The 72089-nt window shown below is 36.9% G+C and overlaps 3 protein-coding genes across 3 annotated transcripts; all 3 read right to left on the bottom strand.

The window, feature by feature from the left end:
• Positions 1–23541: 23541 nt before the first annotated feature.
• LOC105726382 (putative olfactory receptor 2W6) lies at positions 23542–24468 on the bottom strand. Its single transcript, XM_012465805.2, has one exon. It carries the CDS (start codon positions 24466–24468, stop codon positions 23542–23544), a length of 927 nt encoding a protein of 308 aa, XP_012321228.1.
• A 17092-nt stretch (positions 24469–41560) lies between these two features.
• LOC105726376 (olfactory receptor 2B6) lies at positions 41561–42502 on the bottom strand. The gene has a single exon (XM_012465802.2). The coding sequence runs from the start codon at positions 42500–42502 to the stop codon at positions 41561–41563; it is 942 nt and encodes a 313-aa protein (XP_012321225.1).
• A 12643-nt stretch (positions 42503–55145) lies between these two features.
• LOC105726377 (putative olfactory receptor 2W6) lies at positions 55146–56084 on the bottom strand. The gene has a single exon (XM_012465803.2). It carries the CDS (start codon positions 56082–56084, stop codon positions 55146–55148), a length of 939 nt encoding a protein of 312 aa, XP_012321226.2.
• Positions 56085–72089: the final 16005 nt, after the last annotated feature.

The following is a 72089-nucleotide window of genomic DNA, read 5'->3' as shown; positions in this document are numbered from 1 at the left end:
CAAGGTACAGCTATCAGAGAGGCACAGAGGTGTGGAGTCATAATAGTGGAGTAATGTAAAGGGTGACAGATGGCCACATAACGGTCATATGCCATCACTGTGAGAAGAAAATTGTCCATGTTAGCAAACATCATACAGAAATACATCTGAGCCAGGCAGCCAGGATAGGAGATGGTTTGAGTTTGAATTTGGATGTTCAGTAGCATCTTTGGAACTGTGGCTGAAGGAAGGCAGAGGTCTACCAAGGACAGATTGGCAAGGAAGAAATACATCGGTGTGTGGAGGCAATGATCTGAGCCAATGGCCAGCAAGATGAGTAAGTTTCCAAACAGCCCTGCTAAATAGAGACACAGGAAAAATGCAAAGAGTAGCACCTGCTGTTGGGGCCAACTTGAGAAGCCCAGGAGGAGAAATTCAGAGACATTGGTTTGATTTTTCTTTTCCATTGCTTGACTATACCTGCATGAAGAACCAGAGAATGAAATATTTTTGCCAGTAAAAAAAATTCCCTTGTTATTTTTTATATATTCACCTAGTCTAGTCCCACTTATTAAATGTTCTTTCTTTAGGCCATCCTACCTTCTCTCTGATGCTCTCTCTCAAACTTCACTGAACCTTAGGTATGTTCTCTCTCACCAGTTGTCTTTACATCTATCCCCTCTTACTGGAACCTCGCCTTATCCAAGATGTCTGTGCAATCTGTATATACCTCCCCTTAGTAAGGAGAGATTCTTTTCCTACTTGTTGTCCCCAACTCTTGCATGTTCTGCCTTGTATGTGGCTGTCTAACTGCCTCTGTGTTGAAATGCATTCATGAGTCTGACATACTAAATGACTTTATGTCATACGACAAGATTTAAATGAAGAATTTTTCCAAATATTTTTTCAACACTATATGAACCACCCTGCTTGAAAACCAGTCAGACATCTACCATTTAGGATTCATAAGATGAAGATAAATGATATTATTCAATATTCAAAGGAAAAATATGTTAATTTGCTTGACAAGTATAAAAAGTTAAGCCTCCAAAAGTAGTTTACATGAACTGTGAGTAACATAGGAAAATATTTACAAATAAGTTAAAAAGTTATAGAACACCTGATGTTACATAATGCATGTAGACAAAATTAAGGAATGCAGAGAAAAAGTTATATCAAACAGGGAGGCAGACTTAAAAGATTCCCTTTTAATATGTTTGTAATATTTTAACTATTAACTAAAAATAAGGAGTTCGTGTATATAAGGTATTATTACTTTGAGTCTTGCATTTCTTGGAGTTACGGAAAATGAAAGTAATAGAAAACAGTGTTCTTGACCTGAGAATATTGGAGTCATGTTGTAGAGGAAACATATTGCCATAGAAAATAACTAAGAGGATGTTTGTATACACAAAGGAGATAGTTTCAGAAGAATAGAGGACTCTGTAAGAGGGAGAAAAGATGCTGGAGAATGTGAACTCGGAAGTTAGCCTGCATTGAAACCAGACCTCATCACTTGTGGGCTGAGTGATCAAGTCAGATTCTCACTACCGTCTCTTATCTGGATAATTGCAATGACTTTCTCTCTCTCTCTCTTTCTCTTTCTTTCTTTTCTTTTCTTTTCTTTCTTCTTTCTTTCTTTCTTTCTTTTTCTTTCTTTCTTTCTTTCTTTCTTTTCTTTCTTTCTCTCTCTCTTTCTTTCTCTCTCTTTCCCTCCCTCCCTCCCTCCCTTCCTTCATTCCTTCCTTCCTTCCTGAAGAAGTCTTGTTCTGTCACCCAAGCTGGTGTGCAGTGGTGCAATCTCTGCTCACTGCAACCTCCACCTCCCAGGTTCAAGCAATTCTGCTGCCTCAGCCTCCCAAGTAGATGGGATTATAGGCACACTCCACCACACCCAGCTAATTTTTGTATTTTTAGTGGAGACGGGGTTTTGCCACGTTGGCCATGCTGGTCTGGAACTCCTGGCCTCATGTGATTTTCCTGCCTTGGCCTCCCAAAGTGGTGGGATTACAGGCATGAGCCATTGTGTCCCCAAATTGCAATGAATTTCTAATTGGCTTTCCTTCCCACAGATTTTTCCCTTTCAATCCAGAATTATCCTTCTAGAACAAAAATGTATTTCTTAAACATTCTAATAGTTTTTGATTGCCTTCAACCTAAATTCCAAATCCCTTATCATGGCATACGAGGTTTTTCATGATCCCTTTCTTACCTCTGTAGCCATGTCTTGCTATGATTAATTTCTAACCCTTAGAATTTTCTGACGCACACTGAAATTTTATGTCTACATGTTTTTTCTCATTTTGGAATTCACTGACCATCCTATTTAAAGCTTCCCTCAAGGTAATTCTTTATACCATTGCCCTGTTTTTGTCTTCATATCACTAATTGTTATCTGAAATTTTCTTGTCCTCCCTCACAAATATCTTTTTAAAATTTTTAATTCATAATCAGTAAAATGTAAAGTTCATAAGAACAGAAAATTTGTCTTTTAAAAAAGTTACTGCATATGTAGAATAATGTCTGGCATACAGCAGGTACTCGATATGTATTTGTTGAATAAATGAATGAGTGAATATAGTTATTAAAGACTCAGAAAGTGTCTTCTGAAATATGTACTCTCAATGTACACTTTATAGTAACTTTTATTCTAGGCCATATAGTATGTAGCTGTTTTGTTTTTTTCATGATTAATTCTTTCTTATAGTGTTTTGAAAAGCACATATATTGAATATTATTCATGGTTATATAGGAAGACCCAGTTTTGTGAACAATGATTTATAGTTAAAGTCAGACTAATTTTTTTGGATAGAATGAGCTGCATGCCAAACGATGCAAGACAATGTCACATGAGATTCTATTACTGGTTCTCTATCCAACCCCAATGTCATGTGTCTAAGCCAAAGGGTTGGAGAGTCTGGTGGTGAGAACTCAAGGACTCTGTTGGATGACTTTTCCATTGAATAATAAAGTGTGAAAGTAAAATAATGAAACAGGCATTCTATACACTTCTGTGCAAAATGGAGGAAGGCTTTGGCATTTTAGACTCTAGTGAATATGGAGCTCATGTGCGAATGTCCTGAGAACTACCAGAAATAATTGAAGCAGTTTTTCATAGGCTGCAGGATGTATAATGGTAGATAAAACAACAGCCTTCTGTTTATACCTGGTCTTCAGGCTGACTAGTTTCAGAAAACACGAGTTATAATTGTATCATACCACTCAGCACGACTCAGACCACTGCATTAGTTTAATTAACATTCTTTAACAGCTATGGAGATGGCAGGAGACAGCATTTTAACTATAGAATATCAAGGGAATGTAGATGAAGAGAAGGACAAACTATAAGTTTTGCAGGAAGCAAAAGGAATTAAAATCTTAAAAGTCCTTTCTGGAAGTTTTTTTTTTTTTTTCTCTCACTATGCCCTCTTTTACCTTTATATCTTGCATTGGTACCACAGAAATATCTGCTTTTATAATCTTCCATAATTTCTGTTTTCACGTGAACTCTCTGCCATCTCCCTGGTGAATGGAGATCTTTGGGTCTGGACTGCTCACTACTACTGCTCTGCCAGTGCCTGTTTTATTGAGAGTGATGCTGGGGTCAGGCATTGATCCTCTCAAAGCTGCTTTTGACAGGCAGCCCTTTGTTCTCTGGAGCCAAAAGTGCCATTACCTTTATCCATTTTGCATACAGGTTGTGGAATTCCTCTCTACCTTGGCAGTAACCACTTCTAGTGTGCGGATCCTTCACTTCTGCTTAAAAGACAGATTTCCAAGAGAAAACAACTCCTCTAATCTTCTCCCTTCTTTCATGAAAGTCGCTGCCTTTTCACTCAGGAGACTTTGAAGGAGATGGAGAATAGCCAAGTAAAATGGGGTTATCTCTTGAACAGTGGAGGCATGCAATTTAAAGATTTGAGCTATGGTCACTTTATGCTCTGTGGACTGAATAATAGCAGAAACCTGCCTGCAGAGAGGGAGGAATAAGTAGATTTAGAGAAACAGGGAAGAGAGTTACAGAATCCTCCTTCAACAGTGACTCATTGCTTAATATCTTTGACCATCTTAAAAGATTTTCACTTATTTATTTTTCCTCCCACCTTTGCACCTTTGACTTTCTTCCCTATCAAATTTACCAAATTGGATTCTTTCTAATCTCAGTTCTGAAGACACAAGTTCCTTCTTTTTTGTTCGTAGCCTTGGGCTAAGTTCATACTTATTGGCACTTCAGGCTTTGTTTACTCAGCTTTTTCAACTACGGGTATTTTTTTTTTCACCCACGCCTATTATTAACTGTTATCCTGACTCTTTGTATGATTAGGTTGCAGAACTTATCTAAACATTGAGAATCTATTAAGGGCTATTCTAGAAAACAAATATCCTGCAAGGATTAAAAGGTTTTCAATAATTTATAGGACACATTAAAAAGGAGTATAGACACATAGAAATACTTCTGATGCAGAATCATGTATATTTATGGATATTGTCAGTGCGGGAATGTAGTGGCAGTAGTGATGAGAGTAAAGACATCACCCCTCTTTCTCAGTTTTCCATAAAGCAAATATTTTCCCTGTTGGAAAAATGATAAAACAATTTAAAGTACATGAAATCAGCTAAATAAATTCTATAACTGTGTATTTTTTGCCAAGATATAAGAAAATGTAAAGACAAGAGTTACTACTATCAAGCACTGTATGACACACTAAATAAGTATTTTTAGTTTGTTAATCCTCACAACTCTAATATATATTACATATCTTCATCAGTTAGACACAGAATTTTAGCAAAGGCAGAATCTGTTAAGACTTCTTGATTTGAAATCTAGCCCACTTTTGACTAGGCCACTACAGCATCTAGGATTTCACACCTTCACAGAGTGGGCTGCTGTTAATCAATTCATTCATCCTTCCCTTGAGTAGTTATTAGGTACCCACAATATTTTAGGCAATGCCTGTTGAACCTTGAGTGAAGCCTACACTTGTTAAACACATGCTTTCTCCTTGTTTCTACAAACCTGCTCACTTCCTATTATACTTACCAGATGCTCATATCAGGGCTTTCTGGCAGGGATGTTAGTTTCCAAGTCTCACTCAGAGGGAATGGAAAATACAAAAAGGGAAGAATGTTGCCCTTCTCCCCATGCACAAGGGTGAAGGATGGAATGATTGTTGGGCAGGGTATATCTGGTTCAGTGAGAGCTAGAATGATCAAAGGACTCCCTCACGTTAAAATTTACAGCTTCTTTGCAGCTCCTGGGAACTCAATCTTGACAAGCTCCCACAACTCCAGTAATAATTACTTCATCCCCTTGTGGCTTTCCCAATTGTGACTGGAGGGATAATGTACCTGGCAAACAATTCCTAGGGGGGATTCAAGGAATTAAATGGTCTGAAGTTTCTAGGAAGGACTGTCTAAAAGTTGTCTGCTTTTCTAGACTACTCCTTTCCTGGTCCTTTGGCTAGAGAAAGTCTTTCTTGATCAGGGGAATCCTTGGTGCTTTCTTTCTTGCTGCTTTCTTTGGTCTGTGGCTATTGACATTTCCTGAATCTTGGCTTCTTCAGCACTCAGTCCATTCATGTAAAAGACAAAAAGAAAAGGAAATTACCATAATGCTGTTCCTTGGGTCCTGAGATCTCTAGCCAGTCTGTCTTCTTTTCTCCATCTTTCAGAGTGTTCTTATGTTGCTTTATATACAACTTCTTAGATTTTTAGCTGTATTTTTTCAAAACACATATTGCACTCTTTTGGAGATGATCCCTAACAAGAATTAAGAGGCTGTCTTATTGAATAATCTAATATTTCCATTCAAGTGTTAGCAAGGCCATCTCCCACCAGGTCCCTCCCTCGCAGGAATTACAATTCGAGGTGAGATTTGCATGGGGGCCATATCATGTACAAACATTTATTTTGTCCCTGATGAAAATCTCCATTTCTTCCTTAGTATTCAAATTACCTTTCTTCTTTAGCTGTCATAATCAGCTACCAGTTTTCGATCTTTTATTGTATAATAAATTAAGTACTTACCTAGATGTATTGAAATATATATGATGTGCCAGACACTGTAGTAAGCTCTGGAAAGATAAAGGCAAAGACTTCTTACCTTTCTTTCCTCCTCCCACTATAATTCAGAACTTCTTGAGTTTATTTAATCTGCTGCCATTACCTACTCAGTTTTCTTAAGGAGGGTAGAGAAATCTGGTTTCACAAATACTAAATAAATCAGTATCTTCCCCAAAGACCTTCATTCACTATCTTCAAAATGCTTTCGATAAAAAAAAAAAAAAAATCCCTTTCATCTCCTTCCACTTGCTTAATGTAGATATTCCGTGAGTCTGGCACTGCTCTGTCGTTTTTGCTTATAATGGTCATGGCTTATCAGGTCGACAAGGTTATGGAATCAGGTCTAGTTAATATGTCACATTCTTTCTTTGTACATTTGTACTCTGATAAGGCTGTGTTGTGCTTGCTGTTTATTAGAAACTACCATGTATTGCCAGAATATTACTCTTACCATTTTAGATTCTCATTTAATTATCAAATATTAGGCTGGGCGTGGTGGCTCATGCCTGTAATCCCAGTACTTTGGGAGGTGAAGATGGGCAGATTGCCTGAGCTTAGGAGTTCGAGACCAGCCTGGGCAACATGGCAAAACCCCATCTCTACTAAAAATACAAAAAGTTAGCTGGGCATGGTGGCACGTACCTGTAGTCCTAGCTACTCAAGAGGCTGAGGCAAGAGAATCGCTTTAACCCAGGAGATGGAGGTTGAAGTGAGCTGAGATCATGCCACTTCACTCCAGCCTGGGTTGACAGAGCAAGACTCTGTCTCAAAAAAATTTTTTTTCAAATATTAATTATGTACTTTTTTTCCTCTCTTGTGTTTTGAAACAGGGCTCCAGTTCATTCTGTCAGTCGGTTTTTGGCAGTTGGATAACTAGAGTCATTTTTTAAAAATTGTAGTTGGGTGACAGGTTCTCTTTTTTGGGGGGAGAGTTGATTGTTTTTTTCCCTGCCATCTCACCTCCCCTTTGTTTTTTATAGCCACTTTCATTTACAGTAAGTGACCTTAATTTTATTTTAAATTCAGTAGGAATTTTTGTGATTTTTCAATATTAACAATGATATTTCATGCCTTAGGAATGTTCTTCCTAAGAACATTCACAACAGTGCATGAATGAATCTCTCAGAAATCTAGATTCCACATTCCATGAGCCATTTTCTAAATGGCATTAGAATCAAGGAGCAAGGCAACACTGGATACCACTTTTCTTCCAATAAAAGAGACTTCCATAGTAAAGGTAAAGGAAGAAAACACCTGGGAATATTAATATAATTTGAGGTGGAGCTTTTCTGGGCAAGAGATCTTGTGCTGGTGCTTTAGGCAATTTGATGAGTCCTCTTCTAGGGTCTTTGCAGGCTTTCCTCTAGGTGGCTGTTTGACGAGTCCTCTTCTAGGGTCTTTGCAGGCTTTCCTCTAGGTGGCTGTTTGATGAGTCCTCTTCTAGGGTCTTTGCAGGCTTTCCTGTAGGTGGCTGTGGTCTGAAATGCACACCAGGAGCAGAGCTTGGAGCTTCTGATGTTGGAGCAATTACTGACCATCCTGATGAGGGAGCTGCAGAGCTGGTTGTGAGAACAACTTCCAGAAAACAGGGAGAAGGTGGTTGGTCCATTGGTGAAATGAGAGCAAATTTGATGAGCTGAGACAGGAGGCAGGAAGGGAGAGCCTGGAATTGTGAGGGGTCAGAGATTTAAGTTTTTAGGATCCCTAAGCACAATAATGCAAAAGGAGATGCTTTCCAGAACCTGTGTATGCTAAATGCTACAGGAAATAGAAATGAATCACTGTATGCCTTACCCTAAGAAGATTTACAGTGTAATTGGCAAATAAAAACAATATGCAAATAAGTTAAATACGTTTTAAATGAGAATACAAGAAATTTAAAAAGATGATACATGATTAATTGCCAAATTAATGCAGTAGGCAATCGTGTTTGAGCTCAGAGACACATGAGAACAAATGGACTGGTTTGGTAGGCTTCCAAATAACAATAGGACTTGAGCTGAACATTGCAGGATATGAATCTTTGCCTTGGTGGAGAAGAGTAGGGAGACCTTTTCAAGCAAAAGAAAAAGTCTAAGTACAGAATACGGTTTGCTGGAGGAGGATTCATGTAGGGAGGTTGCTTAAGGGCTACATTGGGAAAGATCAAAGAAGTTATAGCCCAACTTTTTTTTTTTATTTTTTGAGACAGGGTCTCACTTTGTCACCCAGGCTGGAATGCAGTGGCATGATCTCAGCTCACTGCAGCCTCAACCTCCTGGGTCAGGGGATCCTTCCGCCTCGGCCTCCCAAGTAGCTGAGACTACAGGTGCGTACCACCATGCCTGGCTAATTTTTACATTTTTAGTAGAGATAGGGTTTCATCATAATGCCCAGGCTGGTCTTGAACTCCTGATCTCAAGCCATCCACCCACCTCGGCCTGCCAAAGTGCAGGGATTACAGGCGTGAGCCACTGTACCGGCCAGCCCAACTTTTTGTAAAGGATCAGGCAAGAAAACAGAGACAGACACAGACACACAGGGAGAACATACATGACAACAGAGGCAGAGATTAGAATGATGTGTCTACAAGCCAAGGAATGCTGAGGATTTCCAGCAGCACCAAAAGCTAAGAGGAAGGTGTAGAACAGATTCTCCCCTAGAGCCTCAGAGAGCATAGCCCTGCTGACACCTTGAAGGAGAATGTAGCTAATATCATGCTGTGATTGATGGTGATCCAGGAAAATGAAGAAGAGGTGTGACTTTAGCCAGAAATGCTCATAGTTCTTTGCATTTACATAATGGTTTACAATTTATAGTGCATTTCCACATTCTTTATCTTATTTACTTACCACACCACTGAAGGACAATATTATTCTTATTTTACAATTGAGCATACTCTGAAATAGGGAGGTTAAATTCTTGATTGCAGTGATAGCTTCTAAACAATGGGACTAACAAGATGTGAGGACTCCAGTGTTAAGCTCTTTCCTTAGAACTATGGCATATCTTTTACAATTCCTTTGAATAAGACCCCTCTCACTTACTAGGTAGAGACTAATGATCAGCGAAATATGGCAATCAACTTTCTTAATGTTTTAGTCAGCTTACTGTACATTTAAAGAGTTTCTCATTGTGATTGTCAGTTTTATGTTTACAATTTTTAATTTAAGATGTCATTGATTTTTACAACTTAATTACATAAGAATTATAGCATTGGTCTCAAAATGACCAACATTTATTTTTAATGTTAAAACAGAAATTAGCTAACTGGGCCAGGCATGCTAGCTCATGCCTGTAATCCCAACACTTTGGGAGGCTGAGGCGGGTGGATCACCTGAGTTCAGGAGTTTGAGACCAGCCTGGTCAACATGGTGAAACCCTGTCTCTATAAAAATACAAAAATTAGCCGGGCATGGTGGTGTGCTCCTGTAATCCCAGCTACTTGGGAGGCTTAGGTGGGAGAATTGCTTGAGCCTGGGAGGCGGAGGTTGTAATAAGCTGAGATAGCACCACTGCATTCCAGGCTGGGTGACAAAGCGAGACTTTCTCTCAAAAAAAAAAAAAAAGGTAACTGTTTTAAGGTTTCTTGTATATTCAGCAGCCTATACATATTCATTGGTCAAATAACACATAGTAAACCAAATTTTGGAAGCTTTCTTAAGCACATATTTTGTGCATTTGGGTATTTGATCCTGTGTGTTAGGTGGGGATGACAGAAATGTAGCATGTGGTCTGTGGGATCTTTCCACATGTTTTAGGCTTATAGAGTTCATAGTCATTACTCCATGAAACTATATGTAATCATTTTTAGGTTTTGGCAAATTTTCAAAGACAGAATAATTTGGAAGGAGTTTTCAAGACCCTCACAAGGGTGAGGAGTGTCCAGCTCCAGTCTATGTAAACTTTGCTTAAATGAAAATCTCTAGACTCACATCTTGTATAAGAGAGAGGTTGAGGGACTGGATGTTGTACTTAACAGAAAGTGACTAGCTTTTGTCACTTTGAATTTTGGTGGAAACATTCATGTACATATCCAATATTCAACAACCTAAACACAGTCATTCATTGGCCAAATGAATGACTAAACATTTTGGGTAAGATGACCATGAATATGAAAGCCCCTTCCAGAAGTGAATAATGTTTCAGTAGAGAATAATTAAACAACATGCCTGCCTTGCATTCTGGCATTATTTTACTTCACTGGTAATTATTGCAACTCATTTTGAGATTTTTGAGCTTTTGAGCACCCTTTTGCCTATCATTTACTGTTTCCTTTCTTACTATGTATCTCTTCTCTACTGAAGTCTAATCTCTGTCTGTACCTGCCGTCTCACTTAGCTCCTGTTCATTGTCCTTCTAGATATGTCTGCTCAATCTTTCCCTTTGTTTCGGAGCCTTTCCCTTTATGTCCTTCCCATTTCGGCCCTTTATCATTTATGTCATGGGTCCTCCTTCTTACCTCACATAAAGGACATGTAGTGAGGAAGAGAATCGGGGAGCTGGAAAGAATTCAGAGATCAGAAATAGCCTGTTCAATAATTTGCTGAGGTGGTGGCAACTTAGATATTTGCTCTTCAAAGAAAACAGTCTCCTGCAACCAGTGGGAGAGGCATTCATGTTCTTCCCTTTTTCACCGATGTTCTTTTCTCTTAAGGTCAGTGGTGATTGTTCCCCGACTGGGGTTCCTTGCAGTACACCTCTCTGATTCCTTATAATTTTTCTTTTTTCCTAAGCTTACCTTTTCCAAATGCAATTTTATGACCTTTATTCATCCTGTTTAAGAAGGATTATATATTATTTTTATATGGCTTCATTTCTTCCTGCTTTATCAGATAGCCACAGGTATAATATTGGCATAGCATGAGTTTAACCTTGTTCTATGTGTAGATTCTTATGTCCTCTGGTGTGCTTTCTCTCTCCATATTTGTTATGCATGTGTTTCTTTCTTTCCCTCTCCCTCTCTCTCTCTCTCTCTTTCTGTGTGTGTGTGTGTATGGCTGTGCTATGGACTGAATGCTTTTGCCTCTGCAATATTCATATGTCAAAACCCTAACTCTCAATGTATTGCTATTTGGAGGTAGAGTCTTCAGGCGGTAATTAGGGTTAGGTTCAGTCATGAGAACAGGACCTTCATGATGGGTTTAATGCCCTTATGAAAAAGGAAGGAGAGGAAGTGTCTCTCTGTTGTGGGCACAAACCAAGAAAGGCCATGTGAGGATATAACCAGGAAGACGGCCTCACCCAGAACCCAACCACACCAGACCTCCAGCCTCTAAAACTGTGAGAAATGAATGTTTACTGTTTAAAGCACTCAGTTTGTGATATTCTCTTATAGCACCTGGAACTGACTGAGATAAGCTATATACAAATATATTCAGTGTAAAGAGTAATTAAAAAGTGAATACTTGGGCAGGGCGCGGTGGCTCATGCCTATAATCCCAGCATTTTGGGAGGCCAAGGCAGGTGGAACACCTGAGGTCAGGTGTTCAAGACCAGCCTGACCAACAGGGCAAAACGCCATCTCTACTGAAAATAAAAAAATTAGCTGAGCATGGTGGCATGCACATATAATCTTAGCTATGTGTTAGGATGAAGCAGAAGAATTGCTTGAACCTGGGAGGCAGAGATTGCAGTGAGCTGAGATTGTACCACTGCACTACAGCTTGGGCAACAGAGTGAGACTCTGTCTTACCAAAAACAAGCAAACAAAGCAAAACCCAATCTTATCACAGAATCCAAACATTTCTGTTCCTTTATCTGTACATCGTGCTTTCATTCTCAGGTGTGTCTTTTGTTTTTCAAAAAGGTGGCTGATACTTCAATCTCATGTGTGCTTTGCAGGTACGAAAAAAGATAAGAAAATAGTAAAAGTAAGAAATACTTCAGATAAAAATGCTGACTTAAAAAATGTTGTGATGATATACCTAGAGAATCAAGGAAGTTTATCATGCAAACTATTAGAACTAGTGAGCATTTGTTAAGGTAAATAAATCAACATACGAAATAAATAACAAATCTTTTCGTTGCTGTATACCAGATGTGGTGAATTCTTACAATTTTGTGTTGTCCTGACATCTATTCTGAATAGAGGTTTAGCTTTCCCATACCAAAAGCAGGATTAATCAATCTTGGCACATTTTTCAGTTCTCCATCTTCTCCTAGTTCTTCAGTGTGGTTGATCCAGAAATCTGTCATATATAATCACATCCTGGTGATCACCTCCATATGGGACAGCTAGATTCAACCAACTTGACTTGCCCCACTGATCCCCACCCACACCCCACGTGGACTGCTCAGATTTTCTGCATTGACGGACTCTCAGTTACCTCTTGATGGAGCTCATGTGTGCTTGCTCTAAACCCTCCAATTAGAACTCCCCAAAGGAAACCTGTTTGAGTAATACTCTGGACCCTAATGAAGTCTTAGCCCACAGAGTTCTCACTCTCTCTCGCTTCTCACTTTCTGGTTGAGCGTGGGTGCTCTGAACGGCCCGCCTTCCCTTGGTCCTGTGAGGCACGCTTCCCTTTCCTCTCTGGGATCTGTAAGTAACAAAATAGTTCTGTTGTTTCATGTGTTTTGTTGAGTTGCCTCTGCTGTGTCTTACCTGACCAACACACCTGAACGTAACTTCTTACTCAGCCAAAACTCTCCTAGAAAGAGGGTCTCTTGGTTGAAATAAAGTAGACACCGGTTAGATAAGAGCCATAAGGGTGTCTGCCAGTATAAACAAGTGTCCTGTGAGAGGGACATGTGGTCATGGGTCAGATATATAGGCATTAGGCTGCCCACCAGAATAAAGAAGTATCCTATGAAAGGCACATTGTAAACATCTATGACCACACTCCCTGGATCTCTGTCAGGGAAGAGCTAGAGTTTATAGCCACTCTCTTGAGGGAGACCTTGGGGTCAAAATAGAAAAAAAAAAAAAAAATACAACAGAAATAACTATTAGAAACTGAAAAAGAAAGTTCTATTAAGAAAAGTAAAAGTAAAAAGAAAAATATCCACTTTAGCAAAGGCCTGAGTACTACAGAAATATATTCTTGGAAGAAAAGTTTCAGTAGTTTAATTTATTTCAAATTAATTTCTAAATTTATTTCCATCTCAATAAAACATCACTATAGGATTTTAAAACAAACTTAACAAATGAATTTTAAATTATAAATGGAAAATTAAATAAAAAATCATTATAGGATATTTCAGCCAGGTTTGGTGGTTCACTTCTGTAATCCCAGCACTTTGGGAGGCCAAGGTGGGCAGATCACTTTATGCCAGGAGTTTCAGACCAGCATGGCCAACATGGCAAAAACCTGTCTCTACTAAAAATACAAAAAATTAGCTGTGTATGGTAGTGCATGTCTATAATCCCAGCTACTTGGGAGGCTGAGGTATGAGAATCACTTGAACCCAGGAGACAGAGGTTGCAGTGAGTCAAGATCGGGCCACTGTACTCCAGCCTGGGCAACAGAGCAAGACTGTCTCAAAAAAAAGAAAATTATTATAGGACATTTCAATAAACTCAAAAAACTTTTAATAACCTTTTAAATTTTAAGTAGTTTTAAATTTATAGAAAAAATGTAAAAGTGGTACCAAGAGTTTCCATATCGCCCACATCCAGTTTCTCCTATTATTAACGTCTTATATCATTATGGTACATTTAGCATAATTAATAAACCAATATAAGTACATTATTATAAACTAAACTCTGTTTTTTATTCACATTTTGCTGCCTCAGCCTCCTAAAGTGCTGAGATTACAGGTGTGCACCACCATGCTGAACCACGAGACATCATCTCTATTAAAAGTGAAAAACAAAAATTAGCTGGGTGTGGCACCTGCTGTTGTCCAAGCTATGCTGAAGTGGGAGGATTGTTTGGAGGAGGGTGTGCAAAGGGAGGGGACTCTAGGTTGCAGTGAGCCATAATAGAGCTACTCCACAACTTGGATGACGGAGCGAGACTCTGTCTAAAAACAAACAAACAAAACCCTGAAACAAAAATAAACAAACACAAAAAAAGAACTTGGCATACAATTCAATTATAATAATCTTACATTTTGATATTAAAGCATAAAAAGGCATACAGTTCAATAGAAAACGATTGTCTATAAAGACAAATGCTATGTTGAATTTTAGTACCCCCTTATTGAAGAAATTACTGAATAGAGTTTGAAGAAATTGGCTATTTTGGAAAATAAAATAAATTTAGAAATGTTTCAGCATTCATCAAAGATAATTCCAGGTGGCTTAAAAGCTTAGTTTTTAATCTACAAATTTTAGATGAATATATATCACAATAGCTTCATGATTTTTGAGTTCAACTTATTAAACAAAATGCAAAAAACATAACTAATAAAGAAAACAAACAGTACATGTCATTACATTGCTTTAAAAACTCAGTGGAAAAAGAATACATCATTACTAAAGGCTTGTAAAGGGACAGCATTAAGAGAAAATCCTTATGGTAAAATAAACTCTATGAAGTTTAGAATATCTTTTTTAAAACATATATCTCTTATTTTTTTTCTTACAACACTCAGATTTTCTCTCTTAAAATACCTGATAACACAATGCTACCTAAATTTCTAGGTCTAGAGTATACTCAGCAAAAAAGTGGAATTTTAATGCAGCTCAATCAAGAACCCTTACCAGACATTTTAGTGAAGCCATTTTAGAAAACCTGGTCCCATTTGAGCCATATTACTATGGCAACACGAGTGACTCTGTGCAAGACTAGGGGAAGAACCACTTGGCTAAACCCAAACTGCGTTGCTGACCCAAAAAAATCATAAAGAAAGAATTATTAGGCCAGGCACAGTGGCTCACACTTGTAATTCCAGCACGTTGGGAGACCAAGGCAGGTGGATTGCTTGAGTTCAGGTGTTTGAAACCAGCCTGGATAACATGGCGAGACCCCATCTTACACACACACACACACACACACACACACACACACACACACAATGTTACCCAGGCTGGTTTAAACTTTGAACTAGTTAGTTAAGGTGGCAATAGATGACTGATACGATGTATGATTAACTTTATAAGAAACTGCTGAACAGCTTTCCAGAATGGTTGTACCATTTTAATACTCCCACCAGAAATGTATGAGTTCAAGTTATTCCATATTTTCACCCACACTTGGTATTGTCAGTCTTTGTATTTTTAGCCATTATGTGTAGTGAGATCTTACTGTACTTAGAATTTATGTATTTTTGAAAAGTACTGAGTTGAGTACTTTTCATATGTTTATTATATGTTGGATGTCTTTTTGCAAAGGTTCTTCAAATTTTTGACCCATTTAAAAAATTTTTGCTATTTTTCTTTGTTATTGATGCTGGAGTTCTTTACAGGTTCTAAATATGAGTCATTTAAAAAATTCGAAGTATGTATGGTATTTTTTCTAGTATTCAGTGGCTTACCCTTTGATGTTCTCAGCAGTGTCTTTGATTATAGAAAGTTTTAAATTTTTATGCATTCTGACTTATTTTTCCCCATATATTGTTAGTATCTCTTGTGTACGGTTTAAGAAATCTTTGTCTATATACTCTTTTCCAAGGTTGTGGTAGATTGTGTCATTGCACACATAATGCTATTCTTCCCAATAAGGGAAAGAATGTATTCTTTCTTTCCCCTTGAATATGGTCTGGCTGGCCTTAGTGACTAATCTGATTGACAGAATGTAGTGAAAGTTACATCCTGGAATTATGGAGTCTTGGTCATAGGAAGCCTTCAAGATTCCGCTGCGGTTTCTTGGAAGGAACACTCATGCTAGAAGAAGCCAGACATCATGTTAGAAGTCTAACTCCCCTGAGATCACAATGGTGGAGAAAGCATTGTCCCAGTGAGCACCCAGTTGTTCTAAGCATCTCAGATTAAGCATCAGACATGTAAGTGAAAGATTATCTTGGATATTTTACTCCCAAAAGATGATATGCGGAGAAGAAACGAAGCCACAGACATTTGGCCCCAGATAAGCTGTAACAGACATTTTTAACCTTTCAAGCTATCTTAGCTGAGGCCCCAGATATCATGGAGCAGAAATTAGACATCTTTATTGTGTCATGTCTAAATAACTAACTCATGCAATCATATCATAATAAATAGTTGTAATTGTTTCACCTCTTGAATTTGAGGTGATTTGTTATGCAGGGATAAACATAAGAACAAAACTTCATAGATTTAACTTTTGCATTTAGTTCCGTGACTCATCTCAATTAATTTTTTGTGTATAGTATGAAGTAGGGTTTTCTTCCCCTACATGGATATTCAATCACACCAGCTCCATTTATTAAAAAAATTTTTTTTTCTGTTAAAATGCTTTAGTAACATTTTAAAGAAATTGAATGAATATTTATGTTTAAATCTATTGATGGAGTCTATTCTGTTCCATTAACTTAATTGTGTTTCCTATGTAATACTTTCTTCTTCTGAAAGATTTTGGCTTTTTAATCTGTTGCATTTTTATGTAAATATTGAGATCATTTTGTCAATTTCTATAAAAAGTCCTGCTTGGATTTAGATTGGGATGCTATCAATAGGTCATTTTAAGAAAAAATATATATCTTAAAATGCAGAAACTTCTAATCGAAATGTTATATCTCTATATTTATTTAAATTTTCTTTGTTTTCATACATATTTATTAGTTTTCAGTGTAGAAATTTTTAACATCTTTCATTGACTGTTAAACCAACATTTCATTACTAAGAAAAAATCACCCCATGAAAAGATCATAGTACGTAAATGAGCGCTTCAGCTGGAGTGTTTCAGGATTAGACAACTTGACTATCAGTTATAACACCATCTGGACAGATCATTTGCAGTGATTTTAAAGTTTTGAGCTCAATGAGTTGATTAGACCTCTAAGTCAGAACACTGTATGAAGACACTGTTTGTTTATAGTCTTCAAGGGTTTCTGCTCCAGTTTGGTCAGGAATTTGGATATGCATATCTAAATAGCTAGGTAATCAGTTCCTTCATGCTTGAGGTTTTCCTTCATCTGTGACTGACCATTACTTTTTTTGAGAGTGAAGTACTAATAAGATTATGAGATAATGGGACACATGCTGTGTGGACAGGACTTGTGACTTGTTGGGTTTTACTGGAGTTGGCTCTGGCTTGCCATTCCCGTCAGAGATCCATAATCATCAGTGTCAACAGGTCTTTTGGTGGGCGGAGTGTGGACAATTTACTCAAAGAAGAACCTTTGAAAGACTCTGGTGGAATTCATAAACAAGTCTGATAGTGATCTCAAACCAGTGGGAGAACATGGATTGGGAGAGTCTCACAATTCAGTATCTAGACTCTCATCCATTCCCTCATTTTCAGCAGATTACTCAACTGGGCTGAACTTCGGATTTCAGAGTCTGATTTCGTTTTTGTTCAACCTCGCAGTGGAGAAGATCACATTTTTGCCAAAGTTTGGAGAGAATGATCACTTAGCTGATGGAGTGAGAGGGGAAATGGAAGTTTAGTTGTGTCTTATACAGACTTTCAAAATAATCTTTCCTGAGAATTGCTTGCACCCTCACATTCAAAAATTGCTAAAGTCTCACAATCCAACCCCTATCAAAGGTTATGCAGAATAAATCAGCTTGCTTATGTTCTTCCTCTTTCCCCAACTGGGTTATATTCAGCTTAATTGGATCTACTAACCTGGTTACCAGCTTCCCACAAAGTTGCTGCTTGTGTTCTATATAAAGGTGTAAAGCCTTAGACTAATACAAATAATGTTACTTTTCAAATCTGTCATAAACACACATGAACCCACCATCTGCCAAGAGATTCTGAATGTTGGTAGTAACTTAAATCTGCATGTAATTTTCTTACCTTTCCATATCCCTGCTCTCTTTCACTGGAAAAAATGATTACCCTAAATTTTATGTTTATCATTCCCTTATATTTAGTTTTATGACACATATTTGTAGTCCTAAAAGTACATGGTTTAATTCTATTTGTTTTCAGCTTATAAACAGGCTAGTATATTACATGTATCTTCTGAGAATTACTTTTTTTCTTAATATTGCTACTAGATTCATTCATATCAGTGTGTGTAGGTGAAATTCATTCATGTTGACTATTGTATGGTATTCCTCTTAAATATACCATATTTATCCATATTAAAAATCAAGAATGTTATACATCAACCAATGATACATTTATATCATATCAAAAGATTGTGCTTAATGCATTTATATGCATTTAATACAAGAAGTAGAATTTTGAGAAAGAAGTAGTCAAAGTTTGAGTAAAAGATAGGTGATTGAAGCTTGGAAAGTTTTTCTATCATTTTCATGACACTAAATAGTATGGCAATGTGTTTATGTAGGATTTGAACTATGGCCTATAATTATCTACCCTTGTCAATTCGGATTTATACAGTTACTAGACCAGTAGGATCACTTTCCAGTTTAAGAAGGAAAAACCAGCAATCTGTGGATCATTCTGTCACCCTCCCAACTCTCTCTGCTGCTGGGAATAGAGATTGGTCAAGGGGCTCTCAGGAACCATAAGCTACTGCAACATATGTATACCATACTCCTGAAGATATTTAATGTGGTTTCGGAGGAGATATAACAGAATTATTTAGTTAAAAAAAAAAAGGCAGGGGGACAATCAAGAACCCGACAATCAAGAACACAATGAACTATGATGAAGGTAACCCACGGAGGGCAGCCCAGGTGCTGGTGCTAGGCTGTCTTCAATAAAAAAGGCATTTCTGCAGTTGTCACAATAGCTAATTGAGAGAACTGAGTAGAGAGAAGTCTTATTAAGACTCTAGAACTCAGGAGGTAACCAAATGGCCATGTCATATTTGTGTTATTTGCTTGAAGATGTCACCCAGGATCCAAATTCCTGGAAGTTACCTCCCTGAGCCAAACAAACAAATGCCTCTGGCCCCAGGGCTCGTCTCCAGTGGTGCCGCACGTAGAGTGGACTATTAGTGGCATCGTGTTTAATGCTGGTTACTCTATTCTCTGTTGAACCTGAGGAAAAATTAAGGCAGGGCCTATTGTGTCTCTAACAGGACTCATGCATCTGGTGTTTCCATCCCTCTCAAAGAGCTGATATTATGCTAATAAATATTGTGTAGTATGAGCTTTCAGAGCCCAAAATATACAGTTCTTCAAACAAAGGAAATACTTATTATTCCCCCAAATAAATCAAGAAGTTTGTATGGTTCAAATGTTATTAATGACTAATTTTGCTTGATTGTATTCCTTCTACTTACAAAGAACAAGTTTTCCTGAAATTAATATTGTAATATAATCATGTCAGAATGTTTGCTGTCACCCAGAATTTATCATAGCTAGGCTAATGGAAGTTTTATGTTGAGATTTAAAACAGGAAAATTAATTTGTCATTCCTAAGAATACTAATTAAGTTTATAGACTTAAGTATAGATTGAAAGTTGAAACAACTTAATAAGGCTGGTGAATAATTCTGGAACCATTTAGGGCAATTTAACCATTTGTTTAGAGTTGCACTGACTTAAGGAGAAAGAGTAAAAATCTGGGAGTTACTCCTCTTCAGTTGGAGGAAGTTGGTTGTAGGGCTAAGGGCCCCACAGGATCGTGGGGTGTCCCTTATGTTGTGCTGAGGCTCAGGATTCAAGAAATAGACAGGACACAGAAGTACAAGGAAAACGCAGCTGGGCTCAGGGGGGCTGTGCCACCTATATGCAGATATAGGCAAGGCTCTGAATGTCCGGAAGCATCTGTATTTATTGGGTATAGGTTAGGGGGCAGGGTAGTGAGTGAAGTCATCTTTAAGGATAGTGATAGGGTCGTGAGCAATAAAACAAGGGGTCCACCCCCATTAGGTCACCTAGGTTAGGAGATGGACAGTGTGCAGCAAGGGGTCCACCCCCATTCAGTCACCTAGGCTAGGAGATGGACAGTGCGCAGCACGGGGTCCACCCCCATTAGGTCATTGAGGCAAGGAAGTGGGCCGTGTGCAGTAAGGGGTCCACCCCAGTAGGTCACCGAGGCATGGAGGTGGGCCGTGAGCAGTGAAGAGGGTGCAGTGTGCAATACCTCTATCTAGAGGCATGCTACTCCTAAGAAGATTTAGAGGAGGATGCTTAAGTCACACTGCAGTGACAGAGCTGTCAGGGTCTACGCCACCTGCTGGCAGCTCCCAATGAATTCTATAGGAGGATGCTTTTTGAGCTAGCACAGTAACAAGAGCTGATAAAGTTCACAGTCACCAAGGTGCGATTATCCGGAGGGGTTTGAGCCTTCGGATGCTCAAGGGATTGCTGGTCTGAGGGCAGCCTTCCACAAGAACTGGAGCAAGGTCCTACAACTCCTTTATCAGGAGGAGTGGCTCTTGCCCCAAGCCTGCCATACAGTGGGTATCTTTACAATACTGAACGCTGCCACCTGGGCCATGGATTCTTGTCCTGGTATAACTGTTTTTCCCTTAAATCATGCTCTGCACTGTGTCTACTCTAGATATTCCTCCGACTATAAGCTGTTTATTTCTTAATTTATGTTCTGTAGCATGTCTACTCTAGGCATTCCTCCAATTATGAACTAAGATATAGATATATCTAGGGAAATAACTGGGTAGTAACACTATAAACTGAGATATTCTTCAGGCCCTAATTCTATGAACTAATATATGATTATATATAGAGGATTATATAAAGGGAAATAACTGAGTAGTAACACTGTAAACTGAGATATTCTTCAAGCCCTAATTCTATAAACTAATATATGATTATATACAGAGGATTATATAAAAGGAAATAACTGAGTACTAACACCATAAACTGAGATATTCTTCAGGCACTAATTGTGCCAGGATTCTGCTTAGCTTTGCTTCCTTAGTCTAATGATACGTTCTGGTAGGTGAGGCTGGGCAGCAGAGCAGCCCAGGTGACAGTGGGCATGCAGTCATCCCTCCTGTCCTTCCCAGTTCCCACCTCAGGTGAGCCTGCCTCAATAGCTACCTGTTCGCTATCACATTTGCTTTCAGACACCTACACAGATTGTCTTGTCTTTTTATAGCTAAAGCAAACTTTTACAAAAAGAAGTAGCAAAGAAGAAGAAGCTATTTGGAAATCACCAAACTTATAACATATATTATGGGGTTTATACATTTATCACAAGGATAGAAATTCTTGATGTCCCCTAATTTAAATCTCTGTAGCTTTAAAAAATGGCATATGCAGCTGTGCACCGGAGACAAAAGTAAGTTCATTTAAGGCATTTTTCCACCTGCTTATTGCAATCCATTCATTAAAAGTAATTTTTATTTTCAGTGTAAAATTTGGTATTACGTAAATATAATCACTCCCACTGGCCTTCACAACTTTCTAGCACATCTATGAGTTGCAAACATATATTTTCCCACTTAAATTTACAGAAGTTTTTTTTAAAAAATATTTTTGCTAGTTTTAGTGTTTGATTAACAATGGGAAATGGGTGGGGAATAATGAACTTGAGACATAAAGAAATTGTATGAAAGAAAACCATGTCAATGAGGGGAGAAATCTTCTTCTTATGCCAATCCAAAGAGGATTTGATGCACTATTGTTGAGTGCATGTCAACGCCGCACTGTTGTCCTAGACACAGCTGGGGTGCATAATGACCATAGAGTGCAAAGGTTTGCAGACTGCAGTGAGCAGTGATTTTAGCAGTAATTTTATATCTACATGAGAGCCAATTCACCTTTCTTCTGGAACTTAGAATGCTGTACTGTTGTTACCAGCCAGCTTCCTCTAGACTGTGGCAGAATTCATCATAATTTCTCTTGAGTTTATATGCATATTTAAAAGAAAAAAATATTTTTATTCCAAAAATCTGGGGATGACTTTTGAAACCTATGGTAAGAAATTCCTTAATGACTGTTTTTTTCCTCTTGTTGTAGAGTTTACATTGAATTAAGAAAGAAAAGTATAAAACTTTTTACAACAGGTTTAAACTGAGACATTATATTGTTACAGATTTATTTGTAATTTTGAAGAACAAAGAATTAGATAGTGGCATCAATTAAAAATGAACAATTTGTGGATATAATTAATCAGTTAAAATTAATAACCACCCAAGCTACTAGAATTTTTCCCTATAAGCTAAATCCCCAAGCTATTAGAATGTTTCCCTATAAGCTAAATCACATATCTTAACATAAATAAGATATATGGCATTCTTCCAATTATGGAGTAATGTTAAGAGAGATTAAGAAAATAGCCCTACCATCAAGGAACTTACAATCTAAAAGGAGAAAATAAATAGCCCTACCATCAAGGAACTTACAATCTAAAAGGAGAAAATAAATAGCCCTACCATCAAGGAACTTACAATCTAAAAGGAGAAAATAAATAGCCCTACCATCAAGGAACTTACAATCTAAAAGGAGAAAATAAATAGCCCTACCATCAAGGAACTTATAGTCTAATAAGAGACATGTGAAATATGTAAATAGAATATGAAGTAGAAAACCTGTCATTTCACTGTATAAAAACGCCATAGGTTAAAAGGAGTGATAGAACATTTTAAAATCAAAGAGTCTCAGAAAATTTTATAAGTATGTTGCGTTGAGCTGACTACCAAAACATAGAAAAGATTTGGATGGGGAGTTTGCATGAGGCAATGTGGAAATGATTGATATTAGTAAGTGGTGAGCTCTCTTAGAGGGTCTATTAGCATATCTCTCATGCTTGAAGGATTGTACAAACAGATGAAACAAACAGCCTGTAGCTGATTATTGAGTGATCTGTGCACCAACACTCTATAACAAAGACAGTATTATTCAGTGGTTAACAGCAAAGATTCAGGCATCATATATACCATTTTCAAAACCCACTTATTCTCTGTATGACCCAGGTTAATTAAGAGGCTTGAGACTATATACTTAGTGTTGTAACATAAATAAGATATATGATTTAGCTTATAGGGAAAAATGTATGGCTTCAATAAAAAATTATGCATTGTCTAGATTCTAGAGGACATCCCTTTGATCAATCTGATTCTGATTCTGTGGCAGATATTTTACAATTTTATAAATTATTAACTGATAGCAATATAAAATAATTCTTGTTTATGACATACAAATTCAGTCCTGTTGGGCAGAGATTGAATTGACTTCCCTCTCCCACAGTGGAACAAGCAAGTTTAGCCTCTATTTGCACATTCATTTCTACATTCCTTTACTTCTTATAAATTTGTGCTGCTTTGACTATTTTTGAACCAGTTATTATACCTGCGTGGGTCCCTCATTGAGTTGAATAAAATCTTTAACACATTTATTTTATATCTGTATGAGAGTTATTTCACCTTTCTTCTGGGACTTAATTCTTTTTACTAAATATTATTATGCTAAGACATTTATATCATGTGTAGCTATGGTTGATTCATATTAACTTTGGATATACTTCAGTGTATTTATTCATATTTTTAAAATCCAAGAATGTTTGACACATTGGCTACATTTATTATAAGCACAAAATAAATGTATTTGGAAAAGATCTTTTGCCTAAGACTTCATAACTTATCATACTTTTCCTGTTCATTATTGCCTCCCCAAAACCTTCTTCAGTGCTCCTTTCACCTCCTTATTCCTTAAAGTATAGATGAGTGGATTCAACATAGGAGTCACCAGGTTGTAGAAGAGAGTGAGAAACTTGCCTTGGTCTTGGAAAGAGCTGTTTCCTGGCTGCATATACATACAGATGATGCTCCCATAAAACAGGGAGACCACTGTAAGGTGAGAACTACAGGTCTTGACGGCCTTCCATCGCCTGGCAGCTGACTTGATTCTCAGCACTGCGGCAGCGATGTAGCCGTAGGAGACAAGAATAAGAGCGAGGGGCAGTAGGACGATGAGAACGGCAAAAGCAAAGACCAGCATTTCCACTGCACGAGCATCCACACAAGCCATCTTGATCAGTGCTGGCATTTCACAGAGGAAGTGGTTAACTCGGCAGCTGCCACATCTGGAGAGGGTCATTGTTAGTGGTGACATGACAATGGCATTGAACAGTCCACTCCCCCAGGCTGCAGCCACCAGTCCTAGACATAGCTGGGGGTGCATAATGACCAGGTAGTGCAAAGGTTTGCAGACTGCAGCATAGCGGTCATAGGCCATGACAGCCAGAAGAATGCACTCAATTCCCCCGACGGAAAGGAAAGAGAAAAGCTGGACAGCACAGCCGGCATAGCTGATGGTCTTGTCGGGGCCCCAGAGGTTTACCAGCATTTGTGGGATGCAACTAGTACTGAAGCAGAGATCTAGAAAGGAAAGATTTGCTAGAAAGAAGTACATTGGGGTACGAAGTCGAGAGTCTAATATACACACAAGGATTATGGTTGAATTTCCCAGCACAGCCATGGAATACAGAATAAAATTTACTATAAAGAGCACCATCTCCAGCTTGGGGCGATCAGAGAAACCCACCAAGATAAAACCGTACTCTGAGCTGTCATTGCATTTTTCCATTGCCTTCCTTTCATATCATCTGTATAGCTGGTAGGGACAAAATGAAGAATATTTAATCTGCATTATCTGAATGCCATTGAATGTCAGGATTTGGGGGAAGTCTCTCATCCCATTCAATAATTGTAGCATATCTTCTGCCAGCTAGCTATATAAGCTGTTTATCATTTGTTCAAACACATAAGGCAAAGTGTTTCATTGTCGGGAAATTCTTGTTTATAATCCTCTTTTTATTATGTAGGTATTTTCTCCCTATAATGCACAAGACAAACTATTTTAACTTTATTGAATACACATCGATCTAATACCTCTTCATATGATGTAATTAACATTTTTTTTGAGACAGGGTACTATTTTGACTTTTTTGAATACACATCAATCTAATACTTCTTCATATGACATAATTAACATTTTTTTGAGACAGGATACTATTTTGACTTTTTTGAATACACACCAATCTAATACTTCTTCATATGACATAATTAACATTTTTTTTCTTTTTTGAGACAGGGTCCTGCTCTGTAGCCCAGGCTGGAGTGCAATGGTATGACCTCAGCTCACTGCAACCTCTGTCTCTCAGATTCAAGCAATCCTCCCACCTCAGCCTCCTGAGTAGCTGTGACTACAGGCGCCTACCACCATGCCCAGCTAATTTTGTTCATGTTTTTTTAGAGATAAGATCTTACTGTCTTGCCCAGGCTGGTGTGAAACTCCTGGCCTCAAGTGATCCTCTTTCCTCAGCCTCCCAAAGTGCTGGACTGAATGGATATCGGCCAGGCGTGAACCACCACACCCAGCCAACATCCATTAACATATTATAGACATTTACTACATCTTGACTAAATTTTCTGAAGTCCAAGACATTCACTTTCCTTCAGTCTTCTTATACATGGTTATCAGGTGTATTATCACCCTAGTAACTGTCTCTACATGCCCTCAATGTTGACAATGACCTGAAAATGTGACAACCATGGCTGAGCTCACTACTTGCATTTTTGAAAAACACAAAACACAGGAACTAATGCCCACTATGAGCTGGACTATTATATCCTAATTATTGTGGCATAAAGTGTTAATGTTATCTTTTCACTCAGGTTATAAATGTATCTACTAAATATCACAGTTCTTTATTCCCATGAAATACCATCAACTTGGATCTCTACAATTCATGTCTTTGTAAGCAACAGAATTTTGCAACCAAGATTGCCAAAGTCAGAGAGGATATTCTTTCCAGTAATAAAATGGCAACTTTGAATACACTTTGTCTTCAGTTAGTCTTTCGCAAATGTTAAAAACAATGTGATTAGCTTACAGAGGAGAGGTGCATGGCAATAGGGACTAGGGATGAATAGAAACAAAGGAAGGAGAATGTGGTAACTAAAAAGGAATTTTAAAAAGCATAATTTAAAAACAGAAATTTTAAAAAATGACCCTAACATGGCTAAGAAGAAAAAAGTGAGATTGATTCATAAAAGACACATATTCACAACTGGATTAAAGGACACTAGGATAAAAGTAAAATAACAGAGAAAAGGAGAAGTGTAAAAATGGAGCAGCAGGTACAATATGGGTGTAAAATATACTTCACACTATGATGCAATCTAGAGAATTAGTGGCTGCTTTTAATTGGGAAATTGAGAAAAAATAAATACAGAGTAGGACTTAAACTTTTGTCACGGATATTTTGATTTTCAAATGAAAAACTTGTCTTTCGTGATAATGTCTTGACATAGATGTTCTTATAGTAAATTTATTTTGCATAGTCAAATATAGTATACCAAAGTAAAGAAAAATTTCTCCATTTTCTCTGGTCATTTAGGCTTACCTGGTTTCAACTTTCCCAAAGCATATAAGAAGAAGAAATATTCATGTTATTTCCTCTGGCTTAGATTGTTATCTAGGATTTTGTGGAAGATTATGTGGTTAATAGAAATAGAAAGTAACAGTACAGTTATGACACGAACGCACCAGAAATCATATAGAAGTAATTAAAACAATCTCAATGTGTCAAGAAACAAGCGGATAAGTTCCAAATTCTCTTTGCATTAGATTCTAGTTTTTTTTTTTTTGAAGATAAAAGAGGAACAAAGCCATGCGATTCCTTTTCTTACGATTTAAGTGTTAGAGTAATGGTGTTGCACTACTTCAGAAAAAGGTAAAATGGAGTAATTGCTATGGGTAATTAAATTATAGAGAAAAGAGGCAATAGTAACGGAAAAATAGTGTTCACATTCTGCCTCTATCTACCTGCCATTTGGGACAATATCTGGTGTTCATCAGGCTTTCTGGAGCTGTCAACCAAAGCTCCATGGCAAGGATGTCCTTCTGACTCTAGAAAATAACCAAGGCAGATTTGAAAGGTCTTATAGACTCAGATGGGGAAAAAAATGGAGGACTAATTTCTTAGGATCAAAAGTAGTACCTGATAGTTGGCTTAACATGCTTTCTTGCAAAGATCATGGGGATTGCATGCTCCTTTGGGTAATTAACTAGTGCTGCAGAAGGGAATAGAAGAGTAAATTCTTATGGGAAATCATGGAGTAACATCAGATGATTGGGTATCAAAACTCTTGGATCCTTTTTTAGGTTTTCATCTGAGTGATAGCTATTCATGTCTTTAAAATTCGAGTTTTTCTTTCTATGGTAAAATATTTTTGGAGTTTAGTGGGGCAAAAAATAAATTTGGCAACATAGCACAAATATGAACAATATTTGAACACTTCTTTGTTCTTGAATTGAGATTTAGTCAATTTTCTTAGGAAAGAATATTACAGTCTAATTTATATTTTAATATAATTTCCAACTGAAAATGATATTGAATCCAAAAGTGTTCTTTTTGTTGTTGTTTTGCTGTTGTCACTTGATTTGCAACTTTTATTTACAGGTTCAATTGGTAAAGTTACTGGAATATATTACATACAAAATAAACACATGAAATTTGATTGATTGATGTTCCCCAAAAACCTCCAAAATGATAATATTGTCTCTAAGGGAAGTTAAGGGTTGGAGAGATTTCTTTAGGAGTGGCGCGTAGCCTAACAAGAAACGTTGAGCACATTCGTTGCTGTGAGACATTAAAGCTTACATTTTCCACAAACCGATGTTATTTGAAATTCATGACTAACCCTAAAAATATTATTTCAGAATCAGAACATATATATGTTATCTGGGTTTAAAATTATGTCATTTCATACAAATAAGAGTGAAGTAAAAAGGAATGTAAGAACCAAGTATTATGGACAATGAACAAATCACGATGGCTCAATAAGTTTCCAGATAAATTCTGCTCTGTTTTTGAAAACAGAGAAAAATATTTACAACGCATATGTAGAACAGATGGCAAATATTTTTAGTGATCAAAGAGCTTTTTCCAGTATGTACGTTTTTTTCAAATAAAAAGGATTATGCTTGCCTGGACAAGACAAATAGGCAAAGGATAGTGAGATACAGTTTACTGAAATTGTAATACATATGGTCTTAAAACATGTAATATTTTTTCAACCTAATGTATAATTAAATAAGTACAAATTAACACAACAATCAGTAATTATTTTTCTCATGTCATATTGTACATACTTTTCAGTTGGGTCATATTCAATCTATGATGATAGAGAATGGCACTCTCATAAACTGTGTGTGAGAATGTAAATCGGTTTTAAATTTTTGGAGGATAGTTTTACCAGATTTTTGGAAATTTGGTAAATGCACAAGTCTTTAACCCATTAATTCCACTTTTAGGAAGTTACTGTTAGAAATATTCATATAAGTGCAAAAAGAAAAAAACATAGCACAGTTAGATTGTGGGTTTTAAAAAAGGGAACAGACTAAATGTTTATTGACTGAATAACGGTTTAGTAAATGTTTGTACATTCATAAACAAAGAGTATAAAGTCACAGAAAAATTTAATGTGTGTGTGTTGATATGGAAGCTAAACAAAAATATATTAAACATTTTGAGTATTATATAGTAAATATTTCAAATATATTTTAAATATATTAAAATGGTATTAAATACAGAGTAAATAGAAATTGTTAAATAATACTATATTAAAATTAATGCGATTATTAATATATAGTTATATATTAAATATATAAAATACATTTAACTTTTGAAAAATTGTGTTTCACAATTTCAGGTATAATGCCTCCCCATTTCTAAAATGTTAAAATTAACATGCATATGCCAAGATAACTAAAGTTTGAAGGAAGGGGATTTTCAATTAATCCATTTTATTCTTTCAAAAATTTTCATATTAAAAAGTATTTTTTAAATTGGTCCATAATAATTGTACATATTTATGGTGTATAGTGTGATACTTTGCTATGTATAAACTGTATAATCATCAAATCAGGAGACCAGGTGCGGTGGCTCACGCCTGTAATCCCAGCACTTTGGGAGGCTGAGGCGGGCAGATAGCGAGGTCAGAAGTTCAAGACCAACCTGGCCAATATTGATGAAACCCCATCTCTACTAAAAAAAATTATAAAAAATTAGCCAGGTGTGGTGGCATGTGCCTGTAGTCCCAGCTATTCAGGAGGCTGAGGCAGGAGAATCGCTTGAACCTGGGAGGCGGAGGTTGCAGTGAGCCGAGATGGTGCCACTGCACTCCAGCCTGGGTGACAGAATGAGACTCCATCTCAAAAAAATAAATAAATTAAAAAACAGGATATTTAGCATACTGTCACCTCATACATTTATCATTTCTTTGTGGTGAGAGCATTCAAAATTCTTCTAGCTATAGAAGACTATACATATTTTAATATATAGAATAATGTTTTAACATATGATATAGAGTAGTATTTAATACAGAATATTTTGAAATATACAATGCGATCTTATTAACTAGAAGTGACCCTACTGTGCAAAAGAACATTAGAATTTACTACTATAACTTATCGTAACTTTGTACCAATTGACTGAATGCTCCTCATACTCCCCTCTCCTTAATCCCCCAGTTTCTGGTAACTACTATCCTACTCTATTCCTATGAGATAGATTTCTTTAGATTGCACATATGAGTGAAATTGTGATATTTGTCTTTCTGTGCATGGTTTATTTCATCTAATGCATGTCCTCCAAGTTCATCTGTGTTGCCACAAATGAGATCTCCTTTTTTATGACTGAATAGCATTCCTTTGTGTATATATACCACATTCCTTTATCCATTCATCCATTGATGGGTACTTAGGTTGATTGCATATCTTGGCTATTGTGAATACTGTTGCAATAAACATAGGCGTGCAGATATCTCTTAGACATACTGATTTTAATTTCTTTGGATACATATGCAATAGTGGGATTGCTGGATCATATTTTGATTCGATCTAATTTAATTTAATTTTAATCTATTTTCAATGTTTTGAGGAAGCTTGACAGTGTTTTCCATAATTGCTGTACTAATTATATTCCCACCAACAGTGTATAAGAGTTCCCTTTTCTCCACATCCATGCTAGCATTTGTTATTTGTTTTTTATTAAATAGCCATTCTAATTGGGGTGGGGTGATACTCATTGTGGCTTTGATTTGCATTTCCATGACTATTAGTGATGATAAGCATTTTTCATAGATCTGTGGGTCATTTATATATCCTCTTTTGAGAAATGTCTTTCAGATCTTTTGCCTATTTTAAAGGCATGATCAGATAATTAATAATAATTATAATTATTGCTATGGAGTGGTTTGAGTTCCTTATATATTCTGGATATCAACCCCTTATCAGATGCATAGTTTGCAAATATTTTCTCACATTCTATAGGTTATCCCTTTATTCTTTTGATTGTTTCCTTTGCTGTGCAGAAGCTCTTTAGTTTGGTGTAATCTCATTTGTCTGTTTTGGTAGTCTGTGCTTTTGAGGTCTTATCCAAAGGTCCTTGCCCACACCAATGTTATAAAGCCTTTCTTCTACATTTTCTTCTAGTAGTTTTGTCATCTTGGGTCTTAAATTTAAGTCTTGAGTCCATTCTGAGTTGATTTTTGTATATGGTTAAAGATAGGAGTCTATCTTGCTTCATTTTTTTGCATATTGATATCCAGTTTTCCCAGCACCATTTATTAAAGAGACTGGCCTTTTCCCAATGTGTATTTTTTGGCACATTTGTAGAAAATCATTTGGCTGTTATTGTGTGGATTTATTTCTGGGTTCTCTATTTTGTTACATTGATTTATATGAATTTTTACGCCAGTACCATGCTGTTTGGTTACTATTGCTTTGTAGTATATTTTTAAGTCTAGTAGTTTGGTGCCACCAGATTTGTCCTTCTTGTTCAAAGACCTCAAAAGCATAGTTCAAGGTGGCTTTGGCTATTCGGTATTTTTTTTTTTTTGGTACGTGTGGTTTCATATGAATTAAGGGATTTTTTTTTTATGTGAAGCATATCATTGCTATTTTGATTGCATTGAATCTATAGGTTGCTTTGGGTATCATAGATATTTAAACAATGTTAATTCTTCTAATCCATGAACATGGCTATCTTTCCATTTATTTGTGTACTTTTAATTTATTTCAACAATGTTTTATAGTTTTCACTGTAGTGATCTTTCACCTCCTTGGTGAAATTTATTTCTGGGTATCTTTTTTTGTAGTGATTATAAATGCGATTGCTTTCTTGATTTTTTCCCATATAGTTTGCTATTGGCCTATAGATATGCTACTGATTTTTGGGTGCTGATTTTGTATATTGCAACTTTACTGAATTAGTTTATTGGTTCTGACAGTTTTTTGGGTGGTGTCTTTAGGGTTTTCTATATATAAGATTATGTCATCTGTTCAGGGACAATTTGGCTTTCTCCTTTCCAATTTGTATGGCTTTTATTTCTCTCTCTTGCCTACTTGCTCTGATTAGCACTTCAGTACTATGTTGAATAAATTGCTAAAAATGGGCATCCGTATATTTTTCCAAATCTTAGAGGCAAAGCTTTCAACTTTTCCCTATTCAGTATGATGTTAGCTGTTGGTTTGTCATATACGGACTTTATTGTGTTGAGGTATGTCCCTTGTACACCTGGTTTGAGAGTTTTTATCATAAAGCCTGTTGAATTTTATCAAATGCCTTTTCTTTGTCATGTGGTTTTTGTCCTTAATTCAGCTAACATGATATATCATGTTTATTGATTTGTGTATGATGAACCATCCTTGCAACCCTAGGACAAATTTCACTTCATCATAGTGAATGATCTTTCTAATGTGCTATTGAATTTGGTTTGCTATATTTTTTGAGAGTTTTTGCATCTATGTTCATTAGGGATACTGGCCTGGAGTTTTCTTGTTTTGTTGAGTTTTGTATGGTTTTGGTATAAGAGTAACAATAGCCTTGTAGAATGAGTTTGGAAGAACTTCTTCCTCTTCAGTTTCTAAAATACTATGATTTACATAAATACGCGAACATAACTGAAGTTTCAAAGAAGTGAATTTTTAATTTTCCTTGCCTATTCTTCTAAAAATAAAAAAATTAACATATAACCATATGAAAATGTAGTATATAATTCTGTGTTACTTTTACATTTAAAAGAGTTAGATAAATTTTGAAAGCAAATTTTAAAAATTAAGCTTCAGTTTAATTTCATTTTTTTAATGTTTTCTGTGTCTTCTAAGTAAAAAAAAAAAAAAAAAAAAAAACTCAACCCACTAGCTCATTTAACAGTTGACTTAATGTCCCTGATAGTTAAGTTCTGAAGGAGTTGAGAAAAGAAAGATGAATTATAGATTGGAGAGAGTAAAGAATGAGAAATGCTTAGATTTATTGATAAAAGTAGTTTTTCTTAGGCCATTTTTTTTCTTCTAAAATTGGAAGACAGCTATATTAACTCATGTGATTCTCTCTGCATAACTGAACAATCTTAAGAGATTCTGAGTGATGACATCAATGAGTAATACTTAAAACTAGAGCAAGCAGGAAAATGATTTTCAACTTCTGCAGTTCTTTATAAAAGTTGGAAGGAAGAACAAGACCCTAGAGATCTAATTATAATAATTATTAGAATTAAGCTACCAACAGCAATGATCTTGTTTTCTCCATGTCCACAGGGATCCACCTCTTGGGATAGGAGAACTGATTAACATGTTCTTCCTATGCTGCATGCAGCTGTTAAAAAGTTTCAAATGAGTTTGTTATAATCCATAAAATGGAACACTCTCTGGGGTTATCTGACTTAGAAGAGAAAACAGTCAATTAAGGACTGATTACAGTGGAGAGCTAAAGTGAGTCAGCTCCTGTTGCTGTTGTCTTCCCTTTCTTTACAGTTGCATCTAAGAGCTATTCAGCAGCCCTGGGAATTTACCCAATACTATTATTCACACCATCAAATCTGAAACTTTCCCAGTATAACTCAGATAATCATCCCCTCACTTCTAGGTGGCATTTTGATGAGTAGAGATTTAGTGAGAGTACCTAGGAGAATTATTCTCTATCAGTGACTTTTTTGTTCTGTAATTATCCCTCAGGAATAATTCCCACAAAATCTTATAATGTAGAATGACTCTGGGATATGCAATATATTTCTATTCATTAAACATTTTCAGGCACTGTGAAAGACGCTTGGGATATAAATAAATGTTACATATATGTCCTCCAAAATCTCACAATCCAGAGAAAGGTAAGAATGAGGAAGTTACAATATTGTGTCAAAATTACTATCTTATCCAAGACAGTGAAAAAGATAAACATTGGATAATTTGTTCTATTATGTTTGTTAACTGTTTATCTTTCCACTCTATGATACTTTCATTTCCATTAAGTATTGTGTGTTTACTGCTATATTACCATATGTGTAATACCTTCTCTTAAGTATGAGTTAGTCTTATTGATGGTGGCAGGAGGCAGATAGGTTCGTAGGTGGAAAGGGGCGGTTCCACAGTGAGGCCCAACCTTCAAGCCAAGGAGGGCCTGAAGCCTGGGGGCTGGGCTGCCAGTTCCAGATGGAGTCCAGAGCATAGAGGATGAACTTCCTTGATGTTTTTTGGCCAATCAGGTGGTGCTTTTTCCAGACTCACCCATGAACCAATCAGCATGCACTTTCTCCATAGACCAATTCTCCAGCCCATTGACCAATCAGCATGTACTTCCTCCTATTCAAGGATGAGCTCAGAATAAACTTCCTGGGGTTTATAGTTAACTACCATACCATACTGTCAGGGGAATTTGACCCTGATCAGCAGGAGGAAGCAGGGCTGATTTTCGACAATGGGACCACAGAATAATTCATGTGGAGCACAGTAGATCCACTTGGCTACCTCCTGTATTCCATTGTAACATGAATAGACAGGTGCAGCAACTTCAGACTGAGAAGGCCTTGATTACCAAGGGTTCAGACCTTTAGAAATGAAGGTTTGGGTCACAATCCCAGGTCAGCAACCAAGACCCTTCAAGATGCTAGATGAGAGTGGGGGAGATTGGAATAGATAACTGGAAGATACCCTTGTGAATTTCCACTCAGAAAGAGAAGTCCATGAGTACCATGGGAGATCTACTTCACTAACATGAGGGGAGAAAATTATCTATGTGAGTCATGGAATGAATTGCAGTGATCAGAAAATTGATGTACTATTCTGCGTCTCACAAGAAATGAATGAAATTTTCTGCCACTCTGCATCCTTGCTAGGAATTGGTATTTTCAATTTTTTATATTTTAGCCCATTCTAATAAGAATGTGGTGGTATCTCCCTGTTTCTTTATTTGCAATTTTCTAATAAAAAATAATGTTGACTGTCTTTTTATATGCTTATTTGCCATTTGTATGTTTTCTTTGTTAAAGTATCTGTTCAGATATTTTGCTCAACTTTTAATTGGTTTACTTATTTTCTTATTGTTGAGTTTTGGGAGCTCTTTGTATATATTATACACACACACACACACACACACACACACAGTTTTTTTTTTTTTTTAATATGAAAAAGCTCTACTTGCAGGAGACCAGGAATTTAATTGAACAGGCTAACTCTTCAGATGACTGACTCCTCCTTCTCATCTTTCTTCTCCTCTGCTGCATCAGGGGTAGAACCAGCAGCAGCAGCTGCAGAGCCCAAAGAAGCAGAGATGGCCACAGCCCCACCAGCAGGCACACTGGCAAGCTCATCAATACCTTGGGCAATGATATCTTCAATATTTTTTTCCATTCAGCTCACTGATAACCTTGTTTAGCCAGTCATCAACTGTCTCCATGCTTACTCTGTCCAGGATCTTCTTGATGTCCTTGGCACTGGGGGAGGTGTTGCTCTCAAGGGCAGCCAATAGGTAGGAAGTGAGACAGAGCATCTCAGTGGCAGTGGCAGCAGCAGAGGAGGGGCCTCATAGGTCATGATATGTATGTTTTGCAAATATTTTCTCCCAGTGTGTGACTTGTCTTTTCTGCATCTCTGGAAATAAAGCTAAGGCACAGAACAAACTAACTTAAATGGTCTATCCAAAAGAAACTACTAAATTTTGGTAAGCTAGTCCAGGTCTATGATATTTTAACTTGGGGATCACAAGCTCAGTGACATCATATTCAAACTCTGGCAGCCTTGCAGCCAATAGAGAGGTTTAACCTCTTTTGGAGCTCTGTTAAAAGAAGTAAAAGTCATGTTCACCGAAAACTATAAAACATTGTAGAAAGAAATGAAAGATTTAAATAAATGGAAAGTCATCCCATGTGCATGTGTTGAAAAACAATATTATTAAGATGACAGAACTCCCCAAATTGATCTATAGATCCAACGCAATTTCTAAAAAAAAATCACAGTTGGCTTTTTAATTTTTTGTTTTTGCAGAAATTAACAAGCTGAACTTAAAATTAATATAGAAATGCAAGAGACAAAATAGTCAAAGCAATGTTAATAATGAAGAACAAAGTTGAAGGACTCACACTTCCCAATTTCAAAACTTGCTACAAAACTACAGTTATAAAGAAAGCATGGTAGTGGCATAAAGATAGAAATATGAATCAATGGAATAAATTGAAAGTCCAGAAATAAACTCTCAGATTTGTGGTCAATGGATTTTTGACAAGGGTGCCAAGATACTTTACTGGGGAAAGAATACTCTGTTCAACAAATGATGCTGGGACAAGCATCAAGTATATATGTATATCTAAAAAGATGATGTTGAATTCCTTCTTCACACCATACATAAAAATTAACTCAAAATGGATCATAGACCTAAATGTATGTAGAGGCTGAACTATAAGACCCTAGAAGAAAACCCAGGTAAAAATCTTTATGGTCTTGGTTTACATAGTAGTTTCCTAGATACAATACTTAAAGATAAATTGGACTTCATCAAAACTTAAAAACCTTTGTGCTTCAAAGGACACCATCAAGAAATTGAAAATACAGAATAGGAGAATATCTTTGCAAATTATATCTCCAAAAAAGTACTTGTACTCAGAATATGTAAAGAGCTTCTATAACTCAGTAATAAAGAGACAAATAGCTTAACTGAAAAAGTGGGCAAATGATTTGAACACACATTTCTCCAAAGAAGATATACAAATGGCCAATAAACACGTGAAAAGATGTTCAGTATCAAAAAAAGAAAAGAAAAAAAGATGTTCAATATCATTAGTCATTAGGGAAATAAAAACAAAACCACAAGACAGTGCTTTGCAACCAACAGCATGCTTATAATAAAGAAGAAGACAATACCAAAGTGTTTTCAATAAAGTGGAAACAGTATCCTCTTATGTTGTTGGTGATAATTAAAATAGAATAGCTGCTTTGGAAAACATAGTGGCCGGGTACAGTGGCTCAAACCTGTAAACCCAGCACTTTGGGAGGCTGAGGCAGGCAGATCACCTGACATCAGGAGTTTGAGACCAGCCTGGCCAGCATGGCAAAACCTTGTCTCTGCTAAAAACACAAAAATTAGCCAGGCATGGTGGCGGATGCCTGTAATCCCAGCTACTCAGGATGCTGAGGCAGGAGAATCACTTGAACCCGGGAGGCAGAGGTTGAAATGAGCTGATTGCCCCACTGCACTCCAGCCTGGGTGGCAGAGTCTCTTTCTCAAAAAAACAACAAAAAAATTAACCATAGTTTTACTATATGACCCAGCAATTTCACACATATGTAAAATATATACCTAAGAGAAATGAAAACATATGTCCACACAAAATTTATACTCAAATGTTCATAGTGACATTATTCATAAAAGCCAAAAAGTAGAAACAACTGAAATTTTCATCAACTGATGAATGGATAAACGAAATTAAGTATATCCATGCAATGGAATATTATTCGACAATTAAAAAAATGAAGTACTGAAACATGTTACAACATGAATGGGCCTTGAAAACATGTTAAGTGGAAGAAGCCAGTTACAAAAGACCATATATTGTATGACTCCATGTATATGAAATGTCTAGAATGGGCTAATCTATAGATATAAAAAGTAGACTAATGGTTGCCAATGGCTTGGGTTGGAATTGAAGAGCAGGGGAAATGGAAAGTGACTGCTAAGGTACACAAGGTTTCTTTGGGAACAATTTCTAAAATTCAACTGTGATGATAATTACAGAATTTTGTGAATGTACTTGAAAACCAGGCTGGAGTGCAGTGGCACAATCAGGGCTCACTGCAGCTTCGACCTCCTTGGGCTCAAGTGATCCTCCCATCTCGGCCTCTCAAAGTGCTGGGATTACAGGCATGAGCCACCCCACCTGGCCTGAACAGTACTTTTAAGTGAGTAAGTTTTATGGTATGTAAGTTATATCTCAGTGAAGTTGTTAAAAATGAAACAAGCTTTAACCCAGAAGGCAAAGGTTGCAGTGAGCCAAGATTGCACCACTGCACTCCAACCTGGGCAACAGAGCAAGACTCTGTCAAAACAACAACAACAACAACAAAAAGCTACAGACTAAGAGAAAATAATTGTTAAATATGTATCTGATAAAGACTGTGTATACAATATATTAAAAAACTTGATAATATGACAATTCATTTGATAAATGGTCAAAATATTTGAATGTATTTTTTACAAAAGGAGCTATATAAGTGGCTAAGAAGAGCATGAGAATATGCTTAACATCATTAATCACTTGGAAAATGCTAATTAAATGCATAATTAGATACTGCTACACATACTTTAGAATGACTATAATCCAAAAGGCTGAAAAGATGTGTCAGTTAGTATGGGGAGAAATTAAAACCCTCATATGTTGCTGGAAGGAATGTAAAATGGTGTAATCACTTTAGAAAATAGCTTAGTAGTTTGTTAAAGATTTATACATGGAGTTGCTAGCATTTCTACTCCTAGATGTTTGCTCATGAAAAATGAAAATATATCTATATAAAAATTATGCATTTTCATATAAACATTACTCAAAATAACCCAAACTGGAAGCAATCATAAAGTACAGCTGGTGAACAACTGTATAAATTTACTAAAAGTCATAAAACAATAGAAAGCAAGTTAGTGTTATTCTGCTTAATCAGAGGATGATAGGCTATATAGCTTCAGCCTGTGAATGTCTATAGATAGCTGTTCATCCCACTCTTTAATTAAACATTCCAATACATCAGAACTTTTGGCTCTAGACAGTTATTTTGTTCCTAAGTTATATTCCTTCCTTATTTTTACTCACAGAATCTCTGGGTTAGAAATCATCCTATAAGTCATGTAATCATCCTTCTAGTATTCGAATACCATATGAAATATTTCCACAAAGTGATATACTTGAATAACTGTTGCTAAATAAATTATTTTAATTTTTAAATTATTTATTTATTTATTTATTTATTTGAGACAGAGTCTCACTCTTGTTGCCCAGGCTGGAGTGCAGCAGCACAATCTTGGCTCACTGCAATATCTGCCTCCCAGGTTCAAGCAATTCTCCTACTATGGCCTCCTGAGTAGCTGGGACTACAGGTGTGTGCCACCATGCCTGGCTAATTTTTGTGTTCTAAGTCGAGACAGGGTTTCACCATGTTGGCCAGGCTGGTCTCAAACTCCTAACCTTAAGTGATCCTCCTGCCTCGGCCTCCCAAATTGCTGGGATAACATGCATGAGCCACTGTACCTCGCCAGGAAATTTTTATTATTCATGAAGCCAAATCATTCCATTTTTATCTTTTACTGACTGTGAGCAAGTTCTTGGATACAACCTGAATTGTCTCTATGTATTTCTTACTTGTTCTTTCTATTTTAGAAACCACGCAAATAAAGTCTAACTCCTTTTCTATATGGCATTTTACCAAATGTTTCAATTTATCTGTCATTTCTGTTTCACATTTTGTTTCTCTGGACCTCAGTGGAAGTGATTGTCATGGATGCAATTTATTATAAAAACTCCCTATAAGGATAGGTATATCTGTTATAAGGATTATTAATTATGAGTTGAAATGAATTCAATAATCTACATGTGGTACCATGAATATATGTCCTTAATTCTATCCTTGTGAGAGTCACTGCCAATCTTATAATTTCTACTATTACGTAGAATATAACATGTAGTAACAGTTTTTGAGCATTGATGTTCAATTTTATTTTTTACTTTTTTAGAGATGGGTCTTGCTATATTGCCAAGGCTGGCCTTGACTCTTGGGCTCCAGTGAGTCTCCTGCCTTAGCCTCCAATATATGATGTTCAGTTTTATTCCCTAGATTTAGTTTACCATTCCTTGTTGTACCTGATTGTTCTTATATTTAAATATTTATGTTCTATTACAATAAAACTTCTTTTTGAGTATTTCCATTAATCAACTTTTGTGTGAGGATATAGAAATAGATATCAACAAATGGAACTCTACTATTTTCTGGTTATTCTCTATGTCATAAAATATATATCATAAAAAACTTTATAAGAATTAGCTTTATTAAAATGAGCTATGTGGAGAAATTACATCCCTGTGCACAGTTGGTGAGAATGAAAAATGGTGCCACTATGGCAGAAAACAGTATAGCAGTTTGTTAAAAAATTAAAAGTAGAATTACCATGTGATCTAGCAATTCCACTTCTGGGTATATACCCAAAAGAACTGAAAGCAGGAACTCAGACAGATATTCATACACCCATATTCATGGCAGGATGAGTCAACATAGCCAAAAGGTAAAAGCAACTCAAGTACCTATCAACAGATGAATAGATAAGCCAAATGTGGTATATACATACAATACAATATTATTCAGTCTTAAAAAGGGAGGAAATTCTGACACATGCTACAACATGGATGAAACTTAAAGACATTATGCTAAGTGAAATAAGTCACAAAGAAAAAACACTCTATGATTTCACTTATATGAGGTATCTAGAGTATTCAAAATCATAGACAGAAAATACTATAGTGGTTACCAGGGCTGGTGGGGACAGAATATGGAATATGGGTAGTTATTGTTTAATGGGTAGGGAGTTTTGGTTTCAGGAGATGAAAAAGTCCTGGAGATGGATGTACAATGTGAAGGTACTTCATGTCACTGGCTGTACACTTAACGGTTAAACTTGCAAATTTTATGTATATTTTATTACAAGTAAAAAAAAATCCAAAATACATTCTCCTTAAAAATGTTTTATATTAGAAAAATAAATTTCTCAGAATTGCAAAATAGGATAGTTTAATATGTCTTGTTCTAAATTAATCATTAATATATTTTTGTTATTCTCAAGGTAACTGATAATAGCTTAGTTATAGAAATTACCAGTATAAAATTATACACCAGCATACCACTATAAATACTAGTTAAAACCAAATCTACAATTATAAAATTAATTCAATCAATTGACCTCTCATTTTAAAAATTGACTATTTCAATTTCTGGAATTCTGATTTCTCGTCTATGTCTTCATAATTCACCAAACTACACTGACATTAGCTTTGAGATACACATTTGTCTCCAGTAATCTGATCAGTCATTTGTTTGGACCTTTAGCGATGAATTAATTTTCAGTGAGAAAAGTAGCTTCAATTAAAAAGTAATTAGCTTTTTAAGAAAAGTCTTAAGCTTTCAATATCCTTTATCAGTATTTCACTTCCATTTATGCTTTTTATGATAATTATTCCCATTCGGAGAGAAAACTGAAGTCAGAACTTGGCAAACCAGATTTATTTCTCTGTTAACATTTAATTATGGCAAAAGTGCATGGAGTTACTGTTGGTTTTAATAAGAAACATGATAAATATATTTTAAGTTATTGTATCTTCTACATGTATAATGTATTAGTAGAAGAAAGCAATGGATAAAGTAGGGTGGCAAGGTTGTTAAATTGTTATATGTAAATGAATCACTCAACCAAAAGAATAAACTAGTAATGTAAATGCATGCCACTTCTTCAGCACTGTGATGACTTCTAAAGGTGATAGGGTAAAATGTGTGATATAGTTTTTATACCCTCAAGAATAAAATATAATTAGACTAATATTATGCAAGAAAAAAGTACTAAACAAGAAAACTTTGGAAATCATCACAAAATGTGCTATTTTGAAATCTAAGCTGTAAGTGCTTTAGGATTTAAGAGAACAGTAGATAATACTGATAGTTGGGATAGTTATGAAAAAAAGATTCAAGTAAAAGAAAATTAGCCGCACCTAATAAGTATCTAGGGTTTGATTTGCAAAGGAAGTAAAAAGGATGCTTTCATAGTAGGAAAAACATGAGTACAGAAATATGCTAAGAAAACGGAAAATCTGGTTATAATTTTAGAATAAATATTATAGATTTCCTTATGCCTGTGTGGTAGTAAAAAATTTAAAACTAGAGATTGCTAACCTCAGATCCAAATTTAAAGTGTTGAGGTGTGAGAGTTTCAGTAAGCCTCCTTTAACTAGTGTGTGTGTGTGTGTGTGAAAGAGAAAGAAAGAGTGAGAGAGAGAGATTGGAGAAAGAATTTCTGGCTTTTCTAAAAGTCTAAGTTACACTGAATTGTACAAACATTGATGTAAAGTTTGACAAACCTTGAAGATGTTATGATTACAGATTTTGGTGAATTGGAAGGTCAATTCTGGGGGCTTGTTCAGTAATGAAAACATTTAGGCAACAGAAACAAATATAGCTCTTTGTCCAACAAATTTTATTTGAGGAAGATTATAATTGTTCTCTACAGTAACGGCAAAAATAGGGCAACTGGCAGAGAAGTTAGTAAGTTAAGTAAACATTTTGTCTTTGGCAAAGCTTATCATTTGCATATTTCTTATCTCTTGATTAAAAAGACTCTTGCAGCCAACCTTTTAAAGGCTTCCTTTACCTCCTTGCTCCTAAGTGTATATATAAGGGGATTCAGCATGGGTGCAATGATTCCATAGAAGAGAGAAACCATCTTTCCCCGGTCCTTGGAGCTGGGTGAAGGTGGTTGCAGGTACATGGAGGTAGCTGTACCATAAAAAAGTGACACCACAATTAGATGAGAACCACATGTCCCAAATGCTTTTTGTCTACCTTCAGCAGACTGGATTCTCAACACTGCTTGGACTATGAAAGCATATGATGTAAGGATGAGTGTCAGGGGTATTAGATGGAATAGCACACTGACGAGGAATAGTTCTGCCTCATTTGCTGTTGTGTCGACACAGGACAACTTGAGCAGTGCAGGGACCTCACAGAGAAAGTGATCTATCACATAAGGGTCACAGAGTGGCAGCTGGAGAGTCAGGGTAGACAACCACACTGAGTTACCAAAACCAGTAATCCAGGATGCAGCTGCCAACTGGAGGCAGAGCCTCTGGTGCATGAGAACCGAGTAGTGGAGAGGCCGACAAATGGCTACAAACCTATCAAGGGACATGACGGCCAGGAGAAGACATTCAGTAGCCCCCAAGGCCAGAAATATGAAAAGCTGGGCCACACAGCCCCCGTAACTGATTACTTTCCTGTTGCTGCATAAATTTACTAGCATTTGTGGGACTGTACATGTGGTGTAGCAAAGGTCCAGGAGTGATAGATTGGTAAGAAAAAAATACATGGGGGTATGGAGTTTGGAGTCCAAGCGTGACACTAGAATAATTGTCAGATTGCCGAAGATGGTCACAATGTAAGAAATCAAGAAGATCACAAAGAGTGGAAATTCCAGCCAAGGTCGATCTGAGAAACCCAGAAGGATAAATTCCTGTATGGTGCTCTCATTTACCCAATTCATGATTAATGTTTCAATTCTTGGTTTCCTGCAACAGAAAAACTCAGGAAGTTAATTAACATATATTTGTTAACTATTTCAGTTAGTTATAGTCATTTTGCTACCTGTTTGAAGATATTTACAGAACTGATATTGCTTGTTTTATAACATGAAAAATATACAGTTGAAAATGCTCATAATTACCAATATGAGCATTTAGAAATGCTCATATTTCTAAAATTTAATCTTTCTATGTATGTATCATCACTGCAAAAGTGAAAGCTAAAATTTTGAAAGTGCATTCCTGATTTAAACAACTTTCACAAAATGTATTCTTTAATTTTTTTGTAATTTGGTTAATCTTTGTAGTACTTTCCACATAGATAGCTATTATTAGATTCGGTTATAATCACTAACACATTATTTTTCTCACTCTGATTTCTCAATGTTAAGGAGACTGCTTTGTCATTTGAAACAGTTTGTTAGTTTCTTAAATTTTTTTTTTTATTTCAATAGGTTTTGGGGGAACAGGTGGTGTTTGGTTACTTGAATAAGTTTTCTAGCGGTGATTTCTCAGTTTTTGGTGCACCCATTACCAGTCGTGTACACTGTACTCAATGTGTAGTCTTTCATCCTTCAGCTCCCTCCCACCCTTTCCCCCAAGTCCCCAAAGTCCACTGTATCATTTGTATGCGTTTGCATCCTCATAGCTTAGTTCCCACTTATGAGTGAGAAAATATGATGTGAAACAATTAAAATTATTTAGACCACCTCAAAAATTCTGTGTATAAGCTCTAGCAAGCTATTAGACACATTTCAAAGAAACATCTTTTGCCTTTTAGGACCTTATCAAATTGGAATGAAAAGACATTAGTAGCATGGAATTTGGAGGCGGACAAGTCTGGGTTCACATCCCCACCACATAAGTCATTAGTTACATCCTCCTGGGAATATTTCTTACTTTCTGTGAGCTTCAAGCTCCTCATCCATAAAATGAGTATAATAATGCCTTCCTGGGATAGTGGTACAAAGTGTAGACAAAAGGAGCTGTAGTCATCCTCTGATGCTCAGGGGAAAATTATGTATGATTTTCAGAACTCTAAGTGTCCTAGGGTTGCCAATAAAAAATGGCCCTGTGAGTTAAAATTTATCTTCTTATTCCCTCCAAAGCTCCAATACCAGCAACTTTGACAACAGAGGTAATAGTAACTATCTGATGTGAAGTATAAATGTTATCTTTAATGTAAACTGACTGGCATAATGCCACACAGCAATGTGAATGAAAGTATCATATGATACAGGAACTTGGAGACATTCAGGGCAGAGGCTGTTCAGAGCCCTAAATTTGCTAGGTACTAATATAAGTCAAAGCTACCAGTTGAAAATTTCCAAAGTCATCTATCTTACTAATGCCAACCTCTATTATTTTATTATTATTTTGTTTGTATAAAAATGTAAATTTAAGGATAGGATCATAAATTTTAAATTATTATTAAATGTGTGTTTTACTATAAAGACAAGCACTGCTTTAGACTTCAGTACTGTAAAAATTCTTACATGAATTTAGGCTTTTACCTCCTAACAGATTTTTAAAACAGAATCTACATTAATCTACATGGACATTTTCTAAACACTAGAACGCAGGGGCATTGGGCATTAGGCATCTTACTGACAAAAATATTCAAAAACAGAGAGTTGCCATTCATTATAGGAATTCTGAAAAGCAGAACAAATGAAATCCATAGAAAGAGATTTCACAAGTTCACAATTTCCTTGAGTTAACAAGTATTGGAAAATACCCTCTCTATATAATTAGTGTGACTGCATGTCTCAGTTTGACCAGGACTGCGAGTTTACTCCTGCTGTTCTGACACAATTACTAATAGAACTCCGCAATCTTCAGAAGGGTTCATGTTTGGGTGATAAGTTATAAGGGCTCATGTTTGGGTGATAAGTTTTAAGGGTTCATGTTTGGGTGATAAGTTATAAGGTTCATGTTTGGGTGATAAGTTATAAGGTTCATGTTTGGGTGATAAGTTATAAGGTTCATGTTTGGGTGATAAGTTATAAGGTTCATGTTTGGTTGATAAGTTATAAGGTCTCTCTAGCTGTAATATTGGAGATTGAAATAATTTTCAAATTATTGTCAGGAGATACCTCATCACTGAGGGCATTGCATATGCTTTCTCCTAACTGGGGCCAGTGGCCTTCCCTGACCAGCCCTGTATCCGGCATTTCTCTGCTAGAATTCTGCCAAAACCAAACTCTCCAAGAAGCCCTGACTAATGAAAATTATAGAAGGGAGAAATGCAATTAATTTCTTGCTCTTTCTCACTGAGGTTTAGCAATTACAAATGTATTAAATGCACTTCTGTTATACGTAATGTCCATGAGCCACAGCAGTGAAGGCACGAAGAAGGGAAAATAAAATACAAGCTTTGCAGAAGGCAGGGGGAATGGCAACAGAGGGCCAGAGGGCAGTGCAGAACGAAAGCGCTGGGGAGACTGCAGTGCAACTCATTCTTATATTCTGCTTTGCTCACTTTTGGGGCAAAATTTCCCCATCTTTCAAACATCCAGTAACCTCAATACATGTTCACTCTTAAAAAGAAAACTTCTGTTAAAAAGTTGAAAAATTGGCTGGGTATGGTGGCTCATGCCTGTAATCCCAGCACTTTGGCTGGCCGAGGCAGGTGGATCACCTGAGGTCAGGAGTTCAAGACCAGTCTGGCCAACATGGTGAAACCCCATCTCTACTAAAAATACAAAAATTAACCTGGGGTGGTGGCACATGCCTGTAATCCCAGCTACCCGGGAGGCTGAGGCATGAGAATCGCTTGAACCTGGGAGGTAGAGGTTCCAGTGAGCTGAGATCATGCCACTGCACTCTAGCCTGGGCAATGGAGCGAGACTGCATCTCAAAAAAAAAAAAAAAAAAAAAAAGTTGAAATATTATTTTGCACACAGAGGATTCAAATAATTTGAATTGTTATTCTTATCACTATCATTGGATAGGAAGGACTTGCTAACAATGGAAACAAGTAGGAAACTTGTATCTCTGAAATCCTTGCAGACAGGCTAACCAATTATTTATCTGATTACGCCTATGCTGTTGGTGCCCAGTCGTGGCTGAGGTCTCAAAAGGCCGCACAATCTATTCCTCTGATCCCAAAAAGAATTCTGTTTACAGCATCTTCAGAGGATATCATTCTCAGTTTTCAGTAACAAGCTCTCCTTTGATCAACATAGAAACTTATTTTAATAATGTGAGACAAAAGGGATCCAACAGCGTAGCAACTATGTTACAACTGCAGGAAAGAAAAAATGAGTGTTAGGCCAGGTGCAGTCTCTCCTGCCTGTAATCCCAGTATTTTGGGAAGCTGAGCCTGGCAGATCGCTTGAGTCCAGGAGTTTAGGACCAGCCTGGGCAATATGGCAAAACCCTGTCTCTACCAAAAATACAAAATTAGCTGGGTGTGGTGGCATGCACCTGTAGTTTGAACTACTCGGAAGGCTCATGTGGAAGGATTGTTTTAGCCCAGGAAGTTGAGGCTGCAGTGAGACGTGATAGCATCTCCGCACTCCAGTGTGGGCTACAGAGACCCTGTCTCAACTAAACAAAACAAACAAAGCAGAAACAAAAGTGAGTGTTGTGAAAAGCAACAGTTGAAAAGGGTTGTTTGGATTTTTAGAACTTTTATCTATAGTAACTCAGGATATTTCAGTTGTATTATCTGAATAAATGCAATCACCCTCCATTTGCTTGTATATTGGCACTGCATCCATCATCTGATCTATCTGTCTACACACTGAAGTTCGTCAGCACATGGCTGACAGAGGATTCACAATGATGAGCTTCAACAAAGTCTTGAAAACTTCATTTTAAGCTGTTTACTATGTAACGAGCGTTGAGATAAGAAATATGACAAGAGCTGTAGTTTAGATGCTGCTACTAAGTTATTTCACAACTCGGCAGTTTACTCAATGGTGTTGGGAAGCAGTTTACTCCATTTTAACACCAGAGTTTTCTGTTTTCCATTTGACATAACAGTTGTTTGCTTCTAAGTTTTCTGTAATTATCATACCTCTGAGAATGTATAAAAAGCTTTAAAAATACTACAGTGAACCCATGTTCCTGCTGGAGTGTAAGCATAAATACTAGAGTAATTTTTTTCACATACAACATTGCAATTTGGCTTAGACAAGACAGAAAAGTTTGTCAGTTTTTTGTCTGTTTCATAAAAGGTTAATTTTTCAGATAGAAATCTGAATTTAGAGGTTCAGAGAGATTCTTTTCAGAAGCTAGCACATAGCAGACAGAAGGTTCACATCCAAGCCTGCTCTGCTCTAAAGTTTTAATTTCCAGTATATTTATACTGGAAATTTATACTGCAAATGGCAGTATAAAACCAATAAAGGGAATTAAGAAGCTGAGGTTGAGTCAAATTTTTCTCAGTGAGATAATGATAAACAGTCCATAAGTGCTCAAAACACCCAAATTTTAGCAGGTTTTATATAATAAATTTCAGAAATGTGCTCTACCTACCTCTGTCTTAAGCGTTAGTGATAGGATGATTTGTGTGTCCAAGAAGCTTTGAATTCATGTAGGATGAACTGGAAGAATGCAGATTCAACAAGCTTTTTGCAAGCTATTAATTGTAAAACTGATACGGTGAAGTTTGTTCACTTTTCTCTTGTTTCACTCTGTAACTGGTAAATTATGAGCTCTCCATTCGGGTTTAATTTAGAAAATATGAGAATAGGTATGAAGCATTACAGATGATCAGGCATGTTTTTCTGATACTATATTACCAAGTATGAAGGTATTTATTGGTCTTTCCAGAATTCTCCTCACCAGGTTTACAAAATAAACGAGAGGGATAGGAAACTTTATGTATGAATGTTGGCTGTGCTCTGGCTTACAGGGGAAGGTAACAATCCTCATGTGGTTTACGGTAATTGACCATGGTATCTGATGGGAAGAGAGAAGGAGATCTCTGTGATATGACGTTTCATTTTACTTTAGATTTGCTCCCTAATGCCCTTTCTCTGGGAATCGTCTCCTCCATTGTTGCTGAGACAAAAGGGAATCATAGTAGGGACTAAAATACCTTATCAAATAAAGTCTGGATTTTGTGCCATCAAACTGAGTGTTCATTTCCTTTTTACTAAGCAAGTTCTGTCAAGCCACAGAAAAGAAAACTGTCCATTTACTCTGAAATCCTGAGATCAATATCTATGCATTAAAATAGACTTCCAATTAATTTGATGTAGAAATATTTTTACCTTGATTTGCATAGTTTTCTTCATTATATATCTAAATAGGTATCTTTTCTTTCATAGATTTTGAATTTCTAGCCTTAGTTAAAAACCTCTTCTTCAGGTCAATGTAATTTCCTAGATTTTTTTCCAAGATTAATAAAAATGATTTATATTTTTATATAGTTTTTTTCTATCTAGGATTTGTTTTTATACATTCTAACATGTAGTTTTATCACCTTTCAAGGATAAGTAGTTGTGAGAAAATATAATTGTGGTTATAAAAAATGTTGGTATCTATACAATACAGAGTTTTTATAAAGCCCAAGAAAAATACAAATATCACAATTGAAATAAATGCTAAATAATATGACCATATATATATTTATATATACATATATGTATATATATACTGTGAACTCAGAATAGCAAATCTATATAAGATTTTAAATTCCCAAATATTCAGACAAATATATTAAAGTAGTAGTGATAAGTCACTTATCAGATTGAAAAAACAATGTCACTAGCAGTAACTCCTATTTTTAATGTTGCTGAAGGGAAAAGGCCACTCTCAAATTATTGGTAGAAATTTCAAAGTGTCACTGACATTTCAGAAATAAATAGAGCAGTTAATCTGGAAAATAATATTCTATTCATTAGCATAGCAATGCCATTCATGGAAATATTTCCTATGGAATAAAATTTACTGGTACATAAATCATAGAAACAATAATTTTTATTGTAGTAATTTTTGTGGTGGCCAGAGTAGAGAAAAAAGTTAGTTTCTCAATAGGAAATTGACTAAGTAATTAACCTAATCCAGAAGTATATGCCTGTGATGTTGCTGAGTAAGAAAAAGAATAAATAACTTGATCTTAATTATATAAACAATAACTAAAATGCTCTCAATATAACTGTATGTATTGTATGCCTGCATGGAATTACATGAGAGTGAACAAGAATGAAGAAGAACATTTATTAGCCCCTTCCTGTGGGCAATCTGAAGAGGGCAGAGGCTGATAGCTGTGAAGGGAGAAGAAAGGGGCATCAGGTAAACCAGGGAAAAAGATTAAGAGGTAGTCCACAAAAAATAATGTATACTATTTAAAACCTTCCGAAACTAATATCAGCGTTTGTCTCTGAAAATAAGAGTGAGCATGAGGGCAGGATTAGTCAGGGGAAAATGTTTATAATGTTTTATTTTCTTTTTTCCCATAAATGCTTATAATAGATAATTTAAATAAAGGGCATAGTATTTTGAAAAAAACAGAAGGCTAAACAAACAAGAAAATAAAGACAAATCTTTAATTTGCAGAATTAACCAAGATAAATAAACTAAAAATTTTCAGTAGTCCTTAAAGTAAAAAATTAAGAAATAATAATGCTCAGTTATCAAGGGACTGGAAACCGGGAAGAATCTGTAGTTTAATAATAATAATAATAATATCAATGTTTACTATCTTTACAATCTCCTATAAAATTGCTACACTTTATTTTTTTAATGTGGAAATGGAGGCTTACAGAGGTTAAACAAATTTTCCTAAATTAACATAATTTCTTAGGAAACATAGATATGCTATGAATCTACATTTTGGTTCATTTAAGTTTAATTTCTCCTCTTTGACTAATCTTAAGTATGATTCTTGCCAAACTCAACACTCCCAGCTTACCCTAATTAATAGAGAAAGATCTCTTGAAACAATATAATTATAATTTCATGTATTAATTTCTGACCATCTAATCAATTACCTCTCCTTATATCAGAATGAAATAGGCTTGGCTACAGTAGCATTTTAGTGACTCTCCTTGGAGGTTGGATCACTCAGGCTTAGCTCTCCGGAGGAACCTTGTACGTAGGGGAACTGGGCATTGAGAAAGACAAATTTTAATAGTACATTAGGAAACACAAGTGTTAAATATCTGAGACACTAAGTAAAAATTTAAAGGTCTGTGGTCAGAGGCTTAGAGATAATCAGTCAAAAGTCACTGCAAGGTGAATATAGAATTTGAAAAACAGTATATCAGAGCAAAACAAGAAAGGGTCTGGGCTATGTCCACAAATGTGCATGGGTATTTGTGCTTGATTAAATGCTACCTGAGAACATAACACGCTCTCAGGCAAGGACTAATTTGCAGTGGAAATTAAAGTAGAATACGCAAACCTCATTCTTGGTTTACATTTTCCCTTTTATGACTGGGAAGATCAGCAACATCATTATGTTTAGTATGTTGAAGCTCAGATAAAACGTGGAGCGTTCTTGGATTAGATGGATTTCCAGGAACTGATATTATGACTCAACCAATTTTAATTATGGCCCCAAAATTAGAGTGGGCATGATTCTGGAAGAATTTAGGCATTTTCATAAATGTAATCTTGGTATCTTATCCCTGTATGTTGGGTATATGTATGGCTCAGTGCGGGGTCCAGCTAGGCCCCCAAAAAGTAAAGATTCAAGAATAGAAGCTAGATGCAAAGGTACAGGAAAATTTGGAAAGGTGTGAGATTGAGAACCTTACAGTTCTTAGTGGCCTTAGAAATAGTATTCTAGTTTGTGAAAACATAGGAATGTGTGAATGTTTTAGTGAGAGAGGTGAAGAAATCCTTAGCAATATTTATCTCATTCTGATATCTGTATTTGTTTGGAATATGTTTATAGTATTCTTTGCACTGAATGTTTAGCAAAAATTATTAAGTGGAAATAAGTTATTTCATGTATATAAATGATGAATGCACTGTGGAAGGGAAAAGTAATGAGGGAGAACATCATGTTTCATATGTCTCTGTCTTGCAAATTTGCTGAAAATTAGAATCAAACTCAATAAAGCAGGTGAGCCAGTTGTGTTTTCTGTAAAAGAAATTCTACAACAGCAGAAAGGCTGAAGATGTTGGCTCCCATTAAGGGCTCCTTTGTCTGTGCTATGTTATGAATATTTTCTCCTATTCTTGCCAGTTGCATTTTGACTTTGTTTACAATATTTTTGCCATAATTAAAAAAATTATGTAGACAAATTAGTCAATCATCAAGAGGAATTCATCCATTTCCTTTTGATACTTTTATGTTTTCAATTTTATTTAGATCCCCAATCCATTTGGGGTTTATTCTTGTATTGGGTGTTAAGGAAAGGATCTTACGTTTTTTAATGATGATCTAGATGATCCTGCACCAATAACAATAATTCCATTTGTACCTAGTTATTTCAGATGACATCTTTGTCATAAACTGAATTACCATATATATTTGGATCTAATTCTGGACTTTTTATTCTAGTCCACTGGTCTAGTCATGCACTAATACCACCTTATTTTAACTATAGAGCTTTATAATATCGTTTGGAAGGGCCCGTGCTCCTTCATGGTTTTTACTTTTCTTTCATTTTTTTCCCATCGGAACTTATTATCAGCTTGTTTCAGGCTAATACTGTTCTAACGGTTATTATCTCTACCATATTTTATATATTGTGACAATCCTACAAACACGTACACAGTGCTTACGACATGCCAGGAACCATTCTAAATGCTTTCAGGTATTAACTCGTTTAAACATCAAAATAACCCTTTGAGAATGGCAATATTATTCACATTTTTAAGTGAAGAAACTGAGGTGTGGAGAGGTTAAATCCAAAGTAGAGATGGAATTCCAATTATGCCAGGAAGTCCATGTTTTTAAACACTTGGACTTTCTCTCTGTGGATCTGTATAACCTCAAAGCTAACTTTATCTTTGACATATGTGTATAAGATCTGGGGGAAGTAGAGTCGCTTGGAGCAGCTTGATTTTCCTGAGACTCTCTATGTCTGGCTCCAGGTGAGAACTCTCTGAGTGCTGATAGGCTGGAGCTGCACGCAGTACCACACCAAAGGGTCGAGGGGGACCACAGGTAACTAGTGAAAAACCCTGAAGACAAACTTGAGGTACTGACTTCTGATGCCAGGCCTGACTGCTTATTATTGGATGGGGGATATTATGATGAGAGGAGTGGAATTAACTAGGAGGAGCTTATGAAAGCACACATCATGTGAAGGGGGCTTTGCAAAGCTTGTCCTAGAAATTGCATATTTGTGATTCCCATTAACAACACGAAACTTCTAGCCTCACTTGACCTACTAGTCACATGTTAGACAGTCGATCACTCCTTCCTTCTGGAAACACTTTCTGCTCTTTCAGGATACACCTGCTCTTGATCTTCCGCTTACTCACCCAATCCCTTTCTCTGGTTCCTCCTCATTTTCCTGAGATAAAAAATATTGTGCTCGCTACTCCCTTTGCTGGGATCACTCTCCCACAGATGGGCTTTCTTTGCTTATCTCCATCATATCTTTCCTTGAACCTACTTTCTGAGGTCTTCCCTGACTTCCTCTGTTTGGAATTGCAGCCCTTCGTAGTTCCTCCCACTCTTCTCTGCTATACTTATCTTCATAACACTTATAAAGGTATTACTACCATGTTTCTTGTATTTGTCAGTTTTCTTACTTCTCCACTAGAATGCAAGCTCAATGCTATGATGATTTTGTGGGTGTGTATTTTTGCGTATTTTGTTCCAGTACCTAGAACAATGCCTGGTGCACAGTAGGTGCTAATTATAAATTTGCTGAATGGATAAATGAGGAAGAAAACCTTGAAAATATACAAAATGTAAAATAGGTGGAAGTTGCTTCATGGCTGTTGTACTACCTGTCAAGACAAGATGGAAAGTGATGTGATAATCTGATTAACAGGCACTTATTGAGCTGTCCTCTCGTCGATCATAATTTAAAATCACAGTGAGTACAAAAGCACACACAGAGGCATATATGTAATATTTATTTCTCTTGTAGTTTAAGCACCATGGCTAAGAGATATGCAGTTGTGCACAGTGAGTAGAATCCTGATGTTCTTGTATCTAAACCTCCATCTGCTCTGTCTCTGTAAAAGACCAGTCTGTAAGAATGAGTCATAGATTAGCAAAAGGAAGAATTTGTAGAGGATAAAAATGAAATGTTTCTGCTATTTTTTTAAATTATGGGCGGTACTATGTGATTACCATGAGAAGGCAGAAGTATTAGAATATATTTGATTTATTCCACTTTATGCCTAAGTAAACTATGTCAACTTTGTAAACTATCCTACAAACTAAGTAAAAGGCAATGCTGGGCCGTGTTAATGTTGCTAAGGGCATCGTGACATTTTCCCTTGAGACCTGACACTCATTATTCCCTAAAACCTATAATAGTTGTTCTGTTTTTCAGAGTAGAGTGTGATTAACATAAAGCTGGTGGGGGAGGAAATAAAGTTATGAAGACAATTAGTCAGAAATTCCACAGGGTGCTTCCAAAATCCATGTATTTATAGAGATTTATACTCTGTTTCTTAATCTTCTGTCCTACCTATTAATTCTAAAGTAATGCATGTCTAAACAGTATGGAGATCATAAAAAATTAATATTATCATTGTTTTTAAGAGAATGATTCTAAAAGAATTTTTATTTATTTACAAATGTATAGTATATACATGCTAGTAAGACACATGCTACAAGTTGTTTTCTAGTAGAAGAGATGGAAAATGCTAAGTCATGGGTCTCCAAGTTCCGTTGGCTGAATTGATCCCTTCAATAAACATCATCATGGCCAAACATCATATTTTACTCAGTGTAACAAAATAGGAAGAATCAAATATATTCTAATTTTTCTGCCTTCTTATGGGAATAACAGAATATCTTGCACAATCAAAACCAAACCAAAAACTCATTCTCATAAACCCTAACTAATCTAAATAAAATATAATATAATCCACCTGGATAAAACACAAGAGTTAGGGCTCAAAAAGAGGTAAATATGCACCTTGTATCTGACAATTATATACTTTGAGGAAAATACATTAGCTATGTGATATATTTTCTAAGGCTTCTAGATTCACCTGACCTTTCTTAAAATCACTGAGGGAGCTTAAATGAGAAATTGCTAAAACCATTTTTTTATCCAGTTCCTAATGATGCTGCTTGAAATACTCCCAAATTTTAGAATCCTTATTCATTTGTGGAAATGTTAACATAATAGATGTTTTCCCAAGTTTTGAGATGAGATTGATTCAAAAGATAGGTCAGATCTGAAGAAACATACTTGCCTTTAAGGTGGACATCCATTCATTTGACACAAACCACTCAAATCAATTTCCCTGATGACTGTTGAGGTACTGCTATCATTAATGTAAATGTGAATAAATCAACACTTGGGGAATACCCAATCATAATATTCTAACAGTCCCCCAGAATTAGTCTCATTTCTCTCTGCCTGTCTTCAAGGTTATCCTGATAACATATGGGAAAAGTGGAGATTAATAATCTTTAAACATTTTAATCAAGAAGTCTCCTTACTCTATTTTATCATTAACCAGTAATAATAACAAGGATCTAGTAGTAACAAGAAAGTCTTCCTTCTATGTAAAGCAAACACCTCATGGTCTTGCTTTATCTCCTTTTCTTCTTGATTCTCTACGGCAAAAAATCTAAATGTCATTAAACTCAGTTATATAAATGATTCAAAATGTGCAGAATCCACAGTTGATAATGGTGTTGGAGGTACTAAAGCTGGATAATTAAACAATTTATTTTGACTCTCTTTCAAGCATTTGGCACTATAAAAGCACACTTGAATTTTTCAGGAAAAAAGTGTTTCTTCAGCACTACTTCGAAGATCTTTCTTTTCACATATTGTTGAGGGCCTACTAAGTCCTTCTAAGATTTTTCTTTTCATATATTGTTGAGGACCTACTAAATAACTGTAATAAAAACTAGTATAGGAACAAAAATACCTGGTGTCTACATTCACGGACAATATTTTGGAGCCTTCTGGTGATAAATGCTTGATTTAGAAGGACTTGAAAGGAATACAAGTGATTGTCAACTCAGGGGGAATGTTACACTTTTTTACCATTCTTTCCTTTCTTTCTTCCTTCCTTCCTTCTTCCTTCCTTCCTCTCTCTCTTTTTCTTTCTTTCTTTCTGATAGAGTCTTGCTCTGTTACCCAGGCTGAGTGCAGTGGCATGAACGTGGCTCACCGTAGCCTCAAATTCCCAGGTTCAAGCAATCCTCCTACCTCGGCCTCCTGAGTAGCTGGGACTATAGGCATGCACCACCATGCCCGGCTAACTTTTTAAATTCTCCGTAGAAATGGGGGTCTCAGTATGTTGCTCACATGGGTCTCAAACTCCTGGACTCAAGCATCAATACGCCCACCTCCCAAAGTGTTGGGATTACAGGCGCGAGCCACTGCTCTCTGCCCATACTTTCTTGACCTAGCTAAACCATTGAATTCCCCATCTCATTAAATGTCTCTTCAGTCTGCAATGCCAAAACATTCCTGTATTTGCTAGGTCTAACAACATATATAGAAGATGGGTCAAAAGACAATCCTAAAATTTAATCACCCCTCCCTATATTTCTGCACTCCCTTTCCCTAGCACCTTCTTCATGGCCTCTTTGACATCTTTATTTCTCAGTGTATAGATCAGGGGGTTAACACTGGGAGTGACAATTGTGTAGAAAAGAGTAAGAAACTTGCCCCGGTCCTGGGAATAAGTATTTGCTGGCTGGAGGTACATGTATATGATTGCACCGTAGAAGAGAGAGACGACAGTTAGATGGGAGCTACAAGTGCTGAAGGCTTTCTTTCGCCCAGCAGCTGACTTGATCCTAAGCACTGTTCCTGCAATGTAACCATAAGAAATGAGAGTGAGGATGAGTGGTGCCAGGATGATAAAGACTGCCAGGGCAAAAGCCAGTGCCTCAAGCATCATGGTGTCTACACAGGCCATGCCAATTAGTGCTGGCATCTCACAGAGAAAGTGGTCCACCCGTCTGTGCCCACAGCGGGGTAGCATCAATGTCTGGGGTGCCATTATGAGAGAATTGCCAAAGCCACTCAACCATGCCACTGAAGCCAGCTGTCCACAGAGACGTGGATGCATGATGACAGTGTAGTGCAGGGGTTTGCAGACTGCAGCGTAGCGGTCATAGGCCATGACCGCCAGGAGGACACACTCTACCCCTCCCAGGGCCAGGACAAAGTACAGCTGGATGGCACAACCCACATAGCTGATGGTCTTATCTGGGCCCCAAAGGTTGTAGAGCATCTGAGGGATGGAGCCTGTGGTGAAACACATGTCCAGGAATGAGAGGTTTGCTAAAAAGAAATACATTGGTGTGTGCAGCCGGGAATCCAGAGCCGAAAGCAAGATGATGGTCATGTTGCCAACAAGAGTCAGCAGATAAAAGATGAGGACAAGCACAGAGAGGATCAGCTCTAGGTGGGGACGGTCAGAGAAGCCCACCAGGATGAAGCCTTTGATGGAACTCCTATTATCCTTTTCCATCACCTGTGGCTACTTATTACCTGTTGAGAGAAAGATGAGTGCCAGTGAGCAGCACAGACCTAGTCCTTTAAAATCGAATGACTGGTAAAATAGTAGAATGGAAACTTCCTTGGATATGTGGGATGCTTAACCCAAAATTTTAATAGGTACAGATTAAATCATTATTTGGTCTGAGGAGCATAGTATTTGGGAGGGTTTTTTTTTTTTTTGGCTCCTGGCTATGGTGATTTACCAATATTTTGCATGACTTTTTTTTTGAGACAGAGTCTTGCTCTGTCACCCAGTCTGGAGTGCAGTGGCGTGATCTCAGCTCACTGCAGCCAACCTCCACCTCCCGGGTTCAAGTGATTCTTCTGTCTCAGTCTTCTGAGTAGCTGGGACTACAGGCATGTGCTACCATGCCCAGCTAATTTTTGTATTTTTAGTAGAGACAGGGTTTTACCATATTGGCCAGGCTGGTCTCAAACTCCTGACTCATGATCTGCCCACCTTGGCCTCCCAAGGTACTGGGATTGCATCACTTTTTTCCAATTAGGCAGGATGTAAAAAATTACTTTCAAAAGCTGAGGAATTAACACTCAGAATTTCCAACTTTTTAAAATAGGTAGCAAATTTTTCTAGCCGTACCTGAACCTTGGATAGACAAAGTGGTTTTGGGCTGGGCGTGGTCATTTGGGCTGGGCATGGTAGTTCACACCTGTAATCCTAGCACTTTGGGAGGCCAAAGTGGGTGGATCACTTGAGGTCAGGAGTTCAAAACCAGCCTGGCCCACATGGTGAAACCCTGTCTCTACTAAAAATACAAAAAAATTAGCTGAGTGTGCTTGCGGGCGCTTGGAATCCCAGCTACTTGGGAGGCTGAACAATTCTTACTATTGCTTGAACCCAGGGGGTGGAGGTTGCAGTGAGCTGAGATTGCACCACTGCACTCCAACCTGCGCGACAGAGCGAGACACAGTCTCAAAAATACCAAAAAACAAAAAAAACACTTCATCTACTTGATTGTTAAAAAAAAAGAAAAAGAAATAGTGGTTTGTATCTCTGGATCAAGCCAGGCTTGCTATTAGGTGAAATCTCATTCTAAGTATTGTCTCAACAATACTGGAAAACCTAGAGTCATACCTAAACTCAGCAGGGTGCAAGTGATCAAGCAAAATTTTAGGAAGGAGATTGCTTCATTCTTATTCACATCTACCTCTCTGATCCTTTCATTTTATTTAGTGGGCATGACCCTGACATATATGTGTCAGATAAGACAGCAATGAAAAGCTTACATCATCACCTCAGTATCCTCAGCCTATCCAAAGCCTCTGTGATAAAAGTATGTTTTACATCACTGAAGTGTATTTAAACCCTAGAATTGAGTGACTTTTCTGATGTTGGGAATGCTTTTGCATACAGATGGAAAAGACAGAAACAAGGCGATTCCCCAAAGTCAATCCCAATGGAACTAATATTCAGCATTTTATTCTCACAAAGAATCCACTTTGAATATTTTATTTAGCTGATTCCTATGATCTCATAGAACAAAAATATTTTTCTTTATTTGTTGGTGATTTTAGGTCTTAAAGTGAATGTACTATATAATGTGAATTAACTAAAGGCAGAGTCCCACTTACTAATATTTTTGAATATTTTTCAAATTAAGCAGTTAGTAAAAAGTAATAGCATTGTGACTCTTAAAAGTGAATCTTCTGTATTTCTCAGTTATATAGAGGCTCAAAACAGAGTTCAAATCCACTGTTGTAAGAATGCTTTGCCATAATTAAATCATGTTATGGCATGTGTTCGCAGCAACAGCTTTAAGATTTTATACATTAAAACTTTGACACTTAATTTAAGTCACCATAGTCTTTGCAGAACTGTGATTGGTAGTGACTGTCTCATTCCATAGTTATCACAATCAGCATTTTCCCTATGACCTGTATGTATGTGTATGAATGTTTATGGACCACAAAGTAGAATGTCATAAACCCAAGTTGTTTTATTTTTTTTTCTTCTTTCTCAGATCAACCAGGGATTATTAAACTAGGATTACCCTCACAAATTTTTCATTCTAATTCAAAGTGGTTAAGCCATGTGTTCACTCCTTTCTCCTTATATGGCCACGTCAATTCAATCATTACTCTTCCTTATCAAGCCTTTCCTTTGTAAGGACTGCATTCCTGTGTTTATGGACTTTAAATAACTAATGCATAATTTCTTTGTGTGCCAGGAATATTATTTTAAATGACATGTGTATGTCTAGTCATATATGAACTCAATAGAATGGCTTCTAAACACAGTGACATGAATGTTTTTTCACAAGAGCCATACATATTAACTATTTAATTAATGATGCAATTGATAGATTCTGGTATTTAAATGTGTTATTATTGTTTTGGAAAACAAGACAAACTTGTCTTCTTGAGTAACTTCTGTATCCATGACCAGGTAATTTAAATTTCACAATATTTTTAAAAAACTGAACCAAATAATACTCCAATACCAACTATTAGCTAATTAGCTTATAAAGAACCAGAATAGGGATTTACTGCTTAGATAGTTTGGAGGAATGGATTATGAAGTCCCAGGGTTAAGAAACATGTGGACACACTTCACAGATAGACAGGCTGCTCATTCTGTACCAAATGGAAAATGAGGTAAATTCAAAGTCATAAGAAACCCAGAAGAACATTTTATGTTTCTTTCATTGACTCTCCATGTTGGGGTTCAAAGTCTCAGTATCAACACTTACCACTCACAGTTACTGACAGCTCATTATTCAACATACTCTCATGCAGTGCTGAACCACAGTTCATCATTTTATTCTTAAGATTTTCCAGTTCAGTAGGTTCTACTTTCTAAATTAATTTTTTTGGTAAGAACTCCACTAGTGAGCTCAAAAATTTCTCTCTAGCTTCCTCCCAACATGAATGATATTAAACCACAATCTTTATAATTTGACCAAATCTATGTAAATAAAGTACATAGACAGTCAGACTGTGAGTATTGGCATAATACATGTAATTTTCCATGATTCTGGCCATAGCCTAAGGTTCTAGGGAAACCAGATCCTCAGGTAGTTTAGAGGCCTTGGTCACATTTCTTGCCACTCAGGATCATTAACTTACCAAATATGACTGCGACCTCAGAAACGTCACGTCTGTGTTGCTTCTCTTTCGTGGGACTTCACTTGGAAGTCCAAATGGGATGACCAGAGTGCAGACAAGGAGAGGAGAAAGATGACATTTAGAAAATCCAAAAGAATGGGAGAAAGACAAAGGGGTAATAGTACCTAGCAGAGCTGAATCTGAGTGGATGAAGAGAGAATGTTAATGAGCACACAATAGTTACATCACCTGAGGTACAGCAATGAGGTACATCCACATACTCCACCTCCCAGCCCCAGATAAGGAGCAGCATGTGGGAAGCTGGAGGGTCTCCGACGTACACCCAGTGTAGGAAACACTGTAAGACTCAAGCCTGAGAAAGAAGATCTCCTTACAGGTTTCCGAGTTGATAAGGGATTGAATACTTCCTTTTCTGATCACCCTATGGAGTAAAACTTCCTTTTCAAAAACTCCCTTCACTAATTATCCCTAACAAGGTTTGGGAGAGTGTATGGTCTCAGAGGAAATATCACTCTTCCCAGCACACACAGACACACACACAGGTTTGCACACACACTGCAGATTCAGTGTTCAGATTCACCCAGGAGAGAGACAAGAGACAGTACTGAGTCTTCACTGAGTCTGTTTTCATCATCAAGACCAGTACTTGGTAATAAGCATAAAGGTACCAAGAGTGGCCACTTTCTACTTAGTTGAGAGCAGAACCTAGTTACAGAAAAGATGTACCAGGATATACGTGGCTTTGGTTTCTTTTTGTGGTCTTTGTATATCCTCTACCACTTGCTTAGTACATGCACTGCAAAGAAGTGCTATTACTAAACTGCTTTTACCATTTTGTTTCCTTAAGATTAATTTTCTATGCAGTTTTAAGATCCTTAACAATAAAGTTTAACCTGAGTATTTCCTATTTAAGACAAATATAGATATATCAAGAGGAGGATGAATTAAAAAAAGAAAAAAGATTGATTTTTTACATTTAAAATTAATACAAAAAATAGGCCAAAAATATTTTAACAATTTTATCTCAAATTGCCAAACATGGTATAAAATTATTTTAAGAGAGTTACAATCTGACTGACAAATGACATCAGCTAAGTCAGAATAAATTAAGAAGTTTTGGTTTTTAAAAAAGGCAGTAAACAATGGTATGCAATTGTTTCAGATCACTTGATTATCTGTTACAGTCATAAGGTAAACAATACAGAAGCAACTGCATCTCAAAAGCATATGTTCTATACTTACCTATCAGAGACTTCTAAGGGAGATAAATTTTACATTTTACCTCTGTAGCCAAAGGTTTTAGTTGATGATACACATGAGATGCAACATATAAATACACTTTGTACATTTAAAATGTTATTTAAATTGTAATATTCTATGGTCTACTAACTTCAGTGACCGTTTCCAGGTACTTTTGTCAATAGAACAGAAAATATCTGGTCATTACTATGTCAAATACTATGTTTTAAATATTAACATTATTAAAGTCATGTCATCTTAGTACCAAAAACTGTACAAGTAGGGATAGTATATATTAGCTAGAAACAATGATAATATTATCATCTCCATTAACTTAAAAACAAATGACATACAACTATTTTTTTCTTTAAACAGAAATACTGAAACACATAGATGTGTACTCAAAATTAATCAATATTAATTCTGTATGCCAACAAACTTCTTGGCATGATCAGATGAACTATTCCTTCTGAGAATTGCTTTCTGTGCTTAGATTCAGTTTTTAGCTTGTATTACTATCTCTTAGCCTAATATTTTCTCTTGGAAACTAGGGGTAAATACCTAGAGAATTTGATGCTCTCAAGAATTTCCTATCTGAGATAATGAGTCCCTCTGAGAAGTGAAAGAGAGGAAGTCTTTATGGGCACAGTTAACTCAGGAAGGAATATTGTTATTAAAGAAGCAAATTTAGAAGCAATATTTAAATTTATTTTTTGCCAACTCACTTCTATCCCTTTTATTCACCCTTGGCCAACCACTATTCCTAACTCATTGCAAAGATATTTAAACTTGTAACTGATGGAAATATTATAGTCATGGAAAGCTCCTTTCTATGAACTAAAATAATACAATCCAAAGGTTTTATGTGATTGCAAGAAGTACTTCCCAACATATTATCCTATGACTTAATATTTTGTAATACGACATCATAGAATGTCTTCAGGAAAAGAAATGAAAGCTGCTTCAGTCATCTTTTCCATCAGTGCAATTATGTCTAATCAAATTTTTTTAGTGCAATTTAATTACTTATTATCATTATAGCCTTTGTGAAAGTGAAGAACAAATTATTTATAATAGTTATATCACAAGTATTTATAAAATTTGGTGTCAAATGTCCATTATTTCTTCAAACGTTATTTTCCAAACCTGCTCTTTTTGCTTTTCATCTCTCTGTGATTTGTCCGGTCAGCAAGTCTTGAAACACCTCCATTTTCTTGAGTCATCTCTTTCCCTGAATGCCCATGTTCAGTAAGTTTCTAAGTCTACCTATAACGACCCTTTCATAGCACCAACTAACTTTTTTGTTTCTATTTCTCTTGTCTAGCACAGTAGCTTATTAACTCTTGCATGATTTGTGATACTAACCTGTTCCTTTGTTAATCTCTAGAGTCTTGCTACCTCAAACCATCTTTCACTTTGCTACAAAAGGAGCCTTCCTAAAATACAGGTGTTATCATGCCCATACCTGAAGTCCTGAAGTGACTCTGTCTAGAGAAATACATATAAATTATTTAATACTGATGTGGTTGTGTACCAACTTCACATTTCCACCTCTATCTAAAGAGCGCCTGTCTGTTTTATAGACAAATGACCATTTTTCATGAACAATAAGAATTTAAATCATCTCTAGAATAAAGAGAAAGAAGAAGAATAGTCTTTGGAGAATGGCTTGAACTCCAGCTCAGAAACAATCACTGCAGGCTTAAAAATTAGGAAGGCTTATTTACTATCACTAGAAAGAAAAATTGCTTTGAAGAGTTGTTGTGAAAGTTAAATAAGGTAAGAAACGTTAAATATTTAGCATTTTCCTTGACATGCAGTAGATCTTTGATAATTATAATTATTTCTTTAATTATATCTCCTTCCTTATGACATTCTTTCAGATGAGGATGTTCATCTTATAAAAAAACACTAAAAGAATCAAGGCCCAGGTGAAAAATTCTTCCTGTTGCACTTGGCTATTGATATGGTGTGGCTCTGTCTTCCCCCAAATATCATCTTGAATTTCCAGGTGTTGTGGGAGGGACCCAGTGAGAGGTAATTGAATCATGGGGACAGGTCTTTCCCATGCTGTTCTTGTGATAGTGAATAAGTCTTATGAGATCTGATGGTTTTAAAAATGGGAGTTTTCCTGCATAAGCTTTCTTTTTGCCTGCCGCCATCCACATAAGAAGTTACTTACACCTCGTTTCCTTCCACTATGATTATGAGGCCTCCTCAGCCATGTGAAACTATAAGTCCATTAAACCTCTTTTTCTTTCCAGTCTCGGGCATGTCTGTATCACAGCAGCATGAAAATGGACTAATACAGTAAATTGGTACCAGGAGAGTGGGATGCTGCTGAAAAGATACCCGAAAATATGAAAGCAACTTTGGAACTGGGTAACAGGCAGAGGTTGGAACAGTTTGGAGGGTTCAGAAGAAGAAAGGAAAATGTAGGAAAGTTTGTAACTCCTTACAGACTTGTTGAATGGCTTTGACCAAAACGCTGATAATGATATGGACAATGAAATCCAGGTTGAGGTGGTCTCAGGTGGAGATGAGGAACTTGTTGGGAACTGGAGCAAAGGTGACTCTTGCTATGTTTGAGCAAAGAGACTGGTGTCATTTTGCCCTTGCCCTAGAGATTTGTGGAACTTTAAATTTGAGAGAGATAATTTAGGGTGTCTGGTGGAAGAAATTTCTAAGCAGCAAAGCATTGAAGAGGTGAGTTGGGCGCTGTTAAAGATAGGGAAACAGGCATAAAAATTTGGGAAATTTGTAGCCTGACAATGCAATAGAGAAGAAAATCCCATTTTCTGAGGACAAATTCAAGCCCTACAGAAATTTGCATAAGTAATGTGAATGTTAATCACCAATACAATGGGAAAAACGCCTGGAAAATGCCTCTAGGGCATGTCAGAGACCTTTTCAGTAGTCCCTTCCATCATAGGCCTGGAGGCTAGGAGGAAAATGCTTTCATATGCTAGGCGGAGGGTCCTCGTGCTGTGTGCAGTCTAGGCACTTGGTGTCTTGTATGCCAGACACTCCAGCCATGATTAAAAGGGGCCAAGGTGCAGCTTGTGCCATGGCTTCAGAGGGTGCAAGCCCCAAGCCTTGACAGCTTCCGTGTAGTGTTGAGCCTGTGGGTGGGCAGAAGTCAAGAACTGAGGTTTGAGAACCTCCACCTAAGTTTCAGAGGATGTATGGAAATGCCTGGATATCCAGGCAGAAGTCTGTTGCAGGGGAAGGGCTCTCATGGAGAACCTCTGCTAGGGTAGCGTGGAAGGGAAATGTGGGGTTGGAGCCCCCATACAGAGTCCCTACGGGGCACTGCCTACCAGAGCAGTGAGAAGACAGCCACTGTCTCCAGACCCCAGAATGGTAGATTCACTGACAGCTTGCACTGTGTGCCTGGAAAAACCACAGACACTCGACACCAGCCCATGAAAGCAGCTGGGAGGGAGGCTCTACCCTGCAGGGCCACAAGAGTGGAGCTGCCCAAGACCATGGGAACCCACCTCTTATATCAGCATGACCTGGATGAGAGATATGGAATAAAAGGAGATCATTTTGGAGCTTTAAGATTTGACTGCCCTGATAGATTCTAGACTTGTATGGGGCCTCTAGCCCCTTTGCTTTGGCCAATTTCTCCCATTTGGGAAGGCTGTATTTACCCAATGCCTGTACCCACATTGTATCTAGGAAGTACCTAACTTGCTTTTGATTTCACAGGCTCATAGGTGGAAGGGACTTTACTTGTCTCAGATGAGAATTTGGACTGTTGACTTTTGAGTTAATGCTGAAATGAGTTAAGACTTTGGGGGACTGTTGGGAAGGCATGACTGGTTTTGAAATGTGAGGACATGAGATTTGGGAGGGGCCAGGGGTAGAATGATATAGTTTGGCTATGTTTCCACCCAAATCTCATCTTGAATTCCCAGGCATTGTGGCAAGGACCCATTGGGAGGTAATTGAATCATGGGGGCAAGTCTTTCCTGTGCTGTTCTCATGATAGTGAATAAGTCTCACAAGATCTGATGGTTTTAAAAATGGGAGTTTTCCTACATAAGCTCTCTTTTGCCTGCTGCCACCCATGTAAGATGTGACTTGCTCCTCCTTGCCTTCTATCATGATTGTGAGGCCTCCTCAGTTATGTGGAACTGTAAGTCCATTAAACCTTTTTTTTTTTTTTTTTGAAATGGAGTTTCACACTATTGCCTGGGCTGGAGTGTACTGGTGTGACCTCGGGTCACTGCAACCTTCCCCTCTCAAGTTCAAGTGATTCTCCTACCTCAGCCCTCCCAAGTAGCCGGGATTACAGGTGTCTGCCACCACACTCAGCTAATTTTTTGTATTTTTAGTAGAGATGGGGCTTCACTATGTTGGCCAGGCTGGTCTCAAACTCCTGACCTTGTGGTCTGCCTGCCTGGGCCTCCCAAAGTGCTATAATTACAGGCATGAGCCACTGCTCCTGGCCTAAGCCTTTTTCTCCCCCTGACTCTTGAGGATGTCTTTATCAGTAGCATGAAAATGGACTAATACAGCTATTCCTCCCTGTGTATTTGGCAGGATTCCAGAAGTTCTTTATTTGTAGTTTGACTTTAGCACTTATTTTACTCTATATTGATTTTAGTTTATTTTAAAAATTTAGAGAGATGGATGATTAAGGAGTGAATTATTGATTAAAAAAAGAACAAAATTTACATAGAGAGAGAGGAAAAGGGAAAATTTAGAAGAATTTACCAAAATGAAAGAATCAGAATGCTTACTATGGTTGGTATGTGAGGAGATATGAAAGCCGGGGTACAGGACAGTGAAGTGGGTGAAAATCCGCTTACTTGATCTACCTAAAGGAGAAACCCCTTTGGTGGAAAGTAACATCATCTAGTGTTGCTATTGTCTACTTACACAATATCTAGCATATAATAAAAAATTACTAGACACAAGAAGAGCAAGAAGACCATATAATCAATAATCAAAAACTTTTAAAGAGATCCCTAGATGAGCCAGACTTTAAGGTTAGCAAACAAATATATGTGATTATAACTATGATTATTTTGTTAGAGAAAAATATGGATAAAAGACATAACTTATAGAATTTTCACCAGAGAATTGAAATATACAAAAAGAAATAAAACATACATTCTAGAAATAAAAGGTAAAATAATGACAAATTACAAAAATCAATCTAGCTTATATGCTATTGCTGGGAATGTAAATTAGTTCAGCCATAGTGGAAAGCAGTTTGCAGATTTCACAAAGAACTTAAAACACAACAAACATTAAACCCAGCAATCACCTTACTGGTTATATATCCACAGGAAAATCATTCTACCAAAAAGGTACTTTGCACTGGTAAGTTCATTGCAGCACTGTTCACAATAGCAGAGACATGGACTCAACCTAGGTGCCAATCAAGAGTAGACTGGATAAAGAAAATGTAGTATATATACACCATGGAATTCTATGCAGCCATAGAAAACTTACGTCCTTAGCAGCAACATGGATGGAGCTGGAGGCCATTATCCTAAGCAAATTAATGCAGGAATAGAAAACCAAATACAGCATGTTCATTGAGTATGCACAGATATAAAGACAGACACTGGGGATTACAAGGGAAGAAGGATGAAAGCAAGGCTTGAAAAACTAACTATTGGGTAGTAGGCTCAATACCTGGATGACAAGATCAGTCAGACCCCAAACCTCAGCATTATGAAACATACCTATGTAACAAACCTACACATGTATCCTCTGAATCTAAGATAAAAGTTGACATTATTTTTAAAAATTTATAAATGTAATTCATTTTTCAAGGCAAAAACAAAACAAAACAAAAATCCAAACCCTGCAGTCTTTGTTTAACCTCATAAAATAGGAATTGTGACTGGAAGACAAATAAGTAGAAGAAACCCCAAACTGACAACAAGAAAGAAAAAAGAATAAAACAAATTATAAACATAATTATATATAGGTGTATACAAATAATTTAAGATACAGAAAGAGAAGTGAGAAAATACAAGGCATAAGCAAAACTTGAAGAGATAATGGCTAAGAATTTTTCAAAACCAATGAAAAACATCAGCCAACATATTCAAGAATCTCAGTAAATGTTAAAACATAACAACAAAAGCATGATCCATAAAAGGGAAAAAAATAAGTTACCCAACATGGCAAAAATTGAAAATGTTTTTTCTGTGAAAGGCCCTGTTAAGAGCATAAAAAACCAGCTATAGACAGGGAGAAAATATTTCCAAACCATGTATCTTACAAAAGACTCCTAACTAGACTATATTTTAAAAACTGTCAAAACTCAACAGTGAAAACACAATCCAACTAGAAAACGGGCATGCCCAGCTAATTTTTGTGTTATTAGCAGAGATGGGGTTTTGCCATGTTGGCCAGGCTGGTCTTGAACTCCTGACCTCAAGTGATCGACCTGCCTCAGCCTCCCAAATTGCTGGGATTACAGGCGTGAGCCACTGCACCCAACCTATACTACCTTTCATATAAGAAGGCAGGACATGCAATAAACTATCCACATATCTGCCCCTTTATACACAAAGAAATACAGGAATGATAAACCAGAAACTAATGAGACTAGTTACCCACAGGGTTGGAGGAAGTGATAATATGGAATAGAGTATTTAAAAAAATGGGAGAATGAGTGGAATGGAAAGCCTGAGGGGGAGTGATGCTCCTCTAAGTACATATAACATTTTGTGTGTTCTTTTATTGCCATAATAATGCTTCACATATTCAGTTTTAAATAAATAATTAAAGCCAACTAGAATGGGAGGTACCCAAAAGAAATAGAGAGAGTAACAAATTAACCCACCTGTATTACAAATGAGCAACAAAACGAAGTTAAAGAGGGTAAGGAAAAAAAAAACTAACTTAATTAACTTTGAGAAAAGAGTATCTTGACTATTTTTTAAGGACAGACTCATCTAAGGGTAAAGGAGACTAAGCAAATACAGCAACTAAATGCAAAAAAGAACTGTACACAAATATTGTAATCTAGTTAGTAAAATTGTTATTCCTAGGAGTATGGATTAGCAATTCTAAAGCTGTTTGTGTATGAGAATTGAGCAAATAAGTAAATATGTTATGGATAATGAGAGCCAGCTTTCCCACTGTCCAAGAAAGAAGATACAAATAAGGAAAGGAGAGAATTTATCCAAATAAACTCTGTGGCATTTGGACTGGTATTAGTATGAACTGTGGCCACACACACACACACACACGCGCGCAGCTAGGTATAGAGCTAAAAATATGTGTGTGTATGTGTATGTCAGTACATCACATATATATGTATGTACATATTCCCCTCCCTCCCTCCCTCCCTCCCTCTCTCTCTCTCTCTCTCTCTTTCTTTCTGACGGAATTTCACTCTTGTTGCCCAGGCTGGAGTACAGTGGTGTGATCTTAGCTCACTACAACCTCCACCTCCCAGGTTCAAGTGATTCTCCTGCCTTAGCCTCCTGAGTAGCTGGGATTATAGGCGTCTGCCACCACGCCCAGCTAACTTGTATTAATAGAAGAGATGGGGTTTTGCTATGTTGGGAAGGCTGGTCTCAAACTCCTGAGCTCAGGTGATTCACCCACCTTGGCCATCGTGCCCAGCCTATATACACTATTTCTAAGCTCTGTTCACTGAGAGGGTCTAGAAGCAATAACAAGTGAGTAGCAATGAGCACACCTCGTGCCAAGATCTTGATTTCTAAATATATTTTCCAGTAAAAGGAACCAGAGAGCCTTAGAAAAATTATTATTCCAGGGCTGGGGAAGTAAAAATCCAAGATGATGCTGGAACAGCTGGTGGTGACACAGAGTATAGAAGTTCTCAAATAGTGATGGGGGCATGTTATACATGAGTCAACTTGAAGGAGCTCCCAAAGGCCAAATCTAAGACAATTTTAGCAGTAAATTAAATAATGATAGTATTGGGACTACAAACAATAGAATAAAATAAATACCCATGAGTCTATATGAGTTTAAATAAATGATTGAACAAATAGCAAATGGGGGAAAAATAACAGGTCTTCTTTACAGTAGAATTCCAATGAACAAATGTAGAATTAGTAATAGAAGCAGAAAATAGATGCTGCAGAATAATTGTTGCAGGCAAGAATCATTGATGATGCCAATGTAAGTGGCAAAAATATGATGAGAAACAGAATATTTGCATAATCTCAAAATATTCCCTCACAAAAAATTATTAATTTAAAAAGGAAAAATGGCAATTTTATAGTGGAGAAACCTGGAAGAAATTATCTTAACCAAGTGTTCAAAGTAAACATCATAGCAATACAATAAAACGTCGTGAACCTCTTGATATGATGCACTAAAAAGGTGCCTCAACACTTCTGTAATATTCTTGCCAAAAATGCATACCCTCAATGTATACAATAAGAATGCATCAGACAAACCCAAATTGAAGTTACTTCTATAAAATAATTGGCTGATAATCTTCAAAAGTGTCAAGATCATGAAAGACAGACTGAGGAACTGTCCCAGATTGGAGGAGGAGACTGAGGAGATACAGCAACTAAATGCAGTGTGGGGTCCTGGACGAGATCCTGGAATAGTAAAAGGACATTTGTGAAATAGTTTGCAATTTTTTTTCCTTTTTTAAAGATGGAGACTCACTCTGTTACCCAGGCTGAAGTTCAATGGCTTGATCTTGGCTCTCTGTAACCTCCACCTCCCTGGTTCAAGTGATTCTCCTGCCTCAGCCTCCTGAGTAGCTGGGATTACAGGAACGCACCACTATGCCGAGCAAATTTTTGTATTTTTGGTAGAGACAGAGTGTCACCATGTTGGCTAGGCTGGTCTTAAACTCCTGATCTCAGGTGATCCTCTCACCTCAGCTTTCCAAAGTGCTGGGATTACGGGTATGAGCCTCCGTACCTAGCCCAGTTTGCAAAATTTTAATGGTATTTTATTAATGATAATTTCCTGTGCTTTGATAATTATACTATGATTATGTAAGATGTCGACATTAGGGGAAACTAACTGAAGGGTATACATGACTTCTCTAGACTATTTTTGTAACTCTATTGTAAGTCTAAAATTATTTCAAAATAAGCTAACAGAATCAATAAAATACATTCAGAGCAATTCATTTAAAGAGTTTTGTATTTAAATATGCATATATATGTGTATATATCTATATACATATATCTATAATCTGTATTTCTTAAGGCGATTAAGAATGTGAGATGTTGTTTTTTAAATTTTATTTAGCCATGAGCCTGAAGACCTGAATGTCCTTTTTTTTAAAGCAGTAATTTAGGATTTTTCTATTTCCCTCAGTTGATCATTATTTTGCTAAAGAAGGTGTGGCTTTGCTGCAAAAATCTGGTAGTCTCGGCTAAGATACTTCTCTTAAGGCATGCATGGTCTCCGTATAGCATTCTAGTCTACTTCAGACAGAGCAAGCGCCCTTGGGTTTTCTTGGGTATGACAACGGAAAGCCACAATTGCTCACCTGTAGATGTACAGATTCAAGATCTTGCTCTTGCTTTCAGCCACACGTAAAGCTTATAGTCTTATGAGTTGATTCGTAGACAGGAGCAGAACATTTAAATACAGTTAATTTCTTCTCCAAAGTTGAAATTTAGCTTACTTAGTTTATAAGGTCCCCATGGCAGTGTTTACAAATTGCCACATCCTTGGTGACTTAAAACTACATAAATGTACTATGTTACAGTTCTGGAGATGAAAAGATCAACATCTGTTTCAGTGGGCTAAAATCAAGGTGCCAGGTGTCAAGGTGATCAACTAGGATAACAAGCCAAACTCAAAGCAACAATCAGTTAAAATTGCCGCCTTATGAAGCTTACAATAATCCATTTCATTCACCAGTCTCATTTTGTTTTGTGCTCAGGCTAAATAGATAATGCAACTGGAGTGTAATACATCTTTCAAGTCTTTATCAGAAACATTATTCTCCGATATCTCCCTGGAAGGGAGATTCTATTTGGTCAACTATTGAGTGTGGGGATTTGTGGCAGTCAATGATACATATTGTTTTCACCTAAATTCATTTCATGTGGCCCTGGGAGTTCGTAAATCCTGTCTGTGGTCACTTCCTCTGATTTTCAGTGTTCACCTTTTCCTTTGCTAGGCAGAGAGGAATTTATCCAGGCAGGGTCGGAGCTGAGGCAGTACTGGGTTGCCATATTGGAAAGGCTTGGCCAATGTCTTGTTAGTCCTTTAGGGCTTTCAACTGAAAGACTAGTATATTTGCCAGGGTTCATTCTCTGGGTTAGTCATGAACTCTGAACTTTAATTCCTCAGTACCATAAAACAGTTAAAGATGCAGCTGTGTTTTTTCAGAGGTGTTTGACATAGCTGTTTAAACGTATCTCCTTACATAAAAATGTTTCAAACACCTAAAAGAAAACTGCTTTGTATCAGGATCTCAACTGATGTGTTACTTTAGCTTTAAAAAAATAACAATTTCTGGACTTTTCCCCTTTATTCCCTACTAATGGGCCTTTTACCAGTTTTATGTTTGCCTCTAGAATTAGCAAATTACACCAGGTGTGGTAGTTCATGCCTGTAATCCCAACTCTCAGGGAGGAAAAGGTGGGAGGATAGCTTGAGCCCAGGAGTTCAAGACCTGCCTGGGCAATACAGCAAGATCCTATTCTCCAAAAAAAGTGGAGAGGGCAGATACAAACAAAAAACAAGTGTAACTCCCCTCAGAATCAGCGCATTCCCCGAAGGAAAAGGCAACTTCAGCTCAACTTCATAGTTCTTCACTACGTGGAATATGAACTTTTTTGTCTTTTTGCTTCAATGGCTCTGTGATCTGTTACACAAATGTTACTTATTTGTTTATTTATTTAGAGATGGAGTTTCACTCTGTCGCCCAGGCTGAAGTGCAGTGGTGCGATCTCGGCTTACTACAACCTCCACCTCCCAGGTTCAAGCAATTCTCCTGCCTCAGCCTCCCAAGTAGCTGGGACTACAGGTGCGTGCCACTACACTCGGTTAAAATTATTGTATTTTTAGTAGAAACTGGTTTTGTCATGTTGGCCAGGTTAGTCTTGAAGTCTGACCTCAGGTGATTTGCCACCCCTGCCTCCCAGTGTGCTGGGATTACGGCGTGAGCCACCACACATGGCCGATTAGACTTCTAAAAACTATTCTATCTTGCCTGAAAGCAGAATTCATAATCTGGGTGTGAGTTAAATTTGTAATAAACGTTGCAGATTTTGCCGGTGTGGGTCACTTCATAGGCAGTGTCACAGGTAGATTCACCATGAAACCAATGTAGCATAATTTCATACCCTATCACTTGCCTAGGCCCCTTCCAAGATCCGTGGGTGGTGGTGGGGGGGTCCTAGCCATGTGTTCTTATGAACATATGTTTTTGTAAAATTTGTAAAAATGTATTTTATCCATAATTCATTGGGGGCACTCTTCTTTCCGTTCCAACTTCCCTCTGTCATAGTTCTCATGTCAACTGTTAGTGAAATGGCTGTGAGAATTTTCATCATCTGGCTAAGAGAAAGTGTATTAGAGATATAATTATGTGGGTAAAGTCATTTATATGGATAAGTAAGTTGTTGTAAGCCCTCCTGGTGTAGGAGCGGTTTCTAGGAATACTCAGACTTTTGACACTGCCTGTTGACACTGCCAACTCAGCAGCATCATGATC

Source organism: Aotus nancymaae, unplaced genomic scaffold (assembly GCF_030222135.1).
Source record: "Aotus nancymaae isolate 86718 unplaced genomic scaffold, 86718_ANA_hifiasm-v0.15.2.pri h1tg000051l, whole genome shotgun sequence".
Lineage (NCBI taxonomy): Eukaryota > Metazoa > Chordata > Mammalia > Primates > Aotidae > Aotus > Aotus nancymaae.
This window is presented reverse-complemented; position numbering and strand designations above follow the sequence as displayed.

What these genes read in the sequence shown, in the direction of transcription:
- LOC105726382 (XM_012465805.2), bottom strand. Translation starts at nt 24,468, where the DNA reads ATGGAAAAATGCAATGACAGCTCAGAGTACGGTTTTATCTTGGTGGGT.
- LOC105726376 (XM_012465802.2), bottom strand. Translation starts at nt 42,502, where the DNA reads ATGAATTGGGTAAATGAGAGCACCATACAGGAATTTATCCTTCTGGGT.
- LOC105726377 (XM_012465803.2), bottom strand. Translation starts at nt 56,084, where the DNA reads ATGGAAAAGGATAATAGGAGTTCCATCAAAGGCTTCATCCTGGTGGGC.